The sequence below is a fragment of the Pinus tabuliformis genome, chromosome 5_1, assembly GCF_031772625.1.
Source record: "Pinus tabuliformis cultivar Carrire ecotype Pingquan chromosome 5_1, CPIR1, whole genome shotgun sequence".
NCBI classification, from domain to species: domain Eukaryota; kingdom Viridiplantae; phylum Streptophyta; class Pinopsida; order Pinales; family Pinaceae; genus Pinus; species Pinus tabuliformis.
In genome coordinates this window covers 853,232,872-853,304,960 of record NC_142305.1, presented here as the reverse complement: position 1 = coordinate 853,304,960, position 72,089 = coordinate 853,232,872, and positions in this window count along the sequence as shown.

Sequence of the window (72,089 nt, the reverse complement as noted above, 5' to 3'; positions counted from 1 at the left end):
GGTTAAGCGAGATCTTTCACTGGTGAGAGGAGGAACCATGGAAGAAATGTTATAATTCCTCCAAGTCCCACGAGCCAGTTAGTTTTGTAGGAACTTCACAGATTACTCCGTAAAAATAAATCACTCCAAAAGCAGTATCCATGGAATGGTGCAACCTAGTGCATCAGAAGGGAAAGAGGAAAGGTTTGCATAGTCCAAGGAGAGAGAGAAGCCACAAGATGAAAGAAGATCTTTTCATACATAAAGCAGACATAGCAACACAGAAGAAGAGGAAAGAGAGGGTGCAAACAACATAATAGAAGAAAAGGGAAGAATGAGAGCAAAAGAGATTAAAGGAGGAACAGAAGAAGAAGGAAGAAGAAAGGTGAAAAGTAATAGCAAAAGAAACAACACAAATACAAGCTAAAGAATAAGGGCATAAATGACAGCTAGAGGAGGAGAGAAAACAGATGCATGACAATGAGCTCACACAAGAGATTAAAGAGTTGATTGAGATCAAAGACATTGAGGAGGAACGAGAGTCACAAAAATAAGATGTTGATGTGATTCCAAGTACACAGTAGATCACCATTCAATATCCTCATCCTCTGGTAGAAAAATATCGAAGCGAGGAAGAGTAAATTTTCCTCTCGATGATGGCCTAGTTATGGTCGCATACAATATGACTTATGATGAGCTTCATAAAAGGATTGTACAAGGACAAAATAAGAATTTTCTAGGTGATCTCGAATCTCTTGCATTAATGAGAGAAAGGGTGATCGTGATAGACACCATAAGAAATCTAGGTGCGATTTCTGAAACCAACTTGGCTTTCAGAGGTGCTACAAAGTCAAACATGGAATATCTTATGGTCTAGAACAAATAATTTAGAAAGGACTTGCAGGTTGTTAGGCAATAGGTTGAGCTTCTTCAAGCAGAGTTACATAAGGTAGCTCTTGCACAGGTCTATCTAGAAGAATTTAACGCAATGATACTCAGTGAGGTGTCAACACATAGAGAGACCATGTAGAGACTTTATGAGGAGCTTGTTACTGTGCATAAGGTGGTTGTACACTTGCATGACTTGCAATAGAAATGTAAAGATTATGTCAAAAATCTCAAGGCTGTGCAATCATCTATTGCTAACATGGATGAATGATCAATGCAATACAAAGGGGCATCGCTTGAATTTGGAAAGAAGAGAAGCAAAGAGATAGAGTTGGAGAAAGAAAAGGTTCATATGCTCATCCATAATAAAAAATAACTCTCCTCATTCATTGCCAACACTCAGGCCTCATATGCTAGATCATACAACAACTTGGACTTGTTGGTGAAATCGCATAGGATCCCATTAGTCGGCTCACTGACAGAGATTAAACGTCAGAATTAGGTCAAATAAAGATTGAAGAATAATTGGAACATTGGAGACAGATGTCCATCAAGAAATATCTTGAAGTAAACAAATAGAATATGCAAAATCACGTTGGTGGCCTTGTCCAAATCAACACAATGTTTCTTCTCATTGAAAAGGAAATACAAACCGCTTCCAAATTAGTGTACCAAGATACCATGGAGGCTAGAGTCCACTTCCAGCATGACGCCATCGCAAATTTCAGGGATTTCATCATGTCGTAAAAAGGTTGGCACCATTACTTAACCATGAAACATCAAGTGGAAGTTTCTATGTTGGAGTTTCCCCAAACTCAAGCTTAAGTATTTTGTCTTATTAGGCTGTCTAGTGGGCTATACCCAATTTTGTATTATATGGGTATGAGTGTACTACAATATTGTTTTTTAATTAAATTGTAAGTGGAATTGCAAGTGTCCCTTATGGAATGTGAAGAGTCATGATGTAATGAACGTAAAGATTCATTTTGTAAAGAAGTTTGAGAGTCATGAGGGAATCCCAAGAGTCACAAGGGGAAGTGAATAGTCACACCTTTTGTTATAAATAAACCCTCATAATTCATGCAAAGTTATTTTGGGAGCCAAGCTTTTGTGCTAGGATTTTAGCTTAGAATGAGGAGCTTGGGAGTTTTTTCGAGCATTCGCTTATCCATAGGATAGAGGGAGTATCTTTCTTTGGAGTAGAAGGGTTGACATCATGTTCCACTATGGGGGCTAGTGGTCCATCAATGGTATATGTATGATTGAAATGGTTAGTTAATAAAAGCTGAGAGCTGACACATTTTAATGCATATGTTGTGAGTACTGTAGGACTATTCTTGTTATGTTTACAATGTATATTATTTAACTTATGCTTATGCTTATGAACTATTTCGTTTCCATAGGTATGAATCTTGTCAAATGTGTTTTGTTGTATAACTCAATCATTCTTAACTTGTAAATTATTTTGCACATTACCTTGTGATGTATTTATGGTGATGTGTTCCTTCCAAAATGCGTACTACTACATGTTTCTAATGGACGCACTCATTTTACTTTGATGTGTTATAACATGCATGCATTACACTAGATTTTCCACAGAGTCACACACTTGTTCCCACGAAAGTCACCATACACCACTCTATGCGTTATTACATCCAAGACACATCATTAAAACCCACTCCATCAGCAACGATTTGATATTCTAGATGAGACTCGTGCACCGTGTAATTAAAACTTCATGTGGAGGAGATTCCCTGAATGTTGATGGTTTCGATAAAGCCAACATAAATATAAATATAAATATAAATTAATTATATTATTCCAAAAAGAATACTCTCACTTATCACAACCACATTGCGATAATGCCAATGATTATTATAGATCTTAGTGATCTGTAATTTAATTAGTAAAAACTAAATTTCAAGTGGTGAAAAATAAAAACACACATATTTCAACATTCACGTATAAGTTATACTAAATTCAATTGATCAATATATAGTAGTTTTAGGCACATTTATCAAAGTTAATGGTATTAGAGAATTATGAAGGCAAAGCACTTCTAAGAAAAACAAATGAATGATATAATATAATGTATAATAACTAATATTCAAACCATATCTCCATTGTTTTTAGTTAAGAATTTCATATCCTCATTAGACAACATAGACCTCGTTAGAAGATAAATACCACAAATCCTAGTGGTATTCGTCAACAAGGTTAACAGTGTTCTCATGCAAATCCAATTCAACAATTATGCATCCTTTTTTTTCTTCTATTTTATCAAAGTTGAGTCATTTAATGTGTCAGGTTAAAAAGTCAATAATTAAAGAGACCAGGTCATAACCATGTATATAATTTTATGATGGAAATTTCTTAAAATAAGAAATAATAATTTTATGTCACATTTCATTATTATTAGTGATCATGCAATTTGGAAAATGGGGAGATTAAAACTCATCTAATTAAAAAATTAGTCATTAAACAATGGAGCATGTTAGATCAAGAGCCATATATATATATATATATATATATATATATATATATATATATATATATATATATATATATATATATTGTAGAACCCAGTAATTTATCAAGCAAGAAAGAAATGTAAAGAAGATAAAAAAGGGAAACTGTAATGTACACACACAAGTAAACACAATATTTTACGTGGTAAAACCTTGATAATGTGTCAAGGAAACATCCACAGGGCAAGGGATTGGACCTTTATTTAATCAAGAATGATTCTCCATGATTACATTCTCTCGATCATTCACCAGTTTTATAAGAGCCTCTCCTCCGTTATATAACTTCTATTCGCTATAAAACTAACTGGGAATAACTAATAAAGATTTTATTGATTATTGCATAATTCATTGTCACATTTCAAGAAACTCTACCTTGACAACAATTTTCCTAATCCCTTGCCCATGCCCATTCATCATCTCTTCTGCAAGTCAAGAGAAGCTAAGCACCATCACACATTCTCTACTGTAACTGGCTTCATCAATATGTCTACAGAATTCTCCTATGTATGGACCTTCTTGAGAGCTACGTTTCCGCCATCGATCACATGTCTCGGAAAATGATACCTTACATCAATGTGCTTGGTCTTGATGTGATAAGTTGGATTTGTAGCTAAGCGAATAGCACTATGACTGTCACAGACTACATTCACTCTCTTCCGTGTCCTTCCAATATCATCAAGTATACACTTTAACTAGGTTGCTTCTTTATTGGCATCTGAAGGAATTATGTACTCTACTTTGGTAGTAGACAACGAAACTGTTTCTTGAAGCTTTGACATCGAACTAATTACTCCACCTGCAAGAGTAAAGGAATAACTTGTACTAGATCTCCTTTTGTCCAAATCACATGCATAATCAACATCCACATATCTGCAAACTGATCCTTGACTACCTTTAAAGATGATGCAATGACCACTTGTGCCTGTTAAATACCGAAGCACCCATTTCACTGCTCACCAATGTTCTTCACCTAGATTTTCCATGAACCTACTGACAACTCCAACCGCATGTTAAATGTCAGGTCTTGTAGATATCATTGCATACATTAAGTTTCCTATAGCATTAGCATATGATACAGAAGACATATACTTCTTTTCTTCATCAGCTCTAGGACTCAAAACTGAAGAAATCTTAAAGTTAGAAGCTAATGGAACATTAATAGGTTTCACACTGTTCATACTGAACTTTTCAACTACTCTTTCCACATACTTTTGTTGTGATAAACAAATCTTACCATTTTTCCTGTCTTTGTGTATCTCCATGCCCAAGATATGTTTTTCTTCTCCAAGATCCTTCATATCAAATGTCCTAGAGAGTTGATCCTTTATCCTGTTGATCTCTTCCATGATTTTGCTTGCAATAAGCATATCATCAACATACAAAACTAGGATGATGAATATGCCACTGAAACTCTTGAGGTATACACAATGATCATACTCACTTCTAATAAAGTTTTGGCTCACCATGCAGGAGTCAAACTTCTTGTACCATTGCCTTGGAGACTACCTCACACCATACAATGATTTCCAGATCTTGCAAACTAATGTTTTGCTGCAATCTTGTAGAAAACCTTCTGGTTGTTCCACATATATTTCTTCATCCAAATATCGATGTAGAAAAGTTTTGCTAACATCTAACTATTCTAACTCAAGGTTAAGTAATGCAGTTAGTTCTAACATGGTACGAATAGAAACAAGTTTTACAACTAGTGAAAAAATCTCATGAAAGTCAATAACTTCAACCTTAGAATACCCTTTTTCTACCAGTCTCGCCTTACACCTTTCAATACTTCCATCAACTTTCAATTTCAATTTGAAGACCCATTTGTATCCAATAACACTTATCCCTTCAGGAAGTTATAGAATATCCCAGGTATTGTTCTTGGCTAAGGAATCCATTTCTTCTTCCATAGTTATTTTCCATTTTTCACTATTTGTATCATCCACTACTTCTTGATAACAAGAAGGTTCCCCATCTTCAGTAATCAAAGAAAAAGATGAACCAAAATCTTCACACCTTTGGGAGTTTTCTTTTCCTTGTAGACATTCTTAGAGTGACTAGCTGCTAAACTAGTTCAAAAACTTCAACAGTTTCCTTTGTATCTTCATCACCTTTTCCTCTAGAAGTCTCTCGTTCCTTTTGACTTTCGGAAAAAGGTGTAGCCTCCAACTAAATTTTTTGATTTGGGGATACCTACTCCTATTCAATTCTTTCAACATTTGATTTTAAAATAAAGATTCATCAAATGTTACATCTCTACTCATAACTATCTCCTGTGACATAGGATCCCACAACCTGTATCCTTTCACCGCATAGTCATACCCAACAAAGACATAACATTTCGATTTTAGATTTAATTTTGAATGCTGAATTTTAGGAATAAGACCATAGGCATCACAACCAAGTATCTTTAATGTGAATAATCACAAGATTGACCTGACCAAACTTCCTCAGGAATTTTATAATTAATTTCTACTAAAGATGATTTGTTAACCAAATAACAAGCAATGGATACTACTTCTACCCACAACCCTTTTGCAGGATAGCATTGTTGATCATGCTTTTGGCTCTTTCCATAAGAGTCTGATTCATACATTCAGCAACAACATTTTGTTGAGGAGTATAAGCAACAGTTTTATGTCTAACAATTCCATCATCCTTATAGTATTTTTCAAATTCTAAAAGTAAATAAACCCCCATTGTTAGTTCTTAAAATTTAATTTCTTTTCATGTTCTTTTTTCTACCATTGACTTAAATTGTTTAGATATATTGAATACATCAACTTTATTTTTTAACATAAAGACGAAATCTTTCCAGGAGAAATAATCAATAAACATTAAGAAATATAAAGCACCTCCATATGATACAACAGGAGATGGTCCCCACATATCAGAATGAATATAGTCCAAAATTTCTTTACTATTTTGACTTCTAGTTTTAAACCTCTGCTTACACTCTTTTCCATACACATAATGTTTACAGAAATCCAACTTCAAGGATTTCAAATTAGGAAGTAATTTACGGTTCATCAGTACCTGAAGACCTTTCTTGCTCATGTGACCCATTCGCTGATGCCATAGGTGAGTACCTTCTTCTTCTTTGTCTGACACAGTCACTGCTTCACTGACTTGAGTACTTCATTTGAGTCTGTAAATATTTCCAACCTTTTCTGCCTTCATAAAAACTAGGGCACCTTTTGAGACTTTCAACGCTCCATTATGACCTGTAAAATTATAAATATCTGAGCCCAAAACTCCCAAAGAAATCAATTTTTTCTTCAATTTAGCTAAATGTCTAACACTAGTTAATATTCTAACTATGTTATCAGACATTTTAATCCTAATATTTCCCATCACAACAGTCTGAAATGATACATTATTACCCATAAACATAGAACTACCATTTACAACTTCATATGAAGTAAACCAAGTGTGGACTCATGTGATGAGAAACACCAAAGTCCAACAACCAACATTCAAAATCCTGAGAGACAATACATACAGGTAAAGTTTCATCTATCATACATAATTCTTCAACAGATAAAATTTCTTCTATCATACTTGAATCATGTTGATTTCCTTCCTTCTTTGGATTATCACACTCTTTTTGTTTCCAATAGTGTTTCTTGAGGTGTCCAATTTTATTGCAGTACCAGCATTTGGCCTTACAATTTTTACGCTTTGATTTAGACCTGGAAGAGCCCCTTGTTTTCTCCCCGCTTTGTTTTGACCATCCTCTGACTGCCATGGCTTTTGATGCAGAGGTTTCAACATTGGACTTCTTCCTTACTTCCTTAGCTAACAGAGCTCCCACAACTAATTCAAATTCCAAGGACTCAGTTGTGCTCAAACCGATAGAGGTAACTAAGTGGTCCCATGACTCAGGGACAGAACATAGAAAGGTGATAGCTTGGCTTCTTCCTGAAATATAACTTCCATACCCAACAATTGGCAAATAAGTGTATTAAAAAAATCTAGATGTTCTGCAATTTTTGTACCCTCCTTCATCTGAAGACTGTATAATTTTCCTTTAAGATAAATTCTGTTGGTTAACGATTTGGTCATATATAACATTTCTAGTTTTCCCCACAAACTTGTTGCTAAAGTTTCTTCAACTATATTGACTAGAACTTCATCCATGAGACATAACCTAATGGTACTAAGAGCTCAAGCATTCAAGTCTTCCCAATTTGAATCTGTCATGCTAGCAAGTTTCTTCTTCACCCCATCCAATGCTTTGTGCAACCCTTGTTGCACAAGCAAATCCCTAAACTTTAGTTTCCTTAGAGAAAAGTTATTATTGTCGTTAAATTTCTCCACCTCAAACTTTGTATTTGTCATTCTGGTCATTTCTTTCGTCCTAGGGTTTCGGTCTTTCAACTAGGGTTTCTTTAAAAAATATTTTGATTTCCCTTCTTCGTACTAGGGTTTTCAATATTTTCTACTCCAATTTATGTTACTAAAAAAAAATTCCAGAATTTTGTTCCTTTCCAAAAAAGATTGTTTTTTTTTCTTCAATTTGCTGAAAAACCTACAACAATTTTATGAAAACTCCCTTTTGTTTAATTTCAGTTTCTTGAAAAAAAATCTTTGTTCTTCAATTTTATGAAACCCTTTAAAAAACCCTACTTCAAGTTTCTAGAATTTTGTTTAATTTTAGTTTCCTGAAAAAGTCTATATTCTTCAATTTAATGAGACCCTTTAATGAAGCCCTACTTCACATTTTTGGAAAATTATTGACTAGTTTTCAAAACCCAATACAAAATAATTCTGGAAAAGATTTACCTAGATTCCTTTAGAAAATAGCAGCTCATGTTTAGACAGGGTTTTTCTTCTTCTGCTGTGATAGGGGCTCTTTGTGACATTCTTCTTTGATGCTACCCAGACTCGATTTCTTTAAATAATCAACCTCCGGCCTTCCACTTTATTTACGACGACAGAATGAAACCTTCATAACATATAGAAAACACTTTGGTTTGGTTTTGGTCTACACGACAACGAAATTTTCCAGCAGCTTTCTTTCTCTCTTTCCAACAGAAAATTCCTTACCTCCAGCAGTGGCGTCAAACTTCAAATTATTTTTAGTTCTTCCTTTCTCTACAATGATAGGTATATATGTTTCTATTTTCAGTGTCCATCTTCACGAAAAACATCAACGACCTCCTCTTCACCTTCCTTTCACTGCAGAGACAGTGCAAGTGTCCCTCTTCTTGTTTAACAAATGAGTGGGCTCTTCCTCTTCACCCACAATAGTGGAGGTTTTCCAAACAACAGACATGCTCATTGGCTTTTCAAACTGAGGCTACTCTAGTGTCTCAATCCTCTCCAACAATGGCGGCTCAATACACCATGATTCAATTTTTGAACTAAGCTCTGATACTAATTGTAGAACCAAGCAATTTATCAAGCAAGAAAGAAATGTAAATAAGTTTAAAAAGGGAAATGGAAATATACACACACAAGTAAACACAATATTTTATGTGGTAAAACCTTAACAATGTGTCAAAGAAACATCCACGAGGCAAGTGATTAGATCTTTATTTAATCAAGAATGATTCTCCATGGTTACATTCTCTTGGGAATTCACCAGTTTTATAGGAGCCTCTCCTCCGTTACATAACTTCTATCAGTATAAAACTAACTGGCAGTAACTAATAAAGATTTTACTCATTATTACATAATTTGTTGTCACATTTCAACAAATATCTGTTCTTATAGTAGAAAATTTATTTTTTTAAACTAAGAAATACTTATCAAAGGCTAAAATGCATTAATATGAGCGATTTTGTAAAAGGGAATGCAATGCTAATGATCTTGGAAAAAGAGGAAATGGTAGAGGTCTAAGAAAAGCCATCCAGTTAGAGAACCAATCATTACACATTAAAATATGTTAAATTACAAGTCAGAAGATAAACAAATATATGTAACTATAGATATATATATATATATATATATATATATATACATTCTAAAAAATTTACTCATAATATATCACGTTCACATTGCATTAATTTCAATGATCATTATAAATATGGGTGATTGTTATAATTAACAAAAAAAAAAATTCATGTGCTGAAAAATATAAACACACAGATTTCAACTTTCAGTTATAAATTGTAGTAAATCCAATTGCTCATTAAATTGTAGTTTTAAGCACATCAATCAAAGTTAATGGTGTAAGAGAATTATGACAGAAAAGCAGTTCTAAGAAAAAAAAATGATTGATATAAAATAATCTATGAGAAGTAATATTCAAACCATATCTCCATTGTTTCTAGTTAAGAATTCCCTATCCTCATTGCATTTCAAAAACCTCATTAGAAGACAAAGACCTCAAGTCTCGGTGGTATTCGACAAACAAGCACTAATACACCAAGGGCGCTTTTAAGACATTTTTTTAAGAAAAAATAAATCTTTTGTCTTAGAAAGTCACTTTTTATTTTAGTTATTTTAAATTAAAATTTAATATCAATTCAATTGTCTTAAATATAAAATTTAATACAAAAACAGTTTGAGACACAAATATTTTAAGACAAAACTTTGTATCTAAAACAAAAACAGTCTAAGACAAAAATATTTTAAGACAAAACTTTAAATTTAAGACAAAAACAGTTTGAGACACAAATATTTTAAGACAAAACACTTTAAGACAAAACTTTATATTTAAGACAAAAGAAATTTGAGATAAAAATATTCTAAGACAAAAACTTTATATTTGAGACAAAAATAGTTTAAGGCAAAAACAGTTTGAGACAAAAATATTTTAGGAAAAAACTTTATATTTAAGAAAATGGCCACTTAAGACAAAACTCATTTAACAAAATTAACAATTAAGACAAAAAAATATCAATTTAAGACAATATTGTCTAACAACTACAAAATTGACTTTGACAGTGCACCCTATGTCCGTTAGTTTGCGGGCTACTACTGTCTCATGCCTATACCAAGGTTGTTGTTTCACTTACCATTCATGTTATATTATATAAATTCAATGATTTGTTGGGCACTTCATTTTGTGGGGTTAGCCGACTCTGAAGAACGCAACATGTTTTCCTGACAAGATTTCTTGGACATCAATTGCACTTTTTCCCCTTCGATCTCTTTTGATACGATTAGAGAAAACTTGTCTGTCATTGCATTCATTTGGTGAGTCACTTTAGTACTTACTATTGAATAGCAATTGGTAAACTAACTAAATTGTGGACTCCTTCTCCTGGTTATGGGATTAATCCTCAAGTTTCAATTTCCCTTAATATTCATCCCCTCAAACTTTAGATCTAGCTCGGGGTAATCAGCTGCAAGAAAGATTGCAATATGGTTTGCTTATAATTCGGTGAAGAGTTGAAGTCCTTCCTTCATTTTTCATTCATCATTAAACACACAGATAAGTGTACCTTATTGATATGTATTTCCTTATTGAGTGTGATGAATCTTGTTACATTGTGAATGGTGCAAGATCTTGCGTGTTTGTAAATGTAAATGAATGTATGAGTTTTGATGCTCACTGTATCTTCATGATTAGAATGGTGTAATGTATGTACATGAAATTTAAAGTGTGCCTAGAATATGCTATTCATTATCATCTGCATGGTGAATGCATAATTATGTGTTCATATTCAGTTAGTTGATTTATAAATTTATGGGTATAATTAGTTTAACCAATCCATACACTAGTTATTTTGTTAACACGAAGAGTTTAGGTATCATGAATTGGGTCATGAGTCTCCCTGAAACTACAGGAGGGTTGGCGCACAACAATTGTAGTTATTTTCTATGAACCTATCATAGATTTCTTTTTATTCCATATGCGATATGTTTTTGAGCTCGGGAGTAAGTGGGAGAACATGACTTTGTTGACATGCTAGCAGGTCCAAAACTTAGTGAGCACTGGTGAAACCACACCTTAGTGGAACCATGTTGTGTGTATAGATGCCAATCATAATCAATGGACCATAGTGATCAAATCTGAGGTAAGGGAAGGGTCTATACACTTGGCCAAATGTTGTTTTAGTTTGGGTGAGAATCCTAAAGGGAAAGAGTGTGGTAAAGGTAGAACTAGGAGTGTTGAGAACATTTTTAACCACCCATCGTTGAAATATATGTACCCTACAACACCCTAAGAGTGTAAAAATTAATATAAATTTGCTACTATGGATGTATTCGAACTAAAAACAAGAGATTACAAATTTCCTCTGCTATTATGAGAAATGGAAATCACAATTTATAAACACATGCAATGACATGCAACCATAAAAAAAACACAACAACACAATTATTTATAGGGAAACCCAATACGGAAAAACCCTTCCACTTACTTTCATTAATCATATGAGAATGAGAAACAATTACAATGTCTTGCTTCAATCTTGAAGCACAAACTGCACTGTAAACCTGTTCTCCTAATTATTGTCTTGCTCTGGCTAACACTTAGAAAATTCAATGCCCCATCTTTCTCCTATTTCCTTGCACAATTCCTTAGAAAATTAGCTCCTAAATAATAGGGGAATTCACTATTCCCTTGTCCAAATCCCAAGTAATCGATCGCCTGCCTCAATGCCCAGCATGTACACTCAACTAGTATATAATTAATAATTAAAATGTGCCTTTTCCTCCACTTTAGTTTGGCAATTCAAATTTCATGCATGTCTGGGCTATTTTTAGCTAATTTACGAGTTTAACTGAAAGATAATTGAGTTAACAAAAATTCTACTACTCAATTTACCTTCAACTAACCCGACTAGCTGCTTGAGCTCAGTTAACTGAGTCAAACTAAAAATAATTGAATTAGATTGCTAAATTTTAGCAACACTACATGCACAACTCTACTTCTAGCATATAACTAGAATTTATTTAGTAAACAAGTAGACAAGGCAATGCCACACAAGTTAACTATCATCCAAGCCATCTTGCTAATTTGGAAAATCAAATTACTAAATATAACTAAGGAGCAAGTCAAATTTAGCCTTTTTTTCTACATTTTCTAACACTCCCTCTTAGCAAGAACGTGATTTTGAACCACCCATATCCTGCATATGTGGAATTTGAATTTTACTCTTGACAATGCCTTTTTCAATATATCTACGCCTTTCTTCTTAGTTGGAATGTAATGTAGCATCATAATTCTCCTATGCACACAATTCCGCAGGTGATGGTACCTGATATCAATGTGCTTTGACCTATCATGGAATACTAGATTCGCAGAGTGTTTGATACAACTCTGATTATAACAATAAATCATTTTCAAATCCATCTACTAATTAAAAAGATCCACGAGTAGTTTCCTCATCCATATGGCCTCACATTTTCCTTGAGTTGTAGCCATGTATTCAACCATTGTTCAAATAGTTGCAGACCCAACACTGAAGATAGCACCCAAAGTAATTTTCTTGTCCGATCGACTCACTGCCCAATTTGCATTAGTGAAGCCTTCGAGCTTCACTCCCTTTTTCCTCCTATGCCATACACCATACTCAGTTATGCCTCTGACGTACCTCAACACATGCTTTGTTGCCTTCTAATAAAGCTTGGTAGGCTTCACCATGGCTTCACTCAACTTATTAGTTGCATAATAGTTGTTGGCCCTTGTGGTCACCAGATACATCAAGGATCCCATAAGCTATCTGTACATGATAGCATCTACTGCCTCTCCTAAAGAAGCACTCTCCTTCCTCCAGTTTGTAGCTAGAGGTGTGTCCATACGTTTGTTTTTCTCCATGCAAAATCTCTGAAGTATTCAAAGGCATACTTCCCCTGACTCACGAACATCTCACCATCTCCCTACCATACTTCCAGCCCAAGGAATTAATGTATCAATCCTATGTCCTTCATCTCAAATTATCTTGCAAGGTACTCCTTGCAAGTCGGAATCAAGTTCTCATCTCCTCTAACTATCAAATCATCAACATACAATACCAAAGTAAGCAACTTTCGATATAACACAATGTGATAGAGGTTGGCATCTGCATCACTTTTGGTGAATCCCAATCGACTGAGATATGTATAAATTTGAGTGTACCATGCTGAGGGTGCTTGTTTGAGACCATACAGGGCTCTTTTGAGTCTACAGACATCTCCCAGTCATATGTCTCAAATTCCTCTATCTTCTCTATGTAAATTTCTTCCTCAACAACACCATCGAGAAAGGTGGTCTTCACATCCATCTTTCAAATTTGCGCAGGAAAAGGAGGTCACCTGAGAGTTACACTAGCTACATGGCTCTAATGACTGAGCTTATAGAGACTAAGCCATCCTCTTTCGAGGAATCAATAGAACAACATGTATGGGTTGATGCAATGGTGGAGGAATACAAATCCATTGGTCAATCTATTGTATTTGAAGAGGTGTCCTAGTGGATTGAGAAGGTAATGACCTACATTGGTTGTAGTCTATACTTAATAAGTGACATCTAGGTTTATTGACCTACACATTTTATCGAGGTTTTATCGGACACTACTACATAAGGTATTTTTTGGTAATCCTCTCTACTTTGGTACACATATAGGCGAGATTACAGAATACGGACGATGTCAATTGTACAACTGACCTTTACATCTATCAGTAGGATTTCACTTGATACTAAAGGAAACTGGGGCAGTGACGTGGCATTAATCGATGCGTTGGTACATGCAACTATTGAGGCGGGGAGTCGTGGTTGCCCCAAGTCAGGAGTCAAACTTCTTCTTGTCAGACTACATATTGTTCTTCAACAATGGCTTCATCTGGGCTTACTTTTGAATGTATAATATGACCATTTCTCTTTCAAACCCTCAAAATTTGATCCTTATCCAAAATAGAGGGGTACAAGTGCCTTTTCTCTTAGCCTCCATCTTCCAAAGGCCCTCTCAACCACATTCAATATTTAAGCAATCTTCAAACCTATCATGCATCAACCCCTAAGCTCCCTCAAATGTGGGCAAGTGGGATCCAAATTGCATGCTTCAACTCCAAGTCATTGTGCAAGTGGAAAGGAATGGTTCTAAGTGGAATTCGCAAAGCCTTCAATAAACTATATTAGTGGGTGAAAGTTCCCCAAAAGGCTTCTAAACTCAACTCAAAATAAATGTGTGGCCTCTGACCTTCAATATACAAGTGTGAGGCTTGAATGATGTGCCAATTCTGAAAGCACATAACACCTCACTAACCATAAACCAAATAACCATGAACATCAACCTCAAACCAAATCTCTACTCATCTAAGCCAAGTTCACAAAGTGTAGTCATTATAGTATGGGAATAATTCTTAACAGTAGGGGGTCAATTTATCCTATTCCCACTTGAATGTTTCAGACGATGGGGTCGAGTGCTTTAGCCACAACCTATCCCCTGGATTCTCTCAAGGTAGTTGGAAGGATAGGGAAAAATGGCCTAGCAAACACTTAAAAAATGGTCCATTGATCATTTTAGCGGGTAAAAAGTACTTCAGAAAAGTTTCCATCTTACCCTGACTCACTAGATTGAAATAACAAAAGAGTAAAAGGACAGATTTGATTGGGGCTAGTGTGGTACTAGTGATGTCATTATTGCTTCTTAAGAGTTGTAAGATGGGAGCTTCGCAACATGAAAAAAAAACAATAGAAAGGAACCCTTAAAGAAGATGCACCATCATAAACATGAAATTACCACCAAGTGATAACAAACAACCATGAACAACAAAGGAATAACCAAAACATGAACTCTTAAATGAAGTAGAGAAAGTAGTACAACCTTGTTATTGGACAAACAACCAACAATACATCATTTTTTATTTTGATTTTGCAAGAAGGTCAAGAGGGCCAAACAAGTTTCACCTAAACACATGGAAATTGCAAAAACCATAATCATCCATGGAAATAATAGAGTGATGGAAAAATCTTACATAACCCCTCTTCTAATCCTCCCAAAGATATTCAACTAAGCTTGGAGGGAACTCCCAATATTCCAGCTATGACTTTGGAAAAAGTACCCTCTCCTCTATTTAGATCTTCCAAATCAAACCCTAATTCATAAAATAATATTTATTTTTTCAAGGCCCTAATCCTCCTCAAGTGGAGCACTTCCTTTTGTCTTTTGAATAAATAAAATGGGTCCATATTTCCACTTGCCACTTTCTATTTCACGAAATCCTTTTAAAGCATGAATTTTCTATTCATCTAAGGGATTGATTACGTCAACAAACAAATGGTATCTCAATATGCAAAAATTATTCCGAATATGAAGAAAATGTCTCGAACAATATGTACATTGAGAAATGTAGTTCAAGAAAGAACTTGTACATGTTTCAAAAAAACATAAATACAACAAGATAGAGAGGTATTGCTCACATTGAACAAATGATAGAAAGAAGTGCAAAATAATGATGGACTTACAAGTTTTCAATAGCTTGAAAGGAAATTTTACAAAGAATCAATACAATTGTATGGATTTGTATGGTCATATGGAGCAATATAATAGTTGTACAACTTCTACCTTTTTTTTTTCATAGAGCGTATAACTCATTTTGAAATGATTTTTATGACCATGCAATTGTTATTTGAGTATCTTGTAGAGGTTTCCTTGAGGTATGCAAAGCTAATTTTGAAGAAGAAATTACTTATGTATCTGCAAAACTCTTTTATTCTTCAAGTACTTAAATTTGTAGTTATTGTGCGATTGATGCCATGAGCTGAAAGTAATTTCTACATTATATTAAATTTAAAAATTTATCTATTTAACTAGGATCATGTGGATAATAGTCACCTAGGGTTGAATTTTTGTAATGTACATAACCCAAAATACCTCAAAAGGTGAAATATGCCTCCAAATACGTGAAATGTGTCCGAATGTTTGTAATCGGATGCTAGGGTTTAAGCAGGCATAGGCGTAATTTACGGCCTCAATCGAAAAAACTAGTGAAAGGGATAGTTGTTCGGTCTAATCCATTGATATTATCGTCAGGATCTCGAATGGCACCTCCTGATGCTGCAAGGAGGAGGTAGACCCATTGGTTCCAGAAAACTTTGGGGAAAATGGAATCCCTTTCGTGATATTTCCCAGTGATGTGAATTTTTTTAAGTTTGGTGTCGCTTTCATCTCCATTCCAAGCTACTAAGGTGGAGGGTTTGGTTATATGGAGATATTCTCTATTGGGTCCTCTAATCAATCTATTAATTCCTCCTCCATAACTATATCTGCTAAACACTATGGAGCCTTTCAAGGGAGTAAAAAATAAAATCGTTATAGAAAAATACCTTACCCTCTAGACACAACGCAAGCCCTAACCCCCACCTAGCCACAATGCACATCATTAACTCCTTGATCCATTATGGAAGATCACTGACCAGGGATTCTAGATGCAACCACCTAAAGAGGTCTGACATCGTTCCAACACTTATTGTATTCTCGTTGTGGCTGTAGTCATGATGGAGCACACCAGAATACCTCGAAATCTGTTAGAGAAGACCGCATACAGACTTCTTTGTATGCATAAATAGGTTTATTTTCATGATATGCAAGAAAACCCAAACCCTATCTAGAACCTGTGATTTCAACAGTGACAGTGATCCTAACCACAAAACCTGAGATATTTAAAACATTAATTTAAGATGAAATAATAATTTTGTATTAAAATGATCATTTTTGTCTTAAGTGAATTTTTTCTTAAAATTTTATTTTATGTTAAGCCTTTTTTTCCAAAGACACATGTGTCTGGCACTTTTCGAAGGCCATTTTCCTTAAAATTTTATCATTTTTTCCTATCCTGACTTCGCTTGTCTTTGGTATGCCCGTGTAAGTTGGAGTCTTCTATTTTGTGTGGTCTAGCTTGCTGCGAAGTTTCAGGTTCCTCTCCTCTATTCTTTGTGTGGTCTAGGATCCTGAGGCACCGCGGCAAGAGGAAGCTCTGCATCAAGCCACCCCTAAACACTTCACAATGAAAATTCTCCACATCCAGCCACCCCTGGGTACTGTGATGCAGCAGATGAGAGGCACCATGGAAAGAGCACTCTACAGTGAAAATGCTTCACATCGAGCCACCCTTGAGCACTCCGATGCAACATCCAAGATGTTCAGGGCAAGAGGAAGCTCTGCTTTGAGGCACCCTTGAGCACTCTGGAATGTAATTGCCTCTCAATTGCTTCTACTACCTGGGTATGTTCAGCGCCCTCTCGGGATTGGGGGAAGTGGGTAGGAGAGAAACTTCATATCCCTGTTTCCCATGTGGGAATCCTTTGTTTTTTGAACAAAAATTTTAGGGTATTGATTTTTACAACTCTTTGGGCTGCGGACATGTATTGAATGTGTCTTCCTTGGAAGGTGGAGTTCTAGAGTACCCCTGATAAGTAATATGATGTAGAGAAGAAAAATAAGCCATGGAAAAATTTGTATCAAGGATTGGGGGTTGGTTATGCAACAACACACTCATTGGGATTAACAAGTGAGGGAACTGCTACTTCATGAGAACAATGAATGTGGATGGAGCTTGTAAGTGCTATTTTTTCTCTCTTCATATTAATTCTTAGATGTAAGCATCTTGTTCATATGAAATTCATGTATATTGGCTTTGAAAACAAAACAGTACTATATGGAAATAATTAGACAGTAAAGTTTTAACACACGGTTTGCAAAATTCATATTTGTTGGAGTACTTCAATTAGGAAAGCAATTGCCACAAGCTAAATATCATTGTAGAATTTTAACTTTCACGGTTTCCCCCTAGTTCTTTGATCAGAAAAGGAATTTTATTGATGTACATTGAACATGCACCTAAAATAGGGTTTGTTATATTTCCTTGGGAGCAACTTAGCCTCCCAAAATGGTACCCTGATATCTGCCTATACATGGGAAAATACCACATTTTTTGATTTAGATGTCAAATGTTAAGGCTTAAACTTGACTCCACGTGTTCACCTTACCTTGCCCTAGGAATCACTCCACTGGTTATTTTGATGTCTACCCTTCTTATTTCATGACAATACTACCCTACATTAAGCCACCAAATTTCTATCATATCCAGGAGGTCAACACCAATTTGTGGTTCAAGATATAACTAAGTTGGAACAAAATTAGCTCTAGAACATATGTTATTTTTCAACCTCTAATGTTTATGGACAAAGAGATATCAATTTTCTAAAACATGTGAGAGCCAAAGTATTACCTTTCCCATGTTGACTCCCTCTATTGAACATCATGAAAAATCTCCATAAATTAGTTATCCTTATTAAACCAAACATTTAATTGGAAATGATGATTGATCATTACGATGAAATTACAACTTTTCTGCACTTTTTAACCACACAAAGCTTGTTTTGATATCACCATAATTAAATTTTGATAAATCAACCAAAAACCCCTCAAATAATATTTGGTGACACAAAGACCTAACAATTTTCATACAATTAATAATGATTTATAATCAGAAATACCTCTCATTAAATAAAAGAAAAGTCTCAACATTTTATTTAATGGAATTTAATTCCCCTTGAAAAACACATGAGCATTTCATTTAAGTTCCATTCAAGGTTTCATGGATTTGTTTCTTTCAAATATCAAAATTGTTTATTTCCCTCCCTTTGAAAGGTTTCTCCAGGGGGAAAGAAGGAGAAGGAAGGGTGCAACCATGCCATCGCACATATGATTTGATTCATTTGGTTGAATTCATGAGATTGGATTCTCGGTGCCTCCAATCGTGGTGATTTCATTCTACAATGGGAATGTGCACTGCAAGGTTGCCCACACTACAAGGCGATGGCCCATACCCAAGCCCTCCATCTCTCTGAGAAACTTCAAAATACTTCTAGACAAGCACAATGAGGCTATATGTCTAGGATTCCATGGAGGAAGATAAACCCAAAGGCATAAGCAATAATGGCTTCATCAAAGAAGACAACATGTGCCTTTCTAACACAAAAATCAACCAAGAAAATAAGAGAGCAAGAATGCATTGATTACGACAAGGAAATCAAATATCCTAAGACCATAGGTGGTCACAAGGTAGATGATCTAGCATAGATGGATTCCGATGATCCAATCATCCCTAAAAAAGGCAGAGACCCAAAAAGGACCTCGGATTCACCTAGACCCAGGCTTTTAAGAGTCATAAAGCAAAGAAATCGGATTCCAAGCAAATGGACGTGGACTCAGACAAGCAGGATTGAGGCTGCATGCTAGAGGAGAAACTTCCAGAGGCCAAACCCACTCAAAAGGTAGCTAACTACATTTTATATTTATTTTTTAATTATAAGAATTATTGTTTCTTACCCATGAGGAACTTTTATTGGCTTAGGTGCCAAGTCTAAATGGTAAATATTCTTTCAAAATCGCTTGGGGCTTTCATGTTATGCCATCTGGGTGGCATGGACCATGGCGAAAATGCAACCTATTGGTTCGGTTACACTCTGTTGACCACACAAATTAACCAATGTTAACTTGGGTGTCCTAGGTTGATTGATTGGGTTTCATAACATTCTCATTTGTTCACCATTTTAACTGTTGCTTTGTTTTCAATCCTTCTTTCCTGGCCTTTTCCCATAATTTTAATTCCTCGTGGCCCTATTAAAATTTTATGATTATCAACAACGTGTATTTTTTTTGTGGTGTCATTAATTTAGGGTGTTGCAAACCTCTAAATATATATGTTCTTGGTGGAGTACTTGGAATTTTGAAATGGCCATAATAGACTATAGATCTTCTTAGAACACACAAAAGAAATGTCATTTTACTGCAAAAAGAAATACAAGTTTTAAATCCAATATAAAAACTTTATTACAATATTGCCACTAAACCAAAACATTTTTTTTTATGCCAAGCATCAAACATAATGATTGCATTTAACAAACATTCAAAGAAAAATCATATAGTGACAACTTCTTTTTAGCGTCCACAGTGTTGTTTGTTGTAACTGAAGCATTGTGAGCATGTTTTTGTAACGTATCAATAATTATGAATAATTATATGTTCATTTATATGTTATTGGCATTGTTGAGGAATTTCAGAAAGTTGTGTTTTTTCAAAACTTTGTTGGGGCTTTGCATGATGTGGATTTCCTTAGAGAATTTTTGTAGCTACCAACTATTATCTTATGTACTTATGTTTCTATTTCATGTTGGGTGAATTAGCAGGGGAGCCCTGTAACTAGCACAACACTCTCTCAAGTTCTTTCTTTACATCCATTGGAGGAGCCTAGCCCATTGGGTTTAACATTGAAGAAAACACCTTCCTTCATAGAACTTATTTAAATGAATCTTTCTCAAAGGGATTTGATAGTTCCCTTAGTTGTAGATAATTCAAGCCCATAGGTGGCTGAATGAAAGATCCCAAATGTGTGGCAGGACCATCTATTGTTGACAAGGAAAAGGCCTCTAATTTTCCTGCCTCATTTTCGATTACTGGTTCTTGGGAAGTAATGTATAGGAACTAATTGGCAAGTTCATATAAATTCATCAGTTTTTTATAGCCACATATGGAAAATTGTAAAATTGTATGAAGTAACTCAGATTTAATGACTTTTCATTAACTTAAATGACTACGATGCTAGCATATTTCAAGATACAAAGATGATTTGGTGGCAAAATGCTATTATGAAAAATGTAAGCTTGTTTGGGAAGTATTGGAGAGTGGTTTGAAGAGCAATATAGAGGTTCAATGGTCAGATATAACCTCTTTGAGGGCCAATTTTCCAGACAATGAACCTGGCACCTTAGAGATTGAAGTAAGTATCTGGGTTGTTTATTTTTTTGTGTGTCTAAAGTGATGTGGTGCTAAAGTGTAGGTATATCTGAAGCAATATATTTTCTTCTATCTCATCCAGGTATCTAGGCCTTCACTTTTCTTTAGGGATACAGATCCTCAACTAAGAAAGAACATTGTTTGGTAGTTTTCTTCTGACATTATAGGAGGCCACACCTCTATATGCAAGTCATCAACTCATTTCATAAGATATGTTGATTCAATAAGGTATTCATTTCCCAAGGATTAAACATTGTAGACATTTATTTGAATGGAATGTTCATCATGTTTTGATAATATCAATTAAGAATTCCATATCTTTAGTCAATGAGAAGAGAGGTTTCTTACTTGCATTGAAATGATAGGAGTTCCACCTTTTTAGCCGCCCCAATGAGGAAATGAAAATAGAATTGAAAGCTCTTTATCTAATGAGCTTGTCGCATTTAAAAATGTTGTATATTTAAAATCTCAACACCAAGCTTTCTAATGGTACATGTCACAAGTATTATGCCAATAACAAGTTCTTACCATAATTTAACATTCTTGAGAACTTAATGTTACACAACCTTTGAAATCAAGCAATTAGCCAAAAGGTTATTCAATGCTTGGAATGTAAATCCCGTTTTCATAAGTTGTGAATCCACCACGATAGGAGTTGAATATCTTCATGTAGGTCTATTGAAATTCAACATTAGACATATGTAACTTCTTTTACACTTTACAGTCTGGTATCTCAGCTTCCACTTAACTATACCTACAGGCTATGGCTTAGGAGAATGTGCCAATCTTCAATTCGCTATGGGATATGAGGCATTTTCCTATTTGATAGTATGCCTAATCATAAAAAATATGTACAGAGCACATTATCCATTTCTTAATATGAATTTTACTCCATGTGATTACATTGTGGGGCGCTCAGTATGTTAGAGATGTTGTTACATAATGTAATGGCCTATAAATATTAGTATAAATATATAAATTAAATTAAATAAAAATATTAATGTGATGGAGTGTAACCATTTTAACTTGGTAAAAATAGAATAAAAAAATAAAAATAAAAATAACAAAAAAAACCATACAAAAAAAAAAAAAAAAACGACCCATAGTATTGAGATCCCATGGTTTTGATGTGGAATATAGCCTATTTAAAGGGGGAAATTAAACTATCCTAGATCCATCTTAACTCTAGATCTACCAAGCACCAAGAGGGATCAAATCTCTTGAGATGCAAACTTCTTTTAGAGTGAAAAGAGATTTGATCCCTCTCGGTGCTTGGTAGATTTGGAGTTAAGATGGATCTAGGTTGGTTATAGATTAATTATAGACTAAAATCACATGACATGAAATCCCAGGTATTTCATCATAGGATAAGTATCTCTCACATGTTGCATACATATGCAATAGGAGTCTGCTCAACATTGTTGGTCATGATTGTTATTTTTTTTTGTATGATTTTTACAAGTAGAGGAGAGTGAATTGTCATAACCTCTATACAATTTTGTTGGATGAGAGTTGATTCTGCAGGTTCCATTTTATTTTAAGCCAAAAAAAATTGCATTTGTATGTTTTGGAGAATACATTTGTTGTGGTTTTCTTAAGGGATACTTGATAGACATTATGAAAAACTTCTACAATGTGATCACTGGTTAAACCTGCTACGTAAGGAAGGCATTATGCATCAAAATTCCCCATATTTTGATTCTAGTGGTGCACTATTTCAAGAATAGAATGGATATACTTGTTATGGTGCAACACATGAGCATAAATATTATTTGTTTCCACATTTTGATGATTCAAAAGACAACTATCCGCTACCTTTCTCAAATATTCCAAATACCAAAATAGTTAAAGTTTCACCACTGGTCAAAGAAATGAACATCTTGAGTTCGATGATCGGGTTTTAGACTATCTACTACAAGACACCTTTTCCCTGCTCAGGTATAAACATAATTTTTTTTTTTTTTCCATTTGTTTTTCATTTATGGGTTTTTTACTTTTTCTTTCAAATTTCAACTACCCTAAAGGTTTCAAAAGTTTTTGTAGAAGTATGTTATGGCTTTATGAGTGTTCATATTCATTACATCTATCACACCTATATAATAAACTTAAAAAGTAATGGAATTTTGATAAATTGATTAATGTACTAACATGATAGTGAAGAAAGTGGAATCAATTATGCTAATGACCTCCACGTGAATGAGAAAATGAGATTTGTGGCACCCTATGGTGGTTTGGGAAATCAAAGCTCTGATTTGGTTTCACAGAAATCCATGGATACATAAGTAAACTAAAAAATTTCTATATCATCTTAGATTAAGTGTCCTAACAATTTAGTTCCAATTGTTGAAGAGACCTGGAAAGAAAATATAGTGATGCTTGGTGATATTGCACAACATTTTCTAAGTGATTCACTCTGATCAGTTGAATGTGATGAGAAAAGGGATAATGCATGTATCAATTCAATGCATTCTCTTCTAGAAAAGGATGTCTTTATAGCACATGCATCCAATGGGAATACTGGAAGCTTAGAAAATTTAGGGGTGGTTCATGGTTTGGGGAGGCTAGTGAAAGGAGAAGAAGATGGACAAGAGTGTGAGATAAACGATGATATGAAAAAAACAGTTTTGTGTAGGGATGAAAAAACTATGTTTGAACTGAATGTGATTGAATATGGTTACATAGATTGTAAATTGTTAACATGTATTTCGAGGAAAGACTCATTAGTATATTTGCTAGTGAATATTCCTTCAATTTTATATTTTCCTGATCATTTTGTTCATTCTCCTGATGAACTCATCACAATTTCTAAACAATGTCGAACAACTCGATGGAACCCTTTCAATTGAAATGCGATTCCTCATGGTGATAGAGCTAGATATCAATTGCTTGGTTCATGTAATTGTATTTCTTGTAGACTAATGAGCAGTAGACCCCCTGCGTAACGGTTTTGGGTAAAAGAATGGTAAAGGTTCCGCAAAGTGCTCGGAGCACGAATTGTAATGGGTTAAGTCCAAGGGTAGTCCACCCTAAAATATTATAGATTAATCTAGGATGTGTCGACTTACCCATGGTCAGGGGACGATGGAAATGTATAAATAGAGAAAGGATCTAGGTTTAGAGGGTAGTTCTTGATAGTAGCTCGGTGGAAGATCTAAAGTGTATGGGTTTTTGAAAGCAAGAGTGTTCCGAGTCTGTAAGTCCGAGTCGTGGGTGGTAGTGGTTAGCGTAGGCTCTGCAGCTATGTGCGTAGAGTCCTGGTAGAGTCTGTAGCTAAGTGCGCAAACCCCTGCAGCTATGTTTGCAGGGTGGAATTGTATTGTATTGAGTCAAAGATTAATAAAGATAAGTGTTTCTGAATTACTGTGTATCTGATTGCAGATCTGAATATTTATGCTTATGTTATGGTTTTATGATTCTATTTAAGATTTATGATCGTGTGCACTGGGTTTATCTGTTAAATGTTCGCTTAAAGACCTTAAAGAATAAATCAGATCTATAATAACTTCAGTAAGAATAAGGATCCAAGAAACACCCCTTTGCGGATCTTTGCAAAGGATAAACTACTGCACGAAATAGCAGAAGTGCGTAGATCAGGCTACGAGCCATCCAGACCTCATCAAGACATCCCTAGGGTGCAGAAAATTGGTTCCAGCAGCCTCCCATACTACCTCGTGTGAAACTTCAGTCCGCGCTCCGCGGATAGTTGTCGAAAGGGCCAGTAGTACAGGATTTGTTTGGCTAAAAACTCTTCCAAACCTGGGTCAGGGCCCAATAAGCCAACAAATGGTTCCGTTGTCGGGACTAGGATCTGGCTAAAGGGATGTCTGATGTTAGAACACTATAACCCTATGAAAAAAGAGATTGACGAGTGGTTGGATCAGAAGCTTCAGGAGTTCATGGTGCAGGAAACCAAGACCCCACAGATATCTGAAAAGAGGTGGCTGGATCGCTACGTATACACAAAAATCCATGAGATCTTCTTCGCGTCCTTCTCGTTAGAACTATATGAGTGGATCGTGAGGCTAGCCGAAATCATAGGGAGGTGTAAGCTTTATCAACCAATAGTGTGGACTCCAGAGTTAGTGTGCAAGCTAGAGGCATCTGAAGAAAAGATCGTGTGGGTCGTAGATCATTGGTTGGGTCGGATAATAGGAGGGTTTATCACTGAATTCGCGATAGACACAACTGTCAGCTACAGCAAAGCCGAAAGGCATTTTCTCAAAGGACCGTGAGGTAAGTACATCAAATCGTTGAATACCTAGATTAAAATGTTGTTATGTGAAAAATAGGTTATGAAAATCCATTGATGTCTTGGGTAACGCGGAGTGGAAGAGGCTACCAAGGGATCGAAGGATTAGAGAATAGTCCCCTGAATTCAATTTCGTGGGAAAGCAAGGAGGAGCTTGTTGGGTATTCTCTTAGAAGTGCAGTCTGGTTGATAAAACAGTGCATTCCACACTGTCGCCTTCTTCACCTCCATCAAACCCATCTCCACCTACCCCACATCCACCACCTCCAAGGTTTGGAATGGCGAGTGCGATCAAGTTGCCCCTGTTTAGAGGCGTAGGAAATGAGGAACCAGATCAGTTATGGTTTGTGGTAGATGTAGTATGGGAAGCCCAAGACGTTACAGATGATAACATTAAAAAGGCCACCTTGGTGAGCGCATTTCAGGATCGTGCATTGACGTGGTATATTAAGCACTCTAGTGATCATCCAAATGCTGGAATAGTAAAGATCCAAGATGCATTGAACAAAGAGTTTAGTCGACCAAAATCAGAAACTCAATCAATCATCGGATTTAGGAAATTACGACGCTTCTAAGTGAGACACCGTGGGATCTGAATCAGTGCCTAAAAAGTATGATCCGTGAAGCTAATATGACGTTGTTAGATCCACAACACCACACCTAGTTTGTGGCATCCCTAAAACTGCACCAAAGAATGACGCTGTCACAACAGAAGATCTCGACCCAGGCTGAAGCTTTAGAGATAGAGATGAGGTTGCATGAAACACCAATACAAGATCTTGGGTTGGGAGTCCAACAAATCCACGTGCAATTACAAAACGTATGCCTAGAGATGTAGAGTTTTAAGAAGGATAAGGTGCCCCAGTTAGAGGCCCACAAAGAAGTGTCGTGTATAAAGTGTAAGGGCCAGGGGCATGATAAGGATCACTACCCTATACTCGCGAACTATTTGGTAGGAGGGGGACCGATGTCGTTAAGACCGGAAGTGTAGGCAGGTCCGAATGCATATGCTGCTCTCTGGTGCGTGATTTGTCAGGTAGGAGGGAACCATGCGACGAATAACTCTCACCTCTTGCTGAAATATACCCAGACTCTGCAGCAGCTGTTCTGTATTTTTTTTAATAGGTGGGTCATGATGAGCGGATATGTCGAAGCTATGAACTAATGATGGATAGGACTCTAGCCTAGCGAATGCAGATGGAAACGCGAGGCCCCAACCTAGCTGCAGCAATAGCGTGGGGTGGCTTCCAAGGGTGAGGTCAAGGATGAGGAGGGATGGGACCAAGACGAGGGCGTGGACAGTTAATCTTCTACAACTGTGAAGGACCCGAGCACTACGTGCGTGACTGTACGAATCTGACCAGAATAAGTTGCCCGTACTGCTATTAGTTTGATCATGAAGCTGTATATTTCGCGACGCTGATCATACAGATGCGTGAGAATGGGGTAGTACAACCTGCTCCAACTCAAAATGTCCAGATGATGAGGTCAGAACCATGCAAAGGAGACCCCAATGTGAACATGGTGCTTAGAAGTGGTGCAAATACATAGGACGATAAGGAAAAGTAGCCTAGGGATGACATATGGGTCTGCAAGACCCCTAGAAAGGCACCTAAACTTGACTTCGGACGCATGAAGGAAATAGATATGGAAGCTATGAAGAGCTTTGCGGAGGTCTCTACCTCAGATAGTAAGAAGCAATCAGAATGGGGAGTGGATCCATCTATGATTACTACCTTTTTAGAGACATGCATGAAGCTGCTATGGGACAATGAGGCAGTTCAAGGACTCCAAGAGTTGATCACTAGGTGTGTAAGACCAGGAGAACTGCGCGTAATCTGAAAGATGGGAAAGCATACTTTGCATACAGGAAGGGAAATGCGACTGACAGTGCAAATTGGTGAATATGAGATGGATCAGCTAGTTATTGACCTAGGTTTGGATGCGAATGTGCTACCAAAACGCACTTGGGAACGGATGGGTCGACCCACATTATAGTGGTCTCCTATTCAACTAAGGATGGTGAATCAACAAAAGATCGTGCCCATGGGAAGACTACAAGGGGTAACTATGGATATTGATGGCACAGGTACACAGACAGATTTCGAGGTAATAGAGATTGTGGATGACAATAACCCTTGCCTCGCATTATTATGGATAGATTAGGCTACCGACATGAATGGAGTCATCAACCTGAAGAAGAAAAAAATGATTTTCGAGAAAAAGTTGCAATGTGTAATTTTTCCACTAGATCTAGCGGAAGAAGCGCGCTATACTGAACCTGTGCACAATGAGGATAGCGATGATGAACTAGACTGCATTTACCAAATAACGGTGGAAGACGAGGACCAGGTGAATCCAACGGCAGACAGAAGACTCTCATGGGAACGCGGAAATTCCTGCATGTTGGATTCTGATGAAGAAGTATAGCGCTGGGAGAACCGATTGCATTAGGTAACGACGCTAAATTTTAATATGATGATCAGATCACTACAACGCGTGACAACCAAAGTAAGGACACACCCAGCAAGTGACAGTGCAACCAATGGGGAACTATGGAGCAGAAGCAGTTTGGTGCGCAAAAAGAGGTGTTGCGTGCAACAAATATAGAAGGGTGGAGTGCACCTAGGAAGATTAGGTGGAATAGGCATGAACGTAGAAAGCAGCTGCATGTACGGATCAAAGGCTCTCAGCATCGAACATGGCCTAGATAGCCAGGCCGGAGTGGTTTGGGTACCTACCTACGATGAGGAATGCAGCTATATGCTACGCAACTAAATCTGTGCGTACTATGAGTTCGATGGGCATATAGGACCATAACCAAAACGAGGCATGCAAAGATGACCTTATCTGCACTTAGATCAGATGAAACCAAGAAGGCGAAAAGAAATTCCCCACGCACCGGCCCTGTAGTTCGGACTAACCTGGGCAAAGGAATTCAACAATTGCATGCAGCTATTCAGCGCGATAGCTTGAGACTTCATGAACTTATTGAAGAATGCATAAGGCTGAGGAGGAAAAGTGCGAGGTTGGACGAAGAAATTAGCAAAATAAAAAGTGGAGTTTCACAAACAGGCTGCACAAATCTGAGAATAAGGGGATCAGACCTGGCTGGCTCTCCTATGATACTAGAACGAGCTACAACCCTACTATCATGGTTGCGACCGCACCCTATTGAATGAAGAAGCACAGAATGTGGCGCACCACTAGCTGAAAAGGTACGCGAAGGGTGCCCGCAGCCCAAGCTAGCAGGGAAATGGAAGCCTTGCACATGGGGTGCGACCACCTGACTATCTATAGGAGGCCCAGTCTCAGTGCTTCAAGTAGTTGAAAGAAGGTGTGGGACTATAAACAAGTCTACACGAGAGATGCGTGAAAGAGATGTTCTGTGCAGAACTAGTAGGTCATCTGGATTACAATCGCGAATAAGGGGTTGCGCTACCATGTGCAGAGGTGAGGAGTTAACTGTTGACAGTACTATTCATGACAAGAAGTTTGAATTACGGTCGAGAGGAGCAGGCGGTGGGACATTTAGACAAGCATTCAGAATTGGATACAAAAAGATCTGCTGCCAAGAAGATGTTAATGACTCAGAAGTGGAGGGAAGAGCCCTATCTAACCCAAGAAGTGCTAGGAGAGACAGCCGCTACCCCAACGATTCCAAAGTACCCACGTACGCTGCAACCCAGGAAAGATAAACAAGCTATGGGGCTAGTCTAGGCATCACCACAACTCAGTAAGTTGTCAATGGCAGAAAAGGGTAAGGCCATCACTACGGAACTCGAGGAGGATGAGGAAGATCTACAAGCTCTGATCGCTCAGATTGAAGCACAGGATGGGGAAGAGGAAAATGTTCCCCAAGTCCCTTCGGTAATAATACTACTACCATATATCCCTCTGTGGAAAGGAACGACTAGGATTTCAAAGGACCTAGAGGCCACGAAGAGTACGATCTAGACCCCACTTCTTCTGGATGAAATAAGGTTTGATGGTTTGCCGATGGGTCGGATACCGAATATCAAGTTTGAAGATTGGGATATCGTGGACAGTGAGAAGTTTCCACAGCTGGCTGAGGAGAAATTACTATAGCGGAAGTGATTACGGGGTGTGGTGAAGGCGGTATTACTCAATGTAAGGTGGATACCCCACTATCACCACGCGACCATCACAATTTTCGTTATCCGACAGTTACTATGTCTCATACATGATCGGTATCTATGGCTGGAAGAACCAATTCCCATCATGACTGATTTGATACAACGAAGCTCCCAGCTGCCGACTAAGGGAAACAGTCCTATAGATATAGCTAGAATGAGTAGTGACGTGGGTCTCGCCGAAGCCATGAATATTAAATACAAGCTCAAAAAGGGAAAGCAATGGTATGTAATAGCAAGCATCAAAGACTGAGGGGTGTGCATCGCCACCCAGTTGCTGGCTGGGAATCTCATGAGGAAATACTGCGTAGATGAGGTGCCAGCCTCTGTCATTGCACTCGCAGAACAGTGTGTAGAGGGAGTTCAATTCGACTCGGTGCAGTTTCTTTTTGATGAATTTTTGACGAATTGTCGTGAAGCCCAGGAGAAAGGTAAGACTTTCCATTACGCATGGTTGCTCCTAACAATCTTACTGGTTGCAGAAGAGCTATCAGAAGGTAGCCAGTTTCCCAACATTGAGAAAGACCTACCTGAAGCCGTGCAATATAACTCACTCCAGGCTACGAAAGATGCCACAAGGATTCGTGAGATCAAGGTTTTTTGGATATTCATGGAGGCAAGTATACGGACACAGATCAATCGCAGGCTGCGGTTATCCTCGATAGTATACAACTGGTTGCAAAGTATGGCCAATTTCAAGGCGGATATGAATAATCTGTATATTTAGGCGGGAAAGGATCCTACTCGAGAATGGGTAAAGCTTCCATTCATTGCAACGTACGATGCAATTTTTGAGGCAATGGCGATATGGCCTCCAAAATGGTGTGCTCTAAACTTGGCCAAATTAGAAAAAATTGTGGCTCAGTAGTGGAAGAAAGAACTCAAGCTTCGGATTACATAGTTGGTAGAAAGAACGTGCCATGAAAAGGAAGCACCCATGCAGCGAGAGGTGACTGAGGCAGCAGCAGAAACTATCACAATGACCACTGAAGAGATTGTGGAGGAAATATCCCTGGAGCAGGACATAGAGGGGGAAGTGGAGACACAGGAATGCATGGACCTGACCACAATGTCGACTCAACTTAAGAGACCGCGTGTCCAGGAGCAACCACCAGCATGCAAAAAGACGAAGACAACAAGGACTTTGGAGGGAGATCTTCTTACCCACAGAGAACCAGTGCGGGATGTCACTAAGCGTGCTCTGGAAGAATTTATGATAAAGCAAACGACTGTGTTGGCAGTGCTCAGACTGCAGCTGTAGGCATTGCAAGTACGATCCCTAGGAGGGATGATACTGAACCTAGCAGACAATACATCTGCAATAGAACACATGGTGCATGCCCACACAACGAACACCTTAGGATTACCAGCAGAGACCATCATAGCAGAAGCCGAAGGTAACATGAGAGGTTGGGGGTTGACATTGTCCACCCTTCCCAGAGAATCCCTATACCAGTTGCAGGATGGGGTAACCACTGAGATCCATGCCAGGGAAAGCCATGCCCTCTAGATTTTGACTGTGCAAAAGGGAAATCTAGACCAAATCAGTCTCCAGCGCGATGACTTGGTCACACGCAACCAAGAATTGGAACAGGCCATGGCAGAGGTTTGCAGTAGTGTACCAGAGCTGGCTGTGCCAGTGGAACTCCCAGCAGCCAAAAAGATTCATCATATAGCCGCAGGATTCTATAAGGCTCAAGAGGAGGCTACCAAAATTCAATGGGAATTCAACTTGTAGATTGCAGAGCTAAGACTCGAAGCACAGCCCCCTACACCACTGGAAGTCAGAGAGCAGCGCCACTGCGCCATTCAAGAAGGATTGGAAGTTATGAAGCACGCTATACAGGATTGCACAGGATTATTGGACTAGTCCCTTCTTACACTCACATCACTGCAGGAAGACCCAACGCTACAGCAGGTAGAAACAGAAGCATGGGAGTTGCAGCAGGCCTATGATAATGTCCGGTGGACCACGCGGATGGTTGCCATTACTCAACACTTGGCCAAGATGAGGGAGGCTCAGGAACTCAAGGCACAAGTCGACGCTACTCGCCAATAAGAAGCAATCCTTAAAGAATGCATCCAACCATGGCTTGATGAGGCATTCGCAGTCATCGCCAGCATTTAAGGAAAGCTAGCCCACATACAGGCAGGATACGAACTCAGAGAAGCAAGTGAAGCTGATAATGATGTGTCAGAGGCTCGCGCACAAGAAGTACAGCAAAGGGTAGAAGATTGTGTTGTAGAAGTAAGCGAAGCACAGAAGTTGTTGAATAACCTCCGCACAAAGATCACTGTACCAGCCGAGTGACTCGGGATGAGTCACGATGATTGTGTTGGGGGTCTGTTGGGCAGCGAATCCCCCACATAACAGTTTTGGGTAAAAGTATGGTAAAGGTTCCGCGAAGTGTGGAGCGCGAACTGTAATGGGTTAAGTCCAAGGGTAGTCCACCCTAAAATATTATAGATTAATCTAGGATGTGTTGGCTTGCCCATGGTGAGCGGACGATGGAAATGTATAAATAGAGCAAGGATCTAGGTTTAGAGGGCAGTTCTTGATAGTAGCTTGGTGGAAGATCTAAGTTGTATGGGTTTGTGAAAGCAAGAGTGCTCCAAGTCTGTAAGTCCGACTCGTGGGTGGTAGTGGTCAGAGTAGGATCTGTAGCTGTGTGCGCAAAGGCTTGGTAGAGTTTGCAGCTGAGTGCACAGGCCCCTGCAACTGTGTGCGCAAGATGGAATTATATTGTACTGAGCAAAAGATTAATAAAGATAAGTGTTTCTGAATTACTGTGTATCTGATTGCAGATCTGAATGTTTATGCTTTTGTTATGGTTTTATGATTCTATTTAAGATTTATGATCATGCACACTGGGTTTAATTGTTAAATGTTCACTTAACGACCTTAAAGAACAAATCAAATCTATAATAACTTTAGTAAGACTAAGGATCTAAGAAACACCCCTTCGTGGATCTTCACGAAGGACAGACTGCTGCGCAAAATAGCAGAAGTGCGTAGATCAGGCTGCAAGCCATCTAGACCTCATAAAGACATCCCTAGGGTGCAGAAAGCTGGTACCAGCACCCTCCCATACTACCTCAGGTGAGACTTTAGTCCACGCTCCGCGGATTGCGGCCGAAAGGGTCGGTAGTACGTGATTTGTTTGGCTAAAAACTCTTTCGAACTTGGGTTAGGGCCCAATAAGCCAACATAGACTCTGATTGAAATATTGGTTGAGAGAACTGCAAGGTCCTTATGCTTTTTGGATTGACTAACATCAACATTTCATTGACATTTTTCTCTTGAAGGTGCTAAGCATGGTCCATTATCAGTGGGATGTGATGAGAAAAGGTTATTGCATGTGTCAATTCAACACATTCTCTTTTAGAAAAATATTTCTCTACAACACATGCATGTAATGGGAATAATAGAAGCTTAGAAAATTCAAGGGCAAGTCATGGTTTGGGGAGGCTAATGAAAGGAGAAGAGGATGAACAAGATTGTGAGATAAACGATGATATGACAAAAGCGGTTTTGAGTAAGGATGACAAAAAGTATAAACTGAATGTGAAGGAAGATGGTTACATAGATTGTAAATTATCAACATGTATTCCAAGGCAAGACTCGGTCTCGAAGAAAATAAGTGCTACCATTTCACTAGATATTCCTGAGATTAGACATCATATATTGGGCTTTTTAAAAACATGTCATTGGCATGCTAAATTGTATAACTCCCTTTTAATAGGTACATGTGCATGTCCTCGTTTGACTTTGAGAATCATAAGCATGATGTGGTATTTTGCATTTCTTTTAGGCTTTAACACGTTTAAATTTTAGAAACATGTTTTATTGTATACTCAAGTATCATGTATGGAAAATGCCAGATCACCAACATTAAGGACATTCTTTTTTCCTCCAATTTATAGTCAGATTTCAAGAGAGTCTGCATTCATGTTTTCAATATTGGTAATATTATTTTCTTATACCTATGTGATATTCCAAAAAATATATCTAATTTAATTTTTGAAGCTTTTCCATAGATTGAAATATAATGGATTCGTAGCTTTCCATTCAATGACATATGAATTGGTAAAATACAATAAATTTGTGGATACATGTATTATTAATTTTGTGGATACATGTATTATTAATTGAAGAGTTGAAGTTATGATTGTGGATAAGGTGGTGATTTTTTAATTTTTTTGTTAGAAAGTGTTTTTAAAGCTTATACATGGCTTATTCTTTGCATACCAGAACACAAGGGCCTTTAAAGAGGTTGAAATTATTCATCATCCACATGTAGGGGAATATGCCTTTCATTTTATTACGTCATCACTTGTCCTTCATGTTGTTTCTTATGCTTTAGATATCCTTGAAGTTGAGTTAATACTGAAGCATTCCACATGAATGTTGAAATTGAGTGGTAGATGAAAATGTTTCTTGAATATTTGAAAATTGATATCTAGTTGCAGATTATTGTTATTGCCATAAATAGAACTCCATGTTTATTGGTAAACATGCAATTTCTTTTGACATTCTATAGTTTAAATAAATATTATTTCAATTTGTATGGAAGCTAGTTCTTACTTTTCTCCCATTGTCATATGCAGGTTGAGAGTGGAGATGAAGAACTCTATGGTGTCTATGTTCCCATGAATCATCTACATATTGATGACATTTTCCTTTTTAACTCTAAATATATTATTCAACCAAACTTATATGTTTGTGAAAGAATAGGTTGGTAGTCATGCATTTTTCTTTCATTACTGTTATTATTTATGGTGTATATTTTTCCATGATATATTTCATTCCTTTTGGCATTTTGTTTCATAGATCTAGGGATGATACTTTGCCCTTTTCTTTTCACTTTCCAAAACATGTTCTTGTCATTCTATTGTATGCTATAGTTTGCAATAAAATTAGCTATCCATCCTTACTTCCTTAGAGGCGTGTGTTGTGACTTCATATCCCAACTTCATTGGAGACCTACAGTGTGGTTTCATATATTGTACATTTGTAGTAGTGGAAAGTAATCATAGGAGGAAGGAGAAGGTTATTAATATGGAATGGACTTCCAACATAGGGATACTACATTTAGTGGGACTTGCAATTCTTATGATCATCACATAGATAACAACCACAAACCAAAGAGGGCCAACAAGGCATGACACAAAAACCACTTAGTGATGTTAATGTAAGAGTGAAGGAGGATGCTATAACATTTGGGACTTGCACTCCAAAGAAATGGAATCCTAACATGGGAATGTGCCACTTTGGTAATGAGACTTGAAACTATTACAAACCCCATATATATAATCATCATTATTATTTTTTCAAAGGAAAATCTCATGGAAAATCTAAGGGATGTTTCCCCAGATTTGTGGATGATATCCCTTGTAAACCTATCGACATAAACTTGTTTGCTTAACATAGGGGGATTTGGTTTGGAGCTACAGAAGAAAACTAGAAACTATTGGAATGGCCCATTATAGGAATTTTGAGCATTTTCAAGGGAGTGGAGGCATAGTGCTTTCTCTTTCTTTGTCTTTGAAGAATCATGTGATTGCTTGTGGTTTGGATTCAGTAGGCATGTTTTTTTGGGTCATGCTCTTGATTTAGGAGCATGTGATACATTTTTCTATTTTTTATGCCCCTATCGTTAGCTTTGAGCAAGAATAGTTGTCGAATTGGATGGCCTATTCTTTGAGCAAGAATAGTTGTTTGGGTCTACTTTGCCCAACGCATCAATTAAAACCCAATAAATATGAAGATCCAGTAGATATTATGGGGTCAGTACTAGATACAAATCTATTAGATTTTTTTTTTTTGACAATTTAGGAAGTATAAACACCTTAAGTTTGCATCCATGTCAAGTTGCATAATCTTTTCCAATTCAGAGACAAACATGTTTAAGTGTTGCACTCTGACATCACAAATTTTGAATTAACATGAGGAGCTCTTGGAAAACATTAGTCACACATGGTGCCTTCCTTCTTGGTGTTCCACAACTGACTATGTGAAGATGGCACAAGATTTGTCACTACAGGTGAAGTCATATTTTTACTGTAAAATAAATCAAATATTACAGCTGATAATGAAATAGAGTACATTTAGTAATGCTCTGATTGATTGTGGATGTTTCCAACAGAATATCAAAACTGCAGACTGGTCAGAAAATGTAGCTCCATTTTGGTCATCTGTGAAAAATAAACTGAGTTCGGCTCTCCGTAAATCTGGTAAGGTTTCTTTTACTCAAATCTACTATGATTCATGCTTCCTACTTTCCTTTTGTTTCTTAGTGTGCCTACTTTTTATTTCTAAATAAGATAAGATAAAAAAATAATTTCCTTCATGTCTGGAAATTAAAAATAAAAATAGAATTAAGTTACCTAAAGAACTCAGTTTGTCGTTAGTTGATCTACGTACTCAATTAGAGCCATATTTATGTATTATCTATATTGTCTAGAATATTTTGGAATTGAACTGGCCAGATCAAAAGGGCAGTCCATACTACGTGCTTCAAAACCAGTCTGGAGTATCAGATTTTCCACCAATCCATCCCTCGTGTTGAGGTAGACAAGGACCCTGGCATAAGACATTTTCCCTTTCTCCATGTATGATCTGTCGAAGTCAAGATAAGTCCCGAGGTCATCCCCTATACACTGAAATACATCTTCCATCCAATGTTGAAGGGGGAGGCTCAGGAGCCTAAACCATATTGGCCCTGCATCTAGTTGTTCTCGCATAGGGTAAAAGATGGGATTCCACCTTTTCAAATACATAGGGGACATTTCTATGTTGCAGCAGTACGTGAGAAACCAATTCGCATGCTCATGTTTACTAAATTTGAAAGGAAACCTTCCTTTGGGCATGGTGCATATAGATGGAAGCGCATCTAGAATGTATTCCAAATTCTCCTACACCCACCTCCTCAGACACGTTGCAGAGTAGTGCCTACCTCTAATTATTCTGACCAAAACCCTTTTCACTGTCCACATAAATTCATCTAATTTGATACCCTCCCTAAGTACTAATGCTCGGTTCCTATCTTTTACCTTGGGGAATTTTATCTTCCTTGCCTTCTTCTTTTATCCTACCTTCGAAGCATCTCCAAAGGGTGTACCCTCGGGAGATCCTCGGTGCAAGGAAGACCCAGGCTTGGTGATCTCCCTTCATGCCCTACACCATGACCGAAACAAGAGGGTGAGCCTAATGAGCTGGCAATGGAACTGGTACAGATTTGAGCCTTCCCTTACTCAACTGTCGACAGCTCTTCTGCATGACCATCCACATTCCTTGTGAGAGCCCCTGAAAATGCCCCTGAAATCTGCAATTCTTGGCAAAAGGCCACTATGTTTTCCTGAATGCTCTGAACATCAGAGCTGATGCACATAGGTCCGAAATTTTGTAATGGGTTGCTAGGGTTTAAGAAGGACTTGACAAAATCTAGGGCCACAATTGAAAAACCTAGTGAAGGAGATGTTTTTTGGTCAAATCTGTTGATATTGTTGTCAAGATCTGGGATGGTGTCTCCTTATGTTGGTGGGAGGAGGCAGAATCATCAGTTCCAGAAAAGTTTGGGGAAAAGGGAATCCTTTCCATGATATTTGTGAGTGATGCAAAAAATGTTGAGTTTGGTGAGCCACGTGTGGCTTCTGTCTCCATTCCAAGCTACTAATGTGGAGGGCTTGTCCTAATGGAGATATTCTCTATCAGGTCTTCCAAGTAATCTGTCAATTCCTCCTTCATAAATATATCCGCTAGAAACTATCGATCCTTTCAAGGGTGTAAATAATAAAATTGTCACAACAAAATACCTTAACCTGTGGACATAGCACAAACCCTAACCCCGACCTAGCCACAATGCATGCCATTATCTCCTTGATCTGTTAGGGAAGACTGCTGACCGGGGTTTCGAGATGCAATCGCTTGAAGATGCTTGACATCATTCTAACACTTATCTTATTCTCGTTGTGGATGTAGTGATGATGAAGCACGTAAGAGTACCTCAAAATCTCAAAATTCGTTAGGGAAGGCCACGTACCGATTGCTTTGTATGTGTGAATAGGTTTGTTTTCATCACGTGCAAGAAAACCCAAACCCTATCTAAAACTTGTGATTTAAAAAATCACGGTGATGCTAACCACAGAACTTGACATATTTAAAACATCAATTTACGAAGAAATAATGATTTTTTTCTTAAAATTTTATTTTATCTTAAGCCTTTTTTTCAAAGCCACTTGTGTTTGTCTTTGGTGCTTTTCAAAACACATTTTCTTAAAAATTTATCATTTTGTCCTATTACCCCTCTGCTTGTCTTTAGGTCACCCATGCAAATTCGAGTCTTCCATTCTATATGGTCTAGGGTCCTCAGAAGTTTCAGGTTCCTCTGCCAAGAGGTCATGACAAGGTCACGACAAGAGGTCACGACAAGATGAAGCTCTGCATCAAGCCACCCTTGAGCACTCTGTGATGAAAGTTCTCCACATCGGGCCACCCTTGAGCATTGTGATGCAGAAACCGAGAGGCATCGTAGCAAGAGCACTCTACAATGAAAATGCTCCACATCGAGCCACCCTTGAGCACTCTGATGTAGCATTTGACAGGCGCGGGGCAAGAGGAAGCCCTGGTTCGAGCCACCCCTAAGCACTCTACATTGTAACCACGCTTCAAGTGCTTCTCATATCTCTAGTCTACTTTTGTTGCTCGGGTATGTTCAAGGCCCTCTCCGGATTAGGGGAAATGGGTAGGAGAGAAACTTCATAGCCCTGGTGCACATGTCGGAATCCTTTGTTTTTTATATAAAAAATTCACGGTTTTGATTTTTAAAACTCTTTGGGCTGCATAAATGTATTGAATGTGTCTTCCCTGGGAGGTGAAGCTCCAGAGTACCCCTGACAAGTAGTATGATGTAGAGAGTAGAAAGAATCCATGACAGAATTGGTATCAATGATCATGGGTTGGTTATGCCTCAACACACTCGTTAGGATTAACAAGTGAGGCAACTGCTACTTCACCAGAACAATGAATGTGGATGTAGCTTGTAAGTACTATTTTCTCTCTCTTTATACTAATTCTTAGTTGTAAGAATCTTGTTTGGATTAATCACAAACTAAAGTTTGAACACACGCTTTGCAAATGTAATATTTGTTGGATTACCTCAATTAGGAAAAGAACTGCCACAAGCTGAATTTCATTGTTGAATTTGAACATTCATGCTTTCGCCCTGGTTCTTGGATCAGAAAAGGAATTTTATCGATGTACATTGAATAGGGACCTGAAATAGGGTTTTGTTATAATTCCTTGGGAGAAACTTAGCATCCAAAAATGGTACCCTGATATCTGCCTATACATGGGAAAATGCCACATTTTCTGATTTAGCTGTCAAAGGTAAAGGCTTTAACTTGACTCCACTTGTTCACCTTACCTTGGCATAGGAGTGCCTATACTAAAATATTTCTTCCATTCCTACTCCTAAAGGAAAGGAAAATTATCATCATGCAGCCGATAGTAGAGATAGAGCATGCAAATGGGTTGGTGGTGGATGATTCTTCATTCACATGGAAAATCATCGTTTAGGTTTGACACTTTTCGTTCTACAAATAAGCGTTTCAACCCTACATATCATGATGCTAATATTAAGTGAAAGTCCAAAACTAGTAAGGATCCCAAGAAGCTCAAACAGTCAATCTCAACTCCTTCCATAAGCAACTCCAATTCATATCATTCTTCTGTAATAAAACAATCATTTGTTTATTCAAATTATTCTTCAGTCCAATCCAGGCCATGTTTGAGTAAAACATCTAAAGGGTACTCGAATAAAAGGAGTGGGATGGGTCAAAAGTCCATCACATTCTGCCCAACAACTACAAATGTGGATTTCTACTTTCAGCCATATGGGGAGAAGTGTCTCCACAGACCAAAAAATCCATCCCCAAATCCAAATCCTTGTAGTCTCCATAGAATACATAATCTTCTTTTAATATTAACTAGGTCTGTCAAGATTTAAGTAACCCAATGTGTATAGAATGAATGTTGTAATAGTAATTACACATCATTATTATGCACATCGATTGGCACACAGATCATTAATTTATTATTGGAAAGAATCCATAATCCTCTTGACATGTAATAGGAGAATTTGCGCAAACGATAACATATGTGGTATTGTTAATTTTAGTTTAACATGTTCTTTGCTAGATCAATTACTTCAATGTTCCATTGAGGCACAATCTTTAATTTAAATTATTTTTATTATAAATCACAAAAACTATTATCAAATTGATAGTAACTGAAGAAATAACATAAATGGCATTCATAGATGACAGGCCAAGATAAGAGAACTGAGGAATTGGCTCAAGCCAGGGAAAAACCCCAAGATGGGGAAAACCCTTGATAAAATCTTCTTATTATTAATATCAAATGTTCAGCAAAGAAACCACAATAATACATAGTCAATATTGTCTTGCCAGTGAGGAGATCCAGAATCAAAACCCTTAATCATAAATTCAAATCTAGAGCTAACAAGATGTATCCCCTACAATTGATGATATACGTAGAAGAAGCTTGGACATGCTAGGGCTGCTTTCAGTTTATCTAAGAGCTGTTATAATCAAGTCAACCATCTAACTGATATTCACAATTACTGAAATACATCATATATTATGATCATGAAGGTTGAAGAATGTTTTTGTTATTAGGAGCTCTCGTTAGGGCATGTGGCAGACTGCTTCAACACTTACAAGTTTGGGCAAACTTCTTTCTACAACTATGACCCTTCTCCAAGTAGTCAACCCTCTATCTATTTACAAGACAAGTCTTATTATAGCCTTCAAACATGCCTTAATACCAATCATTCTTCACCAAAATAGGTCTTCATCCTACCTGAGCATATGATAGCCCTCACGATCCTCTGTTTGTCAAGTTAATGTCTGTGACCTGCTTGATAAAGGTATCCTGGAAATGCGACTCACCTAGAAGAGAGATTCGATACCATAGCCTCACACCCAAACCTGTGATCGGCTATAGAAGGAACTGAGAGCTGCAATAGAAAGAGAAATAGGCCTAGAACATATCATGAGAAAACCTAGACTTCCTCCTAAGAGGCTTGGCCTCCAACCTGAGGAACTTGGCTCATGATGAAGACCAAAGAGATCACAAACTTTCCCATGATACCTTCACTGGCGATCTTCCTCTTCTACTACCCAATTCAGAGAGAATAATGAGGAAATGATGTGTGCAAGTGAGGGAGAAGCCACCTCTATTTATATAATTTGATGGAGGACAAGGGACGTGTCTATTGGGTTTAATGAGCGGGCATATAGGAGAGGGTGAATGTGATAATTGCTTGTGACAAAACACAAATTCAAAATTACACTTTCTCTTATCCAAATGAGATGATCTTTATATCGAATTTGGTCCTCTCGGAAAGAAGAATTCAATGGAATCATTATCTATATTAACTGAGTTGTCCAAAGTGGAATTTTGCCCTAGTTGAAAATTTTAACACTCCCTCTCAACTAGGGGGAGTTCCACTGTCAATCCATTTATCATCATCGATCATCATGCAATCCTCTCGTTATGTACCATTTCTGAACCACATCTCATATCTTCTCTGTTGAAAACTGATAAGAAGAATGAAGAAGAATGGATCGACAGAAAGTCACAAGACCTTACCACTCTCCACTGACAAAAGTTAGTACCTCAATCATACTTGATCCTAGATCAAGTTATGGAACATCATACATCCTAGACATAGGGAGTACATCAATACACGATGTGTCCATCTGTAGTGCTATGGTCCCTATCCACTTTTCCCAACTCATTGGCCAGATGAAAGGTACTTCCCATTTGTTCCGAACTACATGGGTAGGATGATCCAAAATCAATAGCAGGGAAAGTATATATCACATCCTTCTCAAAACCACACATAGGGAAATGATGAACCACATCCTAAGAGAATGCAAATTATCGAGATTAGTGTTATGGTCCCTATCCAGTTTTCCCAGCTCATTGGCCAGATGACAGGTACATCCCATGTGTCCCAGACTACATGGGTAGGATGATACAAAATCAATAGTAGGGAAATAATATATCACATCTTACTCACAACCACGTGTAGGGAAATGATGAACCACATCCTACAAGTATGCAAATCACCGAGAGTAGGGAAAGGATGAACCACGTGCTACAAACACAAGTCACAATCTCATGCAAGGCAAGGATAGACCACATCCTATAAAGCCAAGTCATAATCACATGTAGGGAAAGGATAAACCACATCCTACAAACAGAGATCATAATCACATGTAGGGAAAGGATAAATTGCATCCTACAAACACAAGTCACAACTATCAATCATAGGACAAATTCTACAAGTGGGGAAAGGATAAACTACATACCACCGACATGTCAACCATATATCATAAGGAATGAGCATCCTACACATGAGGAAAGGATGAACCACATCCCATTGACATGTCCATGAAAAAGAAAATTCCTATATGCCTCTCTCACTATGGTATCCAAAGGATAAGGTGAACCACTCATCCTACTTGTATGCCATAGGATAAGGTGAACCACTCATCCTATGCATATCAATCATAGGGGAAAGTGACCTACTCACCCTGCACACATGTGTCATCAATCGTAGGGGAGGTGAACCACTCATCCTACACACATGTCAACCATCATGTGGGAAGGTGAACCACTCACCTTGTACACTGTGCATCCATAGGGGAAGGTGAACCACTAACCCTATGGTTTCTCATAGCTCAAGAAATACCCCAAGTCCTCAGGAGCTCCTAGAGCTCAATGTTCAATCTAAACCAAAGATCCCTTCATATAGGGAATAGTGCCAGGCTACTTTCTGAGAACCAAGACTAGATCTTGGTGATGGTATTAATGGGATTCTCATAGCTCCACCAAGTAGCATATATATGTGCACAGAACTTTCTACAGACATATAACTATCCATATTGGCAGTAGATATCTTGGTAGCTCTTAGCAATCCTATGCTTTATACATATATTGTTGAAGAAAGTATTTGACATTCTTACTCCCTCTTTCTTAGGCAAACCAATAAGCGTAAGCTTGTCTTTTTAGAATTCAATGTGTCTATCTGGCAATCTGCTCATCATGAGATCCATTCACTTTGTATAGATGCAATCAAACATGTCATAATCTGGGCAATGCTCTTCCATAAATAGGAATTCCCTTTGCTGGGAAAGGTCAACAGGATCTTTAAGACTCAATATGTAATCATCAGTCTCCTATTCATTTTCTTGAAATTCCTAAGGGAGCTTCAAAGGAGCTTTATAGGAATCAGAAGTCAATAATGCAAGAGATGATCCTTTCATGGTCCTATCCTTTGAGGTGAGGAATCAGGGAGTCTGCCAGGATCTTCTCAAGTTTCATTTCATCAGACCTATTTTTCGTGATGGCCTTTTGAAAAAAAAAACAACTCCCTCTAGGGAGGATCATCTTCTGAATCTTAGATTATGGCTCCCACTAAATCTCAAGACAAATGATTTTTCATAAAGCATAGATATCGAGTTTGTCTGCAATTGTAACATGTGCCCAATTTGTTCATTCTGACAGGGATTTTATAGCTCCCTCTGAGGTCTTACCTCAGTTAGACATTCAACTTTTCTCCTCCTCTTTAGCATGAGATATTAATATGTTGTATTGATAGTGCCTCAATATTATAGGTACTCTGACTGCATGGATATTCCAAGAGTCTTGATCTGAGATTTCTTTGGAATTATCTTCTCCACTTCTGATTAAACCAAGGTGATGAGCCATTATTAGTGCTATTCCAAACATCTCTTGTCATATCGAAGAGGACCTTTATTACGAGACTTGATATCAATTCATCCTTCCATCAGATTACTGGAGAAATTTTAGACATAATGGGACTACTCCTAGATAGAACCTAATATTCTTATTGTTGAACAAGACTTCTAGAGGGATCAATCCTTTAAATGATCAAAGTTTGATTCAACTGAGCCCTTTACTGTAGAAGATTTGATTTTATCAAAATGCTTGTGGAATTGACTACTAGATAAATCTAGGAGACTGCCCTTATGTCTGTTATACCTTAGATTTGAACAAACCCTTCCTTAATTAGCTGGGATAGAATGTACAATGAGATATACCAACACATCTCCTTGAGTAGATACTAAATATAAGTCAGTTCACAATTACATTTGTGAACTGAATGAAATAAATAAGAGAGATGTTGTCTTTATTATCAACGTTGTCAATACTTTTGTTAGTCATAAACATAATATGTCTTACAGTAATTATGATTTCATTGGACATGAGATTTCAGCATATATGTAAAAAATGCTACAGGATATTGACATCACAATATATATATCCATGATGCCATATATGCAAAATACCATCAAAGGTTTAACAAGCATATGTGATCCTGTACCTATTACTATTTTTTAATTCATTAGCAACGTCTTGAAAAATATAAATGGTGTCATAACATGATGTTGTTACAATGTAGAGTTGTCTTACTTCTATATCAATTTTGTAAATCTATACATATTTGAGTTGCATATGATCACTAAGGAGCATACTGTGAATTGAGGACATACCAGAGATTGCCATACAAATGAGATTTTCTATGATAGTTGCAGGTTGTAGATATGATACATTTACACAGTAGTCTTAATGCAAGACTTGGATTTACTACAAATGATTTGAGGCTAGAATAATAGGCTATCAGATTTTTCTGTTTTGAAAGAAGAGGCAGAAAATTTCAGTTGATTTGGATAATTTCAACAAGAGATAGCTTGGTGCATCGAATAATCACCTGTATATTCTTATTGTAATGTTAATGGGGCTCGGAAGGATCCACACGTACTTTTTTGTCTTTGCTTAGCCATCCTATCTCTTCAAGCATTGCAAAGTGCAACAAATCTGTTGTAACTGCTAAAGTTCCCTGAGCCACTCCTGAGATTTTAGAACGTTGTGTTTCAGATTTCAAGATCCTTGAAATGATCTTTATTTTTCATGAACCCCCTTTCTTTTGATACCAAAATCTAAAGGACGCACAAAGGTTGATCCTTTACCTTCAATAAGCATCTAGCCAATGGAAAACCCCGAACACTACTCTTTTTCAAACCCTCTTTATTTTTGCCACAAGGGCTGAGGGAACTTCACCTTTTGTAACATTTTATACTTCTCTGTGAGACAAACAAAGCCCTAATACAAGGCCTAAGGCATGTCAATGAGCTCAAGAATAATATTTTATATATGAGCTTAGATGCTAGGAACTTTATATCCTCATATATGATTTTATATAAACCTGCAACAAAGAAGGAATTCCTAGTGAGACACTATCTCCAGAAAAAATTCAATTCAAGGGTGATTTCATAATAGAATATTTGACCCTAAAGAAACCAAAGCTTCCTAGCTGTAGTCATGACAGAAGGAATTAGATATAGATCATTTCACCAACAATTTGAAAGAGAGCTCTATCCTAGAGATGTTTGATTGATGAGGCCTTGATCTCATTTCCTTTTTGGGATCTGCAACCTAGAATTTTGCAGTAGGAGTTTCAGTGCTTCATGATGACTGATATTTAAAGAGGAAGGAGGTGAGAATTGTGAGAAAACTTCTTGTGATTTATTTATTTCTTGCTTGGGCTTGCCCTAAACTTAGCTCTGATACCATGTTAATCTTAGTTTAACATGTTCTTTGCTAGATAAATTACTTCAATGTTCCATACAGGCCCAATCTTTAATTTCCATTATTTTTATTAGCAATCACAAAAACCATTATCACATTGACAGTAATTGAAGAAAGAACATAAATGACATTTGTAGAAGACAAGCCAAGATAAGAGAACTTAGGATTTGGCTTAAGGCAGGTAAAAAGCCTTGATCAAATCTTCTTATTATTAATATCAAATGTTCAGCAGAGAGAGAACAATAATACAAAGTCAATATTATCTTCTCAATGAGGAGATCCATAGTCAGAACCCTAAATCATAAATGAAATTCTAGAGCTAACGAGATGTATCCTCTTAAATTGATGATATATGCAGAAGATGCTTGGACAGGTTAGGGCCGCTTTCAGTTTATCTACGAGCTGTTATAATGAGGTTAACCATCCAACTGATATTCACAATTACTAAAATACCTCATATGTTATGATCATGAATATTGAAGAATGTTGTTATTGCTAGGAGCTTTGGTTAGGTCATGCGGCACACTACTTCAACACATACAATTTTGTTCAAACTGCCTTCTACAATTGCGACCCTTCTCCAAGTAGTCAACCCTCTATATATTTACAAGACATTGCTTACTGTAGCCTTCAAACATGCCTTCATACCAAACTGCCTTCACCAAAACATGTCTTCATGCTACCTGAGCAGATGATAACCCTCACAATCCTTTGTTTATCAAGTCAATGGCTGCGGCCTACTTGAGAAAGGTATCCTGGAAATGTGGTTAACATAGAAGAGAGATTCCATACCATAGTCTCACGCCCAAACCTGTGAGAAGCTTCAGAAGGAACTCAGACCTGCAACAGAAAGAGAAATAGGTACGAGACATATCAGAAGAAAACCTAGACATCCTCCTAAGAGGTTCGACCTCCTATCTGAGGAGCTTGGATTGTGATGAATACTAAAGATATCACAAATGTGCCCTTGATACCTTCGTTGGAGATCTTCCTCTTCTGCTACCAAATTCAAAGAGAATAATGAGGAAATGATGTGTCCAAATGAGGGAGAAGTCACATCTATTTATATAATTCGATAGAGGACAAGGGATGTGTCTATTAGGTTTAATGAGCCGACATATAGGAGAGGCTGACCTTGATAATTATTTGTGAGAAAACAAAAATTCAGAATTATACCTTCGCTTATACAAATGAGACGATCTTTATATCAAATTTGGTCCTCTCAAAACGAGGAATTCAATGGAATGATTATCTCCATCAACTCAGCTGTCCAAAGTGGAATTTGGCTCTAGTTGCCAATTTTAATAGGTATCTCATTTAATATTTGTATACATCCACAATTTGACAACGCATTATGTGTAGTTATGCATGAGGATATTTAAACACTTTATGAATTTTTCATTGACCTCAGTGCGTAGTAGAATCTAAGAACATTGTACACTCTTCTAGTCACCATTGGGTCTCATTAGTTATATCTTGTTAATTTGGGTTTAATACTTGAGGAAACTTTAGCTAATATGTTAAGAACATTGTCCAGCAACATTAATAAATTTACGATACAATTTTTGAAGCTCTGTTATCGTCATTAAGCAAATTAACTTGGGTATTGTCCTTATGAACTAGAAGTGAGCTTCACAAAATTTAATGGTTTTGTAGTGATGTACCTCAAATTCAAATACCTACCTCCACCCAAGAAAATTAGACCACGATGTCATCCTAATGGCTACTCATACGTCTAGTGTTGTTGTGAACTCCATGATTTCGTGGCATCTAACTAAAACAGGTTGGTATTATGCATAGTGAAAGATAAACTATACATGTATGCATGATTCGGTGCACTAAAATGCGAACTCATCTCATGGAGATGTAAGAAATACATAGGTAAGCCAATTGCTACACTAATTTAATAAGAAAGAAGCACCCTCCATGTGGAAAAAATTTGGCATCCAACTAGAAGGTATATGTTTCATATTTTCAAGGAGGCTAAGTAAATAGATTAATTATTAAGCAACCCATTAATATATAGAACATTCATACAATTATGGCATACTATAACGCATTTCATGCATACCAAATCTCATCACCAAAGTGACACTAGAGGCCATTAATTAGTACAGAAAGGCATTCGCTTATGCTCTGCATTTAATCATAGCATGACCCATTGAACAATAGTCACTGTGCAGGGAAAACCTATGAAAATGTGCATCCAAATCATAGTGAACTGTTATGAAACTAATATAGGATTTGCATGCAACCCTTAGTGGTAGTTTTGGATATAGCATTAGAAAAAAGAACAACATTTGTCCGTAAAAAAATCATATATAGCAATAGATGGCTTGTATACATTGAGATTGTGTAATATGGGTGAAATAGTAGCATCCCATGTGAAATTCTCATACCAGCATTTATCAAATAGTAGTTTATATATCGTACATTAAGACTGTGGGATACAATTGATGAATTCATAATTTTAAGCCTGTAAGAATTACTTGTTATCTTATTGTCTGCATGAAAAATCCAAATTAGAAGCACAAAAATAAATTTAGCAAGAGTCCACTCTATATAGGCATATTACTATTTGCAGTCTTTAAAAGGAACACATGTTACCACAATTACCAATTACCCATAACATAATTAAATCCTGTCATAGCTAGCGCACATAAAAAATGCATTCACCTTAAAAAAAAATTAGCGTTTTTCAAGAATCACATACATGCATTTATGTTACTTGCAATTAATGACCATGCATTCAGAATATTTTAATTCAAACGTACATATATGGCATGCTTACTAGCTTTCACAATGATTATATATGTGCAAAGTGATCAAATAATTATACCATGAATGAACCATCACCATGACTTCTACCTATGTGTAAGAAGACTAAGGTCATTATACACATGCATTCACAACAACAACAAAGGACATAATCAGGAAGCATCACACAAAAAATGGCATTATGGACGTTGTAACAAGGAGTCTTGAAAAATAAGACGGAGAGGAGGAAAAGGATGTTGTTAGTTCTTCAAGTTTCGATGTCTTTGAACTAGAGAATTTGGCAGATATCGATATGAATATCTGCCAAATATACTTACTAGATGGATATATGGGATCCTTGTATGATAGTATTGTGAAAAATGAAATCAATATGAAGATGATAATTTGATGCCACAAAATAAACTTCCCATAAATGTAAATAGAATCTTAGATCTAGACAGTATACTAGATATTGTGATTTGTAAAAGGGGGGAAGAAAAAGATTTGGAAATGATTGATGATCTTATTCGTCACATGCAAGAGTAGTTTAAGGGAAAATCTCACAAGTATGAGTAAGTGAATTTAAAAATGTCATGACACAATGATCTATTGCAGATTGAGTCTTCTGAATAAAATGTAATAAAACTCTTGTTGTGGGAGCTGCAGGTCTGTGTATTATGCTGCTACAAATGTGGTAATCTTAATATTCATGATAGGGGTTTGCTGGTTTGCAATGCTAGCAGCATTTTGTGTTCCTTTTGACCAAAGTGACAATGAGGTGGTTATATACCAGTGCCTTGAAGGTTTCCATAATGGAATTCATGTTACCTCTGTCATGTGTATGCAAGCACAACGAGATGTTTTTGTGACTTCTTTGGAAAATTTCACATATCGACACTCTGTTGCTGACATCAAGCAGAAAAATATCGATGCAATCGAGGTTAGTAGCACTCCTCTACTTGTATCTCCTCATCTTTGGAAATGGTGACTTTTATTTTAGAAAGGAGTTTGGAATGGAGAGAAAGGGTTGAATATGATCTTCAAGTGTTTAGGGAAATTCATCCATGACATGGAAAAAGATATTTGAGGCTCATGCATTCATGCAAAGTAGTCAACTTCTAAAATGATTTTAGTGTAGATGAGATAAAATGAAGCATACAAATCTTCATATAATTTGCTGACAAACATTGTTGGTTTATAGATGCAAATGTATGGATTTGACTTGACTAACTATCTTACAAATTAAGTATGCTTTGTTGGTTTATAGATGCAAATGTATGGATTTGGCTTGACTAACTGTCTTACAAATTAATTATGCTTTGTTGGTTTATAGATGCAAATGTATGGATTTGGCTTGACAAACTGTCTTACAAATTAAATATGCTTTCCAAAATGATTGTGCACCTTTTGTTTCTACTAGTGCGTATGAAGTATTATTTGTTTCACTCTGTTGTTGTCAATAATAAGCACTCTCAGCACATTCAGCACTTGATAAGCACATCCACACTTCATACAATCATCAAACAAATCCACAATGATTTAGAAAGAATACTTACTAGGTAAATCGATGCTCATCCATGAAACCCTAATCATGAGTCATCCATCAAACTTGAGAATTCATGTATAAATCATCTCTCCAAGAGGTTCCATAATTCATTAATCCATAGCAAATTAGTAAAGAGAGAAATACTATAGTAGTAATGGCAAAATGAGGTGCGTGCTTCCCTTATTTATACAAGGGAAACCAAGCACTTTACTTCTATAAGGTTAAAACTTAATATCCACCAAAGGCCCCTAAAAACATAATTATCCATGATACAAGCTGGATGGGGATATGCAAATATATTCTAGTCTTCTAGTTGATGTGGGGATCTTCTACCATTCTTTCTTTCGAGAGGTTGCCTAAGAGCCTAGGTTGTAGAACTATGACTTGTAATAGAATGAGTTGTTGTTATGTATTCCATGTTGGAACTGTGCTCATGTTCACAAGGAATTATTGTCATTGACACAACTCCATTACAACTGAGAATTCTTCGTGTCCCTAGCTGAGAGATTTCTTGGTGTACCTGTGTTGGAGCATTGGAGGGAAGTGGGATGACCCTAGACACTGTATGGCAGAGAAGGGTATCCCATTGTTTGGGTTGTGTAGATTGAGGGGAAAGATAACTCGTGGGTTAGAATTGCTGTAGGAGTTAACATACTGTGATTTTCTAGGAAATTGAGCCATTTGAGAGGACTATAGCCAGCCATAGGATAAATTTGTCCTTATGGACTCACCATCCCATTTTACGGGTGACCCTATTAGAAAGAGAGTATCGACAACAAAGAGACTATGGTTGGGTGAAACATCCTTCGTCTTTCATCTACATTGTTTGAGGCTTGAGCAAGGGAAACTTCAGCACAATAAATTGAGAAAGGGTGGTTTCAATAGGGGGATTTGAGCAAGGGTGGTTCAATAAGAGAGGATTCATATTATAAGGCTAACACAACCATGCTTATTTCTTTCTGGTGTTTTGGGCAGTGATAATTGTAGTTTTTTACTGGTTTGTGGTGTTTCTGGGTAGCTACAACCATCCTTGAGTTTCGATTTTTCAATATAATTTTGCCCATTCCTAATTTTTGAGGGGTCAAGTTTCCAGCATGTTTCCATTTCAGATACCTGTTTATGATGAATTTAAATGATCTTTATGTTATTCTTTGATGGTTGTTATGTTTACAAGAGAAATATATGCATCTATAACTTTGAATGTTTAATTTATATTTGCATATAACTTCTTGTCACTTGCATTCTTATATTCATGGCAGGGAAGTGGAGAAGTTGGTATCAGAGTATAGAAAAATGAAAAAAATGTAAAACTCAGAAGTAACCCCTATCCTCAATGGTTAAAAGAGGGTACTGGGTAAATTATAGATGTAATTTTAAGAAGAAACAGTGAAGCACACATTTCACTTCATTGTTATCCCCTTGCCCAACAAAAGGTTCGAAAGAAATAAAATGACTTTTATTCAAAAATGGGATGCCCCTTGCTTCACACATATCTGGGGATCCTTGACACCATCAAAAGATCCCCATGCCATAGATTTGTCTATTTTTAGAATTTTGAGAGTTCTAGGAAGCTTTATGTTAACAGGTTTCTAGATTCCTCCATAGGAAAATCTAACTTGATGACACACTTGGATTGGAAGAATTTTGTTCCTTTGAAAGGCCATTTCACTACACTTCTCCCTAAGTTGATGGTATCATTGGGAATATATATTTTTCAATCTATGTAGGCCTTATTTGTTCCTTACTTCTAGTCATTATCACTAGTGGTAGCTCTTGATAGTTCTTTGGGTTGACATAATATCTTCTTGGTATGCCAAGCATGGAAATTTAAAGCAGGCAATTCAGTCCATATAAGCTGGGTGTATGCGTGATCAACATGGGGAAGGGAACTGTTTGTGAATGTTTAAATATGGATTTCCAAGCTAGAATTCAAGACTACTTACAATGAAACAATCCACAAGATCGAACCTTTGGAGAAAATAAGTATGGATTCCGGAAATATTATTATAGACATGTAGTGTGAAGGAGAAAAGCTACAGGAGAACAAGATGATGTGGTAGTTTATTACCTATTCTTTTGTTTGGCTATGTTTTGAACGGTTTGGGCACATGGTTGGAAGGGTAGAGAATCAATATGTTTTGCGCATTTCTTTGTTATTAATGTAGATTTTAATAAGATTATTTTAACATATCAATTGAAATACATCCCAAACTCTAGTTATTTGTCTACATTAATAACTAGACAACCTATAATTACATCTACCAAACCCTAGAATGCAATAGAGTTCACTAGAGAGAGATGAGTGAAATTCGCTACACACACAGGGAAGCTCAATCAAATTCGGTTTTCTCTGAGAACCTACATGTTTCACTTTCCCGGAATTGACGTGGACGAAAGCACATATAGTGTTATGGAAAATCTGTTGAAACATGATGAAAACCTTTGTGACTCATTTTATCTCCCCGAGGAAGTGAAATCACTGAGGTGCTATGTATTCTAATTGATCAATAAAAATGAGGGAGTTGAAGTGCTGAAATACAGTGGTATAATCATCAATCACTTTGGCACCGATGAAAAACTGACCAATGTATGGGGTAAAATCAATAAAGTGATGACAAACATGAACCCTAAGTATATGAACCAATCGACATCGCCATCACCCTCTCTTTTCCTGATTCCACCCTAGATCTTGCTTAGTTCTTCATCTCCCTTGTCTTTATTGATCAACTAGAATATCAATTCCACATATAACCTCGGTGGTTTAACTTCCTGAGGGAGATACAAGGAGTCACAAAGATTTTCCTTCTGTCTGAACAATTGTTTCACAACACTAGATGTTCTTTCATCCACATTAATTCTATTGACAATAGAATTAATGTGGATGAGAGCACATCTAATGTCATGAAAAAATTGTTGAAATTTGTTGAAATGAACAATGATATATTTTAATTTAATATTTTTCACTTTTACTACAAATGCTTATCAAGAATATGTTCTTTTAAAATTTCTAACTGATTATAATCCTATTTTGTAGGATTCCTTTTACTTCTACCCTTTGATAGTTATTGTGTTATCTAATAAGTTGATTACAATATTTCAGAGCTGCCAAAAGTGCAAAAGCTTTTTCTTACACGGAAGGCAGTGGAAGGAAAAATATTGACTACTGTGGAGATCATTCCAAAGAGTGAGTCACACCAAAACATAGAAGTACAAAAAAGATGTTAAACATCATTAGTTAAACTTATTTGTTTCCTCTCTTATTCTCATTGTTTTGTCACTCTAGTTCTATATATTGTAACAAGAAAATAAAAGGGTTTGATTTTCTTCTGGAAAATATTCGTCCTCATTCTTTTGTCACTCTAGTTCTATATATTGTAATGAGCAAAGAGAATGGTCTGATTTTCTTGTGTGATATCTTCGTGTTTTCATATTTCCCTTGTTTTGTGCTTATTCCTGACAGAGAGATTGAGATCAAGTACTAGCATGGAGTATCTCTGATGGTGGATTGGTTGTGTTGTATTATTACAAGTACTATTCCATTGAGCAGAGTTGATTTGTACCATGGCATGTGTTGTCCAAACTTGTTAGGACTTTGTTCTACCAACTACTTTTGATAATAAAGACAATTTTTCATTTGCGACCAATATTTTATTAGGCTTTCATCTGTGCTTATTCTTTTTTCTTACTAAGTTTTTAGTGATGTGCTTCTGATTGTCTTCCACCCTATTCACTTTTTATCTTTTCATTTTCTTTTGACTCCATAAAAGGCACTGGTTTACTGAATCTTATGTTCTTGATCTCTCATTTAAAATGAATTTTTGCATCAAACATTGAACACCATACACCTTTCGCATATCTAAGTAGGCATCTAGGTCATTTTAGTACTATTTTAGATAAAATTCAGCAAGATTAGCTTGCTGTAATTTCACCTTTATTATGTTTTTCTCAGTTTCTGTGCATTTAAGCATAAGAAAACATTCAAAAATACCAAAAACAACAACATTATATTTATTATGACATCCATAAATGATCACTGTAATTTATGTTTTTGCATTTAAATCAGTAGGTTTGCCATCATATAGTTGCATTGGGTTACATGCTTGGCCTTAAATTAATATTTGCGTATGTTTCCATTCCGTTTTCGACCTCACAGAAATTACTACTTGCTGTAAATTCAATTTTGCTACTTTGTTAGTGCATTTTTCATAATCATAATTGCATTTGGTTTTTTCAGTTCAATCATAAAGAAATATTGCATCATTTTTTGTGCATTCTTATGATTCTCATATCATTTATCAAATCATGTTTTTTTATCAATTCTTTGTTATTAATGTATATTTAAATAAGATCATTTGAACATATCAATTGAAATACATCTCAACCTCTAGTTATTTGTCTTGCAGGTGATTCCTCCTGGAATCAGAAGTGCTCTCGGGTGTGACACATGGGTGTCTGTATTATATAAGAAGCTTAAGGATCATTGGTACTCGAGAGTTTATAACAATAGGACAGGATCGTTGTAGTTCAACATTGTAGTTCTAGAATGTGTTATTACACTTTGAATGTAATCAAATTTTTAAATGTGTTGTGACTCAAGTAGCTTATTTACTTTCATATATAGGTAGCTGAAGGGGAATTTCCAATTATTGCAACCTGTGGGTGAGTGTTTTAGCCTCAAATATTTTTGTGCCTCTATGGATTTTATTTGTCTATGATTTGAGGCTTCCCTTCTTGTGTAGAGAGGAGAACATAGCATACAAGGAACTTGATCCTCGTTCCTGGGTGTTGATTTTGAAAGTGCTATGTGAGATTTGGGTTGAGGTATAAAAAATATTTTCATTTCTATTTTGGTGGTATCATCAAAATGCAATGAGTCCATTCTTCATATGTTGTGACGAAGTTTAGAGAAAGACATGAATTTGCTGGTATTTTACCTTTAGTGTACTTTTGGCGATAATATATATTTTTAAATAAAATTGCATTTTTCCTAAGTAAAATTGTTCTTGGTTGCCTCATGATCAACATCTCAGTTTTGTTGTAGTGCTTCCAAAATAGTTCGTAGATAACAAGATCTATGTTTTTGCAGTCAAAAAAATCATTGGGTGCCTATTTGGTGGTGCCAATACTTGCAAACCATTACATATATATCCATGTTTTTTCAAATTCTCTTTAGTTACATATTTTTCTTACATTTAATATTTCTAAGAACAATTAATTAATTTGACCATTATCTTTTGGCCTTTCATACATGAAAACAAGAGGAAATTCAACCCCATATCTATAGTTCCCTTAAGCATGGAGTTCAGATCTCAGCATTTCGTAATGAGCGGATTGGGGGGGATTCACATGGAACTTCCTACTGTTAAAGCTACATATAGTATGGAGTGTTCGATGTTAAATTCTTGTTCATAGAATTTTGCGATTCTCATGATTTGAAGGCCATCTTAGCCTTATTATGAGTTCATTTGTTATAATTTTAGAACTTATACCCAAAGCCTTAATTGTTATAAGGTGGAGATTCTGGAAATATATTGCATAAGAGAAACAAAATTTTCAGTATGTGGGTGCGTGCTTTGTTGAGTGGGACCATAGGTAGGATCATGACAAGTGGTATTAAAGAGCCATAGCTCTAGGGCTTGTTGTGCCAAACCTGTCTTTTCGCTTATTTTTAGTTCATTCCAGGTCTTTTTATTCGAGTATTTACTATTGTTATAATTGATGTGTTCATCATGTTGTATTCTTTACCTGATTTGCTTAGGAAGTTGTGATAAATTGATTCTAATACCTATATGTTGGATTGATTTTAAGGTAAGAGGATGATTGTATTATTGGTCATCGTTTATACATGGAGATTCAGAAGATTGAGGTAAAAAATAAGACTAATGGTTAAGGTCATTTTTCATTGCCTGTGGTTATTTGCCAATGGGAAACCATAGAAACCCATTTTGATGAATTTCAAGCTGTAGCAGTAAGTAATTTAGTATACAGACATCTTATCATGTTCAAAATTTTTACGATATCCATTGCAATCAAAAGTTTAAAGGTTCAGATTGTGAAAAATTGTTGTTTAATATAATATATTTCACTGCATGAAGAATAAAAAACTTAAAATGGTAAATAAATAAGTCGTTTCATAATGTTGGCGTTACAAACACTTCATGCAAGTTTTGCAACAGAGGTGCATCTCCAGTTAAGCATGCCTAGCCGAGATTCATGTCCACCAAGACATTTTGAGCACAATTTCAGGCCGAATCTAATTGTTTTCTCAGTTTTGTTTCCTTGGAAAGACCCTCTCCTTGGGGACACTCGGAAAATTATAGGCAGCTACAATGTTTTATGGCACATAGTTTAGTTGGTGGCTAATGGCTTTGTAGAAATCCAGTTGTATGACTTCTTTCCATGATGAACCTTCCTCCCATAGTTGTTAGGGGAATTGAGGCATTTTGAGTAGGAATTGGCCTTGCTTGTAAATGCCAAATTCTAAGTTTTTCATAAAGATGTTGAACACCTTCTTGCTTATTGTGGTACAGACTCATATGTTAGCATTTTCTGCTTTTGTAGTCAGGGAATTTCCTTGTAATCATGTTGCTAGACGTAACTCTTGCTTCATGATGGAACTCTTTGTTTCATGAAGTAAAATAACATTTTAAAAAAGAAAACAAATAAATGACGATGTCCTAACTCTTCTCTCCATTTATATGCACCAAATAATACTCCAAGGGTAGCTAAAACGTCTGCATCTTATTGGGTCTTAACAACTAGTTATTTGTTGGTTGGCTCACATTCGCGTAGGAGAAGGGAATGTAATAGTTTCTTGCAGACACATTGACTTTTTTTTATTTAAATTATGGGTTGTTTGCACTTGCCAGATTTGTGTGGTTTCCCAGAGCATGCTCTATTTTTTTGTAGTTTTCAGGGGAAAAAATTATTCTCTTGAAAACTATAAAAAGATAGAGCAAGTTTTGTGGTCATTTTTCGGGCATTAATATAATTATTTTTTCTTGCAGTTAGTTATAGGAATAAAAATCCCCCCCCCCCGAAACACTCAAATTGCCTTTTTTCATCTACCATAGGATGAAATACACATCCTTAATGTACATAGGGCATTAACAACCTTTATGGAGTTTAGAGACCTCACTTTGTATAAAAAAGACAACAAAAAATATTGAACCCTTGCCATGATGTAGAACCACCAAAAGCTACAAGTGACTATACTGAAATACTAGATTCCAAAGTGTTTGGAATCTATAAATTTTTTGTTTCACTAATATTCCATGAATATTTCAACAATGTTTGTACCTTTCCAATATATATGACTCTTTCCGAGCTTGAGAGGCCCTATTTACCTTTCGAGGCCAATGAATGATAATGCATACATCTTTTGACTATAGATCCACTTGCTAATATCACTACTTTACGGGTTATTTTGGGAGGATTGGTTCTCTTGAGTTGTTCTTCATTTATGATGCCTTAATTTTGAGATATTGGTTTAATATTCCAAGTTGATATCCACTTTTTGTCACTTTGAGTTAGATCTCTGCTACAAATTTTATCTGTGCAATTTGTAATGATAGTTTATGTTGTCAAATTAATAGTATATTTTAATATGATTTTCGATGAGACTTCAAATGTTACAAAGTATTTTAACAAAGTTGAACCCTAGGGGTACTTAGGAAGGTTTTCGATTGTCTCCTTGGTAACTCTTCCACTTACTTTAGGCCAATGATTTTTTTACTTTGAATTATTATGTGAAATGGGAATTTTAAATCAATGTCCAGATGGACTATGTTAGATCTATTTTTGTACATATACTTCATTGTAAATGGGTTGAAATTCAGGTTGCAATTATTATGTAAGATGGGCAATTTAAATCAATATCTTGGGTGATTAGGAAAATTTCATTCACCTGCAACATATAGTATGTTGGCAATATGGAAACAAGGTTGTTAGTAGGTTTTGTGGATGATTAATATTATTGGTTTTTTCATGCTCATATTCATTCTTATGCTGATAATATGGCATTGCAGCAATACATTGAATGGACTCCATAAGCTGTGTGGGTCATGCTGCAGGGTGTGACATTAAGGTAACTCCCTTGAGTTAGTTTAGTAAGTTAAAAATAGGGTTTGCATGATTATAGTTTTTATAAATATTATAGATCATGTGTCAAGCATTTTTTTTTAATCAATGCATAGAAATGTAATTTTAGGGATTGCCATAACTCTTCACATAATTCTTTAAAGTGTGCTAGCTCAATGAAAGAACGCCTGCCTTACAAGTAGGAGGTTAGTGGTTCGATTCCCCTGTGCTCTAACACGAATTAATCAATGATTTTGTAGTTTGTTTTTAATTAAATGTTTTTTATATCAATTTACTTCAATGGTGAGATATTTCTCGATTCACTGTTTTATATTGTGTCTAGAAAGACTAGTGATCTTTAAATAAAAATTTTATTGTCTCGCTAGTATTAAAGATATATTTTCTGTAATTCCGAGTGTTGTCTCAAGAGAGACAAAAATGAAATCGTCTCGAGAGAGACAAATGAAATTGTGTCCTAAAAGATCATAATGCTTGTGTTATATATTGTCTTTATATAGACAAATTTTGAAGACAATAATCTTTAAGACAATAATTTTTGAGACAACAACTGAAAGACAATATTTAAGACAATACACAAGTTTTTTTCATCTCAAGTTAAGACAATTTACCCAAAAATTGTCTTAAATATTGTCTTAAAACCTCACTTTATGTAGTAGTGAAAAGTGACAGTCTTCTCATGCTAATCCCATTCAACCATTAGGCGCCTTATTTTCTTCTTCTAGTTTGCGTCAAACTTCATTCATTTTATCTATCTGTTCCTTTTAGTTTTTGTCTGACACCGATTGTGTGCAAAGGAAAGTGAATTAAAAATGCTGACCCTTAATTTCCTCCTATTCTGTCTAATTAGCAGGGACTAGAAGCATTTGTTACTTGAATTTTACATTTTTTCCTTTGCCATGATATTACGACACTACGACACCAAGGGTACATTTAAGACATTTTTTTAAGAGAAGAAATCTTTTGTCTTAAAAAATCACTTTTTATTTTAGTTATTTTACATTAAAATTTAATATCAATTGAATTGTCTTAAATATAAACTTTAAGACAAAAAGAGTTTGAGACAAAATATTTTAAGAGAAAACTTTATATTTAAGACAAAAATAGTTTAAGACAAGAATATTTTAAGACAAAATTATTTTAAGACAAAACTTTATACTTAAGACAAAAAGAGTTTGAGAAAAAAATATTTAAAGACAAAACTTTATATTTAAGACAATGGACACTTTATATGAAACCTATTTAATACAATTAACAATTAAGACACAAACATATCAATTTAAGGCAATATTATCTAACAACTGCAAAATTGACTCTGACAGTGCAACCTAAGTCTACTAGCTTGCAGGCAACTACTGTCTTGCACCTATACTGAGGTTGTTATTTTACTTACCATTCACGTTATCTTATCTAAAGGCAACGATTTGTTGGGCTCTTTGTTTTGTGGGGGTAGTCAAGTAAGAAGAATGCAACAACTTTTACTAACAAGATTTCTCGGACATCAAATCCTCTTCTGTCCCATTCATATTTGTTGATACGATTAGTGACAACTTGTGTATGGTTGCATTTGACACTACTACACGAACGGGGATTTTAAGACATTTTTTTAAGAGTAAAGAAATATTTTGTCTTCAAATTTTCAATACAAGGTGCTAGTAAAAAATGGTAAAGGTAAAGGATTAGGTGTTTGTCTACTATCATTCACCAAGTGGTTGGTTTACCATGGTTGTGAAGTGATATTCAACAAAGGAAAAGTGTTCCAGAGACAAAGAGAGACGGTACAAGTGAAGCGGATCAACGTTCGTGTGAAGAACCTATATAATCCAGATGTGGAAGACTATGTTACATTAAGAAATATGGTGGAGAAAGTGCAGGTCGCGATGTTGATGAATTTTGGCACACAATACTTGGCCATTTGCATCATGGTACCTCGAATATTATACAACAAATAACCACTGGCCTCCCTAAAGGAGCACTTAAGTAGTAGGATGTATGCAAAGGATGTACATTGTAGAAGTACATAAAATCCACATCCCATGATCGAGACAACAAAGCACATGCAGTCCTAGAAAGGATTCACTATGATGTTTATGGACCTTTCTCGACAACCCACACTATGAGACACAAATATTTTGTCATTTTTGTTGATGACTTCTCATGGAAGTGTTGGATCTTCTTCATGTGGAATAAACATGAGGCATTCTCCAAGATCATAGAATTCAAGACACTGGTTGATAAAGAAGCTAGCAAGAAGGTGAAGGCTTTGTTGTAGTGGCTGCAACACCCTCCAAAATTTTAGCCTGCACTTAAATTTTGGAGCCTACTATAGATATTATGATTGATCGTTCCTTAGTCACTTATTGGTAAGTTGATGATCTAAAGCTCGCCTTTTCGATCTTAAGAGTCATTCATGCTTTTATTTTTACACAAAATGTGTCATCTTTGGGCATGGGGGTTATCGCTTGTCATGCAAAGGGAGGTTTGTTTTGATTCAAGGGGAAATCTTTATGAGAATGGCTTTTCCTCACCACATAAACATGTTTCACACTCTTACACAAGTGTTGCCTTTATCCTCCCAAAGTCTATCATCGGAGCCAGACTTTCTGTAAGCTACCAGAAAGGTTGCCGCATTAAGCGAAGTATAAGTTATATGTTGTGGACGGTCTATGTTGGATCGCTAAGTTTTCAAGCGTATGATCGTAGTCAAGTTTTATCATTGTTCACATCAATTCCACTAATCCCACGCTTAGTCAAATTTCGAAGTTTCCTTAACAACCTAGCCTCATCCAACTTTCCTGAACTGTGCACATCATATATGTAACCCTCAACCTTTTCCCTTGCCTATCATAACTATGCAATGCTAAAAAAAACCGACCTCCCTTAGCATTCAAAACTCCACAGTGGTTTTCTCCATTGTCCTTCTCTCAGCCAGAACCCACTATCTCCAGAAACTGTGTAGTTTTGTCCCTTCACTACCCAGTCTGCCTTGCATCCTGAAATTGTGTATATGTGTCCTTCCAAGGCCTCATCCCATAGCAGTGCCTTTCATCCAGCTAAAACTTTGTAAATGTGTCCTCTTGGGGCCTCATCCCGCAATAATCACTGCTTGCTGAAACTACGTAATTATGTCTCTCAGGGGCCACGAAGAAAGATGACATGATAGATGACTCTCAAGGGGCTGAGGAGAAAAATAAGCAGACCAAGGAACCCAAGGTATGATAGAATATCGTGACCACATGAAGACTCCATCTGATGCATAACCCTTTGGAGCCTAGGTATGGAAAACAAAGCACATCTTTTGAAATACACCTCTTACTGTCGCTTAAAAGTTTTCTTATCATTGTTGTATCATTTTGTCTTTAATGACATGCATGGTTGCAAGAATTGAAAGTCATTCCATGTGTTTCCTCTACATGTCTTGCTCCCTTCCACTTGTTTATTACATATCTTAGAAGATGCAGAGAAATACCACTTGTTTATTTAAGCTACAGAGGTTGTGACCAACATGATCTTATGACTAACCAGGCATGATGCAAGGCATCCTAAGTGGGATGAAAGATGTTTGATGATATGTATATATTAAATACACTCCTTTGCATTACTCCTTTGCATTAATCCTTGCTTTGTATCTTGCATGTACCCTCATTTCTTGTCAGATTTGGCTACACGTTGCTAGTCATCTATTACCTCTTTACTGACAAAGCAAGGGAAGGAATTTCCTTCAACCTGATTTCTTCAAGGCTCTTCATAGAAAGTATAGAGATGGGAGAAGGAGATGGGGAATATCACTATCAAAATCTTGAAAATATTTTGCATGTTTGAATCTATCCAAAAGATTAAGTTGCCACTCAACAACATTGTCAATCTTAGAAGACTCAAGAAAGATCATATCTCTAGATATTATAAACATCTTATTCTCTTCATCATAGAGATGGTATGCTTTGGAGGTATGAGTACCCAAAGAAGATACATTTGTGACTCCTTGCACTGAGTTTTTTTTATCTGTTCCTTAGGTATGAAGCCATAATAGGAGGAACCAAAAACCCTGAGATGCCTCACTGAAGGAATGTGGCCATACTACATTTCATAGGGAGTCTTGTTTCTAATAGCAAGAGATGTGAACACTATTCTTTATATACACAATACATAGAACCTCATCAGCCCAAAACCTTATGAACTTAACATATGATCTATGCCATGTTCATAGTGAAAGTAATACATTCGAGTGAACTATGTGTTGAAAAATGCGGCAAGAAATTCTCAATTTGATTTTTCCTTGATTAAATTGAAAAAATTCAAATTTCTACATCAACAGGTAACTTAGATGATGTTAACTTGTGTCACATGGATTTTGTCACCTAGTTTACTCAATAAATTCGAGTTGGAGGAGTTAGAGTTCAGTTCTGCATATGCGATTGCTAATTTGTAGCAATAAAGGTCAATTATCTCAAGTTGTTGTCAGTTAAATTAGATCTAACTTTTGGAGGAACTAGTGGATGACCATTTAAGTAGTTGGACATCAGTCAAAGTCAATGATCATCCATTTAACTAATCAATGAACCCAAAATAGTTGGGGCATGCAGAGAAGTTGAGCTCCCTAAGATTGGTGGAGATTCCAAGCCAGTTTTAATTTCTTGTAGCTCGCACAATTGTAAGAACTTACTATAACCATAGTGGAGGATGTAGCTTGAGTAGGATCTTCTTGTGAATTTGAAGAGGGAATGACCATTGGTAGCATTAATGGCCTACCAGCAATTTGTTTTGCACCACACTTCAATGTTTTGGGCAGGGTTTTTGAGGGTGGACAATTTTTCCTGATACTTTTTTGTCATGGACGTCCACACTAATTATCTTGGGAGGTCTATAATAGTTCCTTGCATGCATGTACTCAGTAAATGTGTTTTCGGATGTCTTTACGAGTTCCATGCAAATTTCCATTTCTTAAGGCTTAAATACTTATGATCTTAGGTGCTCACAACAATCCGATAGTTTATGGCACTCTCCAAATCACCATTCCTGAAAGGATCCAACAAAACGACTTGAGAGGAAGATGAGAAGGGCACACTCTTATTGGAACTAGCCTATAACTAGTGGAATTGGTTGGTCCCAATGGTTTCAGAGTTGTACTAGTCTAGTTTGGTGGTTCAGATTAGCTAAGGCTGGTCTTGTACTGAACCAACCTTAAAACACCAAAGTGACTAGCTCTCTACTAAACTGACCAATTCTGAAGAATGTAGCGCAACATAGCTAATGACCACCAAATATTATTTTTTTAATAAAAATTACTTAAAAGGAAAAAACATATCTAAACTCAAGGGCCGTACAAAACCTAACCCTAGTAATTAATGGTAATAATTAATTTTTAAAGTTAAAGTAAAAGTTGACATTCTCCTTATCATTCCTTTTTGAAAAGGAAAGATAAGGATATTGTCAACTTTTACTTAAATTTTGAATATTAACATTAATTGTTTAGGGTTGTTTCAAAGTGGTTCCAACTTCATTCAATTTTGAGAAAGTCAAATTTTAGATCCTATTCAAAACTTAGTGGTGATTGTTTCAACCACTTCTTTGTAATGAGTCCTAGACTTTGTCTTCCAATTTTTCATGTGAATTTGTTGCATAATCATATTCTTCATGAGACTTTGTAGTAGAAGTTGATCTTTAATCCATTGCAAGCACTTGACCTACCTGAGGGAACCATCAGCTACCCCTCCCAAGTTTCTCGTCAACATTGAAATTTTCTTTGGAAGTAGACATTCATTTTATCCATTAGATCATTTTTTCCACTGTGACAGTCCAACAACACCCCTGCCAGCATATCCTTGACAATCCATCTCACCTTTACTATCTAGCTTATAAATAATCTTAAATATTGTGTCTCCAATCTAAAAGAGGAAGAACCGAAGAGGGCCTTCTTGGCCCTCTTCTCAACCCACAATATGTTTAGCTTCTCTCTTGTGCTTATACTCTAGTCTTCTCGCAGCTTCAGAATGGCAAATCTTAAACATGATCTTATGATGTGCATTCAGAGAGGCATAATACACCCTTCCTGTGCATCAAATTAGCCCCCTAACATTCCATTTACCTTTACATGCAAGCTTGTATTTTCCTTGTGGAGGATTGTTAAGCTTCCCATCCCTATTTCGCCTCCCTCTCCTACCCTCATGAACTTAATAAGCTGACTTTAACCAATCTCACTATATTCGAGATAAACAACCCATCCAACTTGGTAGATTGAGTTGATACCCTTTTATAAGCTAAATCCATCCCTCTACAATGATATCTCCCTCTCCAACAACATCCTCATGTTGTCTTCGAGATCTATCATTCCCATCAACACCATAAATTTCCCAGTCCTTCCCTTACATCTTTGGTAACGTCATCATTCATATCGCTTATACTTTGTTGTATTGTTGCTTGTGTTATTATTTCCTTTAATATAAATATCTCCCTAGTAGGCACAAGTAACTAAATTCAAGTTCTTATTGAACTCTTGTGTTAACATACATAATTTTCATTTTGATCTATTCCGTTTCAAATTCTAGTGTGGTTTGTTTACTGGTTGACTACTAGAATTCACCAAGCGGTTATTGATGATCATAGTTAGTTTAGAGTGAACGTTGGACTTTTCCTTGAAAACCAAGCCCCAAGAATATGCAATTATCATGGAACATTTCAAAGCTCATACTTTTCTACAAAGGAATACAATATTTTCATTCATCAAGAAAAGTTATATGAGAAAGAACCAAGTGGTTATGCTTTTCAATATTTTCACCTACATTTCCTATCTATCATTTTCTTATTGAATGGGAAAGCATGGTTTTTGGGATTTTCAAATTAAAGTTCTATGCTGGTGGTGTTCATCTATCATTTTGGTGTCCTTCTAAAATCTTGTTTGGTATGTGCAAAACGAGCATTGGTGCATCTTTTAGTGGTGCAATTTTTAAAGATATGAAAATTCTATATTGATTTAAGACATGCAATGTTCAATATCTACATGATACCTTTTCTTGACATTCCATTCATAAATTTGAAATTTGTAACAAGTATAAATTTTACTATTTAATTATTTTATTGATTATTACAAAATTGAAGGCAAAGGAGGAATAGTATATAATGTAGATTTATGTGAATGGAAAATGTTAAGACAAAGGAATAATTATATCATGATAGGTGGACCATAGGGGTTGGGTTCCTTACCATCAATGTATTCTATATAAGGAGGGAGAAGAAGGAGAAGATTTGTAGCCAAGTTCCCCAAATGTAAGATGTTGCCACTTGTGAAATTGTGCCTCCTTTTAATGCTCAAATTGTCACCCTAGTTGCACAAGACTCGCATATTGCCACTTTGGGTCAACTCAGGGTTGTTGGCATTGTCACCTTATCAACGAATCCTCTCACTTTGGATTACTTATTGAATCTTGGGGGTATCCCAAAGCACAAATTTATGGGGTCTTTTATGTGACTAGATCACTAACACTGAAAACCATCTTTACATTGAATGGTTCAACATCTTGATGATCCCTATCCTATTGACCACAAATTTTGTATTCATTATTGCTTTAATTGCAACACCTCCAGTAGATATTGATGGTGTTCATGAGCCTATTTCTGGTTCTCTCCTTTATGGAAACAATATTATCTCCAATGCCATTATTCAATGAATGGCTACACAACAGGGATCCTATGAGCCAATCATTCATGTTGTCGATGTAGTGCCCACATGACACAAACATTCTATGGTCTATCATAGACAAACACTCTATGATGGGTTTCAAAGATACCCAACCTATGAAAATGAGCTACATTCTATTGCCGAAGCCTGTAAGTAGTGGAAGAAATATATTATACCAAAGGAAATGGCCATCCACACCAATTGTAGGCCTTTTCCTGCTCTAGATAATCCTTGGGAGCTAGTGCCCCTGGATTTTATGTCATGTTTTCCCTCAGCCAAGCATGGTAACATATGTGTTTTTGTTATTGTTGATTTCTTCCTTAGCGTGGGAATTTTGGCACCTTGTAAGAATATTGTCACAACAAAATCCACTCATAAGTTCTTCTTCGAGCATATTTTGGTTCACTTTGGGTTTCCAAAGACCATATTTCTTGATAAGGATAATAGTTTCCTTAGTATTTTTTGGTTTAACCTTCGGTCCATGGTGGACATCAAGCTTGACCAAATCCACTACCTTCCATCTCTATATTGATAAATAAAAATTAGTAGTCAATAGCATTATTATAGATGTGTTTTGAGTATACTTTTGTGGGCATCCATATACACATCTTGAAAACCTCCATATTGTTAACATAAATTCGACATAGCTCTTCATATTTATATTGGCCACAAGCCTTTACAGGTGTGCTTGGGGTCCCAACAATTGGAACAAATTGATGTGGCTATATTCATGGTATAACACATTAAGGTACCTCCTATACTTGGAACGAGATAAGTAAAACAACCAATTTTGAGGAATGTATCCAAAAAATTCAAAAATGAGTTCCTGATATTTTGTATGCTGCCAACTCCAACTACAAGTAGATACACAATCCATTGGGTTCCAAATAAGTTTCAGGTTGTTGACGAGTTATGGTTGGACTTCCATAAACGGCAATTGAAAAACTCCCATAAGAAGCACATAATGCTTTGACACAAGTCTTACACCATCTCTAAGGCAATCGGTGATAATTATTTTGAGGATAACCTTAGGATGATTTATATTACTTGAAAAGTAGATATATGTTAAGATGATTTACACTTGATGAAGTGCATGTCTAGAAAAAGTTTCTTTAAAAAGATAAAAAAAAATGATCACACCATCACTGATGTAAATTATTGTGATATTCTACTTAACATTATATAACTACAAAAATTAACGTGATATTCTACTTAACATTAGATAACTACAAAAGAGATTTTAAGAATTGACATTTTTAAAATTTATTTTATATCAGAGTATGTCGATCATTATGACTAAATTTTTTAAATATTACATTGCTCTAATATTATTTCTCTTATCACTATTTTTTTTAAATATTATCACTCTAATATTATTTCTCTTACAGGTTCGAGAGCTTGTGTGTATGAGAAGACCATTGCAGGTGGGCCATATCTCTGCCTTGCTTGTTTTACAATCCTCTCTACCTCAGGTTTCCATAACCCAAAACGTTTTTCCATCCATTTGAGGGATGAAATTTCCTTCACCAATGAGGGGGAGGGGGAGAGGGGGAGGGGGAGGGGGAGGGGGACAGTGGTTGAACCCACGACTCTTGCAATCGATCTCGATCTCAAACCATACCTAGATGCAAGCACAGATGAATACGAGGGATCAAATTTGAACCCCACCATCGTGGCTATTGTGATAGTGTTATTGAAGGAGTTACGGCAAAAATGTGAACCGAGATGGATTGAAGAAAACTCCATTATGTGTTTCCAAGGTGTTCAGGGATGGAACAAGAGGTATGCATTCAATATGTCTATTTTTGGATTTGATGGCCTCCTATTATCTATTACTGGTGTTGTTGGTATCTATTGAGGACAAACATCAGAACTCTTTTCACTTATGTTCATGTACTTCTTGGAGAAATTCTCCTTAATCATGGTCTTTCCTGTGCCCATTTTTCCCAGGAAACAATTATATTTTTATTCATGTATATTATTCTAAAAGACTAGACCTATTCATCTCTAGACATTACCTCTAAAAAGTTATGCATTTTTGCCTTTTTCTATTGTTGCATACCTCTAGGTAGGCTGGCGTACAATTCCAAAATTTACTGGTAAAAAATTTAATTTTTGGGATCTGTCAAAATGAAACCTTTTCTTTGATGTAAAGAATTGATTGAGCATCGGTCTAATAACCCATATGAGGAAGTATGTGATGGCTTAGTATTGGATCTTATAAAACATGTATTGGATGATAAGTCCTTGTGCAAGGTAGCAACAACTACAACTTCCTAGGAAGCGTGGAAGACCTTAGAAGTAGAATTTGGTATAAAGGAAAGTGACATAAAGCAACAAATTTGGTTACAATTCCCTTAACTGGAATGGGCCTTTTCCATGAGTTCGGTTGTCATATGAACGCATGTTAAGAAATATGGAACCAAAGTTCATTGAAAAACTAATGTTATGAACATAATTGGGTGTTTGCAACATGAGGAAATATTTGTTTGGTCCTTGTCATCCTCTTAGAGACACCTCTTTTGGATTCTACTGAAATATGCATGAAAAATATGAAAATGAGTGATGTTAAATTTCACTTTCAATAATGGTGATGTTGATAAATGAGTACATTTCTACAATACTAGATGAAGAGGTCAAAGGATCAATAAGTGATAATCCTCACATCGATAATTTGTGGAGAATACTAGTCAAATATTGTATCACAAAGTTTGGAACTTCTACAATGTTAATGAGTCCAAGTAGCTTGGGAAAAAGGACTTCTACAAAGTACAAGATGGAACAAAAGAACTTCTACAAAGTATAAGGTTGTTCCATTTCCGTGGCCACATTTCAATGAAAAGCTCTATACTTATAAGGATGGAAGACATCATATCCTTCCTAAGAGAATGATAAGAAATCTACATTTTATGGGTTTTAAAACATGTTGAAACATTTAATAGGATGTTGCATGCAAATCTATAACATGCAAGACACACATAACTTTCTTCTCTCTCCTAATGTTCTACTCTATATGCATGTTGTATAAAGTGTTGGATAAATGAATGGAATATGATGTCATTGCAGAGCTTTTGGTGAATGTCTTGTGTAATATTTTATAGTTGAGGCGTAATTCCAATAATGGTATCAAGGTATGTGAATTTATGTTCCCTTATTGAGTGTCATAGTTTTTTTTTGTGCTTGTATATTAAACTCATGTTGAATGGTTACTTTGTTGATTATGCAATGTTTTTACACTTAACCAATGTGCGTTGTAGTTGATTAGGGATATTATAACATGCAATATGAATGTAATTAATTTTAAATGGTTATATCTACAATGTATGATGAATACCATAGTTTAGGTGTATCGCTTGGAATTCAAGTCATCTCTACATGCCCTTTCCCCTGCAAAACCTTCAAATGTTCTTGCAAACCCATCAACATAACTTGGGTGAGACGTCACCTATTTGCAAATTTTGAAAAATGCCAATGTCTGAGGGATTTTTGCTCACTTAGCTCTGAACCCTAGGTCACCTCTATGCGCCAACAAGTGTTTGTGAGCCTTCAATTAAGACTAAGAAGTATTTTTTTACTTATTCCATTATTCTTAGGGACCTGGCTATTGGCAGCATATTGGTGCACTTTGGCATCCTATAACCCAATGTCCTTCCTATGGTTGCCTTAAATCTTAAGCTTCTATTTTAAATTTATGCATATGTTGAGTAACTTTGGAATTATTTACTGAATTTCACAACCAATTTATTTCTATCTCCATTACATGGAAAGTTTACCTTTTAAGAAATACATTTGCGCCTTAGCAACTTACTATAATTGAATCATTATTTCTTTTATATAAAAACCACAGTGAATGTATATTAACTATGCTCAACTTGATAGGAGATTTTCATGAATTGATAATTCACTATTTTGCACAAACTTTTACATGTAATTTTTTGGACTAAATCCAAAAAGTGGGGTTCAATGTGACACATTTTCACAAGAGCATTGGGCATATGCTCCTTACACTATGAGGATGGGGGCTTTTGTTAAATCTCCTTGCTATAGGTAATATTAATACTATGAACATATATTAAGATGTAAAGTAAAGTGAGTTGTTTGGGACATGTAAGGACCCATTCCTCTGTCCTCAAACTATCATAAAATTTCTACAGTTTCATAACATATAAAAAAAAAGAGTTTATTTAACAAAGCAATATATTTGACACAACATATTAAACGCTTATTAAAAACCTACTTATGAGTAATTTATATAACTTAGCCAAACAACAAGAAAAATACCTAGTTATGGTGCCTTGGTTGCAGTGCTCCTTCATGGACCACCCAACTGAATATGCCATCCTACCAACTAGGAAATCCTATTCGACTTCGTAGCCTAGGAAACCTCCACAAGTTCCCTAGCCCTCTAAGACCAAGTCGAAAACACAATCATAGTGTGTCTGAGTTTGCCATGTCAACACCCCTCTCGTGTCCAACCCCAAAATCCACCATTATATGTGATAACCCAAAACCTCTCCAACCCACAAGTTCCCCAAAGACAAAAATCCTCCCCCCCCAAAAAAAAGAATCGCTTCGACAAAAGAAAACCCTCCTACTTATCTCCCCCCTCATGAATGTTACCAACCCCCTCGTTAATGTTACCAACCCTCTCATTCTGTTGATGGCCCCTATCATCCCCCAACCTATTCCCCTATCCATAAATTAATTTGAAGAAGTCAAACTTGTCAAGTCATAAAGAATGATAAAATAATAAAATAATTTCCATAACAATATTAATAAAATAATAATATTTACTTAAGGGTCAATCAAATCAAATGGTTTTGTGAGAATCCTAAATAATCTAGTATTAAATTAATCATAATAATTATAAATCATGAATTATTTATTAATAAGGATTAATGGTTAATCATTTACTTAACCACTAATCAAACTTAACTATCAATCAAGTTTAAGAATAATTCAAGCTCAACTATTAATCGATCTCAAGGCCAATCATAGAATACTAACGTATCATGCAAGGTGTGGTTACGTAGCTAGAATACACATACTTTATATGTATACTACCCATCCCAAATCCATTTTAAATCCAGATCTACCAAGCAATGAGAGATATTAAGTTAAAAGTTAATATGGATCTAAGCTAGTAGTCTTGCATTCCATAATCTATTTCCTCACGCCCTTAAATATGCTTCATCATAACAAATACCATAGACAAATACGATGGACCATGCAATACCATGGGTTTGTAAAACAACATGAGCAAACCCATCAAAAGACCAACCTAAACATTTAATTTTGTTTTTCTTTAATGTAATGTTATGTTGATGAGTCAACATAATGTTACATTACATTTTACAACATTGCTGCCATATTAAACTATAGAATACCTCTTGGCATAATAATACTTATAAAAATTAATCATATGAATCAATCACTTAACAAGTAAATTAATAACCTAACATAAAATAATAAAATTAGAAACTAAACATTAAAAAAAAACATAAAAACATTGAAAAATTTAACTTAAACATCCATTAAAACTCTGAAATGAGAAATTCTTAACACTAACCCTAACTATTCTCTTAATATAAAACCAAAAAAATCAAGCTTAACAAGTTAAATATAGTTGTAGCTTGCAATATTTGATCCTAAACTTAATAATGATGGTTTGGGACCATCCGATGACGAACCCTTGTTGAATGATAGCCTTATCCAAGCAATGATTGAATTTATAATCATTGTTATGCATTGTTTTTGCTTTGTGTGCATTACTGTCAAATCATTATGGCTTCTATGATTATGTGCCATGTGGTTTGTAGGGCTGAGTGGCCTTGATGTTTTCCCAAGCGATTATTCTAACTTAATGGTTATGGAAAAATATGATAGGATTATCGACAAATTTGATAGGTTATAGAGCTTTACCAACCTCCTTCTTCACTTAGGGTGGCTAATAAATGATTCGCTTTGAAAGATCTATGATTGTCTTAAAAATGTTGAGGTGATTGGTATAAAAAATTGTAAAATAAAACAAATTCATAATTTAAAAAACAAAAAACTCTGAAATAAATAAATTAACATAGATTTACTATTACAATACTTTTTTAAAGTATAAGAGAGATTTTTGCTATTTCCATGAATTTAATTATATACCATAAAGGTCTATGTAGGGTTAACAACTAGTGCTTTAAAGCCCAAGTCAATTGTCCTTTTGTTAGAAAGTGATCTATAGATAGGTGGGCATATTTTTGCGCCCTAATTTCAACCATTCTTTTGTGGACACGTGTTCCATACTCCATGAGCTGCGTAACGGTATTTTTGATAGACTCATGGCTGCCTCAAAGATGAGTCAATATTGTGAGGGCGAAGAAAGACCCTATTTTAATTTGTGCTTGGGCTTTATCACATCATTCGTTCATAAGGGTAGAAATTTTATTTCTTCATCGTAGTTTTCTTTGTGTGTGACATAATCTGGGGGAGTTTCATCTGTTTCAACATCTTCATGGGATAAAGGGACATTAAGGCCATGCTCTCAGCCATCTCATATATCCTGGAGATTTGAAAATTGTTAATAGTGGTAAGGTAATATTCTTTCCAATCCTTTTGCAACATTTTGAAACCCTAAGGGGTTTTGTGTTTTTGAAGTAATGGTTTTTTGGTTTACTATATCCATGGAAAATATTATATTGGTTCTATTTGTCTACAATTCTCAGAGTTTAATAAGTTTCAGAGCGAAAGGAGAGTCATTTGGATGTGGTTTTAATTTTTTGTTCTTGTCATTTTTGAGGGAAAATCTTTCAGGTTTTGGGTGCCTCAAATATTAAAGAAAATGGTAAGC